Genomic DNA, 72,089 nt, shown 5'->3' with positions numbered 1-72,089 from the left:
TACGAGACAGATCCTCTCATGGTTAGAATAAGTCTGACCACTTGGCGACCCTGTTTGATGCTGAGATCCGTGGATTTCCAGCTGATTTTCGAGAAAACTTTTCAAGGTTTTTCGTAGACTCTACAACTGGTTTGGACGACAACTTCCTGACCTAAATCAAGAAGCGCGTGTCTTTTTCAGAAGACTTTACTTCCTTTTAATGATGGAATTGATTCATCATGTAGATCCATCTTTCTTTCAAATATATTATAAGAAATTGGGTAAAACTGATAAAATTTTCCAAAACAAAAGTATCTTCAGTTATTTGTACAAAAATATGTGATATATGTTTTAAATAACTTGGTAAATTTTTCCCACACTTGGCTTTTATTTTCCTTTCTTTGCCTTTTTATTGTCCTCTATTCCATTTTAAATGAATTCTAACATTTTGGGTTGTTTCTCAATTTATGTACTTTCCGAGGTAACAATAATTTCTGTGTTAACACCTAGTTTTATCGTTCATAAATATGTATAAAAATGATTTTGAATTCATTTAATTGAAAATTTTGAAAATTTTACTAGAATTGGGTAGTCAGTATATAAGACTAGGGTTTTTCTTTATTATCAGAGAGCACTAGATTCTAATACAACTACTGCGTTACTAGTATTTTTAATGGTAACCAAGTGTTTAAATTAAAAAATTTTAAAAATCCGAAAGAATTTAACCCCTTCCCACACTTAAGATCTTGCAATGCCCTCATTTGCAAGAAATCAGTAACATTTTAAATTATTGAGGGTGATTAGCGTAGAAAACGATTAAATTTTACCAAAGTTTCCAAACATATTGGCGTTTGTTTGTTGAATGATAAATGGTGCACATCATTTGTTCATTCTGTCTTGTTGTTACATCACGTTTATTTTTCATTTTGTCGTCAAAATTAGTAGCTTTTGCTGAACTTAATGCCAGTCATTGAAAATGCGCTGTTTTACCCTGTTGTATACAATTGACAATATACATACATACAAATATAAACATGCATGGTAATTTGAAATGGGACTTAAAATCCCACTTTCAAATCAAATATGAAATATTAGTACAACATAATAAAAATATTAAATATTACATAAAAGTATCAATATTTGTATGCTTAAACATAAATAAATAAAAATCATAAAAATCACCAACGGAACTATATCAATCTGGATAGGGGTTCCAGTTCATGTCGTCGGTCAGGTTCCATGGTTGGTGATAGGTGTACTGGTAGGCCTGGTTAGGGTCGTAGAGAGTATATGGTAGTCTCATCTCGGGCTGGTGTGGAGGATAGTAAGCGGGTCGGGTCGGTACGTAGTGATCCTGAGGTGATAGCCGGCTCATGATCTGACGCTGATGATAGTCCCATCTATCATGCTGTCGTTTCCTGGAATGCTCGTACTCATTCCGGGCTTGCCACTTCTCGTACCGTCTATGTCTCTCCTCGTTTGTCATATCTACCTCATCTACACACTGGTAGACGTCAGTCATAGCCTCCCTAATGACATCCCTAATGTCATCTGCTTCCTCCATTTCCTCATCTGAACCTCTCTCTACCTGAGGATGATTACCAACATAGGGTATTGCCTGATTGCGTCTGCTTTTTAATACCTTAGCACCCTGATAGACCCTCAATCCTAAAGGCTCAACCTGTTCCCTACATTCCAAAAGTGGACCCCCTTGATCCCTATCTACACCCAAATACTCTCCAATGAGAGTAACAAAAATACCTCCTCCTGTTATTCCCTCTTCCTATATTCCTTCTACCATCTTAGACAAATAATAGCCAACACAGTAAGGGATATTAACAAAGCCTCTTGGGTCTCGAATACACTTTAGGTAAAATAAATCATGTAAGGTCATTTTCTCCTTGTTGTGACCTCTCTGTGTAATCGAGTTAGCCAGAAATCTATGAATTATACGAAGCTCGGCTCTGTGAATATGTAAGTAGGTATGTGTTCCTGCCCGCCCAAAAACATTAAAATCTGACATACGCCTCCAGACGGCATTAGCATCAAAATTCCTATCTACCCTTTCACCATGATAAATCAAATTCATACAATCGGGTAGTAGTAATTCAGCGGGCGTATATATCTGTAAAGCCCTGTCCATGTCCAGCATGGACATCCTGTACATCCTACGGCCAAGTATAAATCTAAGAAAACTTCTATCATCCAACCTATCTACATCCGCATTTAACGCTATAGTTCTCATAAGCTCAATGCACCATTCCTTATATACAGGTCTATGAATGGTGAATAAACGTTCCCAATAGTGAAAAGAAGAGCTGTCATACCTTTGGATCAAATGATGTCTAACTGAGTTAGCAAGTTGGACCCTTTCCAAAGGCTCCCAATCGATTACCCTTGGCACTTCTACATTTTTCGGTACCAGTTTGAATTTGTTACTTTGATATGTTGGGAAATCTTTCCAGCTTCGATCAAATCTTAGATTAGGATGCAACTATTCTTCATGAATCGTTGGGTGAGCTACTATCGGATGCATCGAAAATACTACGTAAGCATCAACATATTCTTAATGCAGATCATAATAAGGTACGTGTTGATCAGGTTGTTGTTGTTGTTGTTCCTGTTGTTGCTCCGGTTCAGGTTCTGGAGCAGGTTGTCTAGATGATGATGATGCACCATCAGTATTAGTAAATCTCTGCAAAACACATTAAACACAAAATTTGTGCATCCAAATATGCATTAGTGTTAGCAAAATAATAAATTAATACAATTACAATAACATGTTCAATCAAAATTAAACTTATATACATTTTCACAATTTTTACAATTCTACACTTTTCCAAATAAGCATATATGAAAATGTTTACAAAGTTCATAGGCATTTAACTCAAATAACATGTTAAAATAACCATTACTAGCAATTAAACAAGTTTCAAATGGCATTTATATCAATTTAATCAAGTTCATGAATTTTATACCTAAAAAGTCCACTTTAATTCTCAAAAATCATGTTTAGGATCAAAGTTTGGATCATTTAGCTTCCTAAACATGTTACACTACTTAATTTAGTAATAATTCATAACAAAAATCGGCCATAACCTGTTTAAATCATAAAGCCCCAAATTGCTCAAGAACACAAACCCTAAATTCCTAAAAATTATGAAGTTTTTAGCTTCAAATCATGTTAAATAGCATCAATCTAGGTTATACATGCATAATATACTAACAATTTAACTCTAATTACACTAGAAATTAACAAAATCAAATTAGGTAAAATATTGATAAATATCACAAAAACTAGAAAATTTATAAGTTTAGGGGTGTAATTTTTACCTTCTTGTTGAAAAATCCGAATCTATGCATGATTTTAGCGAAGTTTTGTGAGAAATTTATTTGAATTTAGTGAAAAAATGAGGATTTGCGGAGTGTTTTCGGGTATGAGTTCGTGTATGTGTGTGTTGAGATAGGAAAGACAGAGAGCAGACGAGCTGGCCTTTTGTTTCTCACCAGTTCAGGGTGCCCATGCGATCGCATGGGTTCCCCTTGCAATCCCCATGCGATCGAATGGTCTTTTTTTTTTATATAATAAAAACCTTATACTAATAAAACATATAATTAAATAAAAATAAAAATTTTGTTTCTTTTTAGGATGAGGGCGTTTCGGATCATCGTCCTAGTCCGTCCCTCGACAAAATTTTAAAATTTGTCATTTTAAGCGCGGTTTTAAAAGCAAAGATTTTTGGGTTTTTTAAATGTTTTTGGCATACTTTAATTCAATAAGATTAAAAATAATGATAATAAAAGTTCTCGTCCCTCCCTTGGGTAGAGCTATTTCGGTTCAACGACCTAGTTTTCAACTCACGAAGAATTTTAAAAATCATATTTTTAACTTAATGAAATAAAGTACATTTTTGTTTTTAGATTCACACCAAACTTAAATTTAAAATGCATAAAATTAAAAATTCATTAAAAATTCACACCAAATTCATATTATATTTTTGTTTTTAAACATACAAACTTATATTAAAATTATTAATTTTTTAAATATTTACAAACTTAATTATATTGATTTAAAAAAGTTTACAATAATAATTTAATATTAATTTTAAAAAACAAAGTAAAAATAAAATTAAAAATCTTTTTTGTCTTTTATCCCACTTTAATCAATCAAATATTATCAAAAATATACGCCCCTCTTTTCGATAAAGTAATTTCGGCTATACTACCTAGTTTTACTCCTGACGAATTTCTGAAATATTTTGGGTTGATTGATTAAAGATATTTATACCTTAAGAATAAACGGTAAATTTCGCAGTGATGTAATAAATTTTTGTATGATATCAATAATTTCGATTACGAATACATAATTTTATTGAATACCAATTTAATACTTTATAGCGAACGATTCAGCGTTTATTATCAAAAGGTTAAAAATAATAAAAATAAAAATAAAAACTGTACATACTTACCTATGAGAAAGAATTCTCAGAGACCTGCTTTAGCTGACTCATAGGAGAGTCGTGTGATTTGGTTCTCCATAGCTACGTAAGCATAACCTCGAATTTTCAATATCTTTTCTTCTAAACATATAAACGGTCCTTCTCTGCATAGAGTAACAAATTCGGTATTTGAATATGTTTGATTATTTGAACATTTACCTTCGTGTGACCATTTTCCGCATTTGTAACATCTTTCAAGGTGTCGTGCTCTTCTTTTTGTTGCGGATTTTGATTTTCCTTTTCCAAAATGTATTTTATGATGATCTTTCCTGAGTTCTTTTCTTACTCCGTCCATTTTATCTCTTATGAATGATACCAGTTCACTCGGAAGTGTGTCATTATTACGTTTAGTAATCATAGCATGTAGCAATAGACCATGGTTCAGATCAAAGGAATTCTTCATCTCGTAAAACCTAAAAAAAATAAAAATTCAGAATGGGGGGAGAAGACTAGTTCTTTAGGGTCTGCTAGGGAAAGACCATTCGGATTCCATTCTCGGAAACTACACGAAAACATAATATCTAACTCTAACAGAAATACATTTTACCCTAAAAAGATTCAAACCTTCCTACACTTAGTTAGCTGTGGTGTCGAAATTGTGATTAACTTCATTTTCAATTGGACTATAAACAACTTGTATATCTTTGACTTTTACTTCAAGCCAATTGTTTATTTCCTCCGTAACTTTCACAAATTCAACTAACATTGCCTTTTCTTTTGGCGATAAATTGGATACTAATTGGTTACATAACTTAAAGTTCCCCTTAATCCTAGCATCGTGAATCCGTTTATAAAGTTTCTTCGTTGAGCTGTCAAAAATGAGTTCATCTAATTTCGTATCATCAACGGGGTTCTTTGTGATCGGATCATCATTAAGTGTTTCTTTATCTTCCCCACACTTATGTGTTTTTATTAGTTTAACAGTTTTGGTTGGTGGAGATCTAAACTTTCGGTTCACAAAGGTGATCGATTTATCACCATCCCTAAGTGTCATTCTAACTTCTCTTACATCAATGAACGCCTCGGTGGTTGCTAAAAATGGGCGACCTAAAATTAGAGGAATATCAAGGTTTTCCTCCATATTAATCACTATGAAGTTTGCAACAAAAGTTAAACTTCCCACGTTAACAAGTAAATTATTTGCTATTCCAACCGGGTGTTTAATGGTTAGGTCAAATGATTGAACACCTATTTTGGTTGGTTTTAATTTTCCCATACCTAATCTTTTGTATAAGGAAAGAGGCATAATATTTGCACTTGCTCTTAAATCTGCGAGTCCATTATATATAGCACCATCATTAAGCAAGCAAGAAATGATAAATTCGCCTGGGTCTCCTGCTTTAGTAAGTCGAGTTGGTTTGTAAACCTTTTTCGGGTGTTCTTTTCTTGGTTCTTTCACTTCTATTTGAACTTCTTGTTCACATTTTTCTTCGTTTCTTAGAATGGGAGGTTTGTATAAGAATTCTTCTTCATCACTCCAATTTGAATCCTCCATATTTTCCAATTTTGATTTTTCATATGTTGTTGATAACATATTTATGTTTTCATTTTGAAGGTTTTCTTGGGTGGTGAAATTATGATTGACTTCATTGTCAACTTCCATCGGACCATGTATGTAATGTTTAACTCTGTGACCATTAACTTTAAATTCAATCCCATTTGAATTTATTAACTCTATTGTTCCGTATGGGAAAACTCTTTTGACTATAAATGGTCCAGACCATCTTGATTTCAATTTTCCAGGAAATAGCTTGAATCGTGAATTGAAAAGAAGAACTCTGTCTCCTTCTTTAAATTCTTTTGAACTTCTGATTCTTTTATCATGCCATTTCTTCGTTCTTTCCTTATAGATTAAGGAATTTTCATATGCCACAAGTCTTAATTCTTCTAATTCATTTAGTTGACTTAATCGTAGACGTCCGGCTTCATGTAAATCAAGATTACATGTCTTCAAAGCCCAAAATGCTTTGTGTTCAATTTCTACTGGAAGATGACATGCTTTTCCGTAAACGAGTCTAAAAGGTGTGGTTCCAATTGGAGTTTTGTAGGCTGTTCTAAAAGCCCAGAGTGCATTCTCCAATTTCATGGACCATTCCTTCGGATTTGATCCTACGGTTTTCTCTAGAATACGTTTTAAAGCTCGGTTGGTATTTTCAACTTGTCCACTTGTTTGTGGATGATAAGCGGTTGAGATTTTATGAGTTACTCCATATCTTTTGAGAACTTTCTCAAGTTGATTATTACGAAAATGAGTACCCCGATCACTTATTAAAGCTTTCGGTGTTCCGAACCTTGCAAAAAGACGTTTTAAAAAGTTGACTACAACTCGTGCATCGTTAGTCGGGTGAGCTTGTGCTTCCGCCCATTTAGATACATAATCAATGGCAACGAGAATGTAGAGATTATTATGAGATTTTGGAAATGGACCCATAAAGTCAATACCCCAAATGTCAAATACTTCACATACTTGAATGAAATTTTGTGGCATTTCATCACGTTGACTTATTTTTCTGGCCCTTTGACATACATCACAGGATTTGCATAGGAGGTGTGCGTCTTTGAAAATTGTAGGCCAATAGAATCCAGCATCGTAAACTTTTCTTGCTGTGAGTTGAGGCCCATAATGCCCTCCTGTTGGTCCTGTGTGACAATGGTTTAAGATTTGACTAACTTAATCCCCGAATACACATCGGCGTATTATTCCATCGGGACAACTTTTAAACAAATGTGGATCTTCCTAGAAATAATGTTTTATATCACTAAAGAATTCCTTTCATTTTTGGTACGACAACCCTTTTTCAAGGAATCCACATGCTAAGTAGTTTGCATAGTCTGCAAACCATGGAATTTCATTATAATCTATCTTCAATAGATATTCATCAGGAAAGTTGTCTTGTATGGCCGATTCATTTAGAACTTCTAATTCAGGATTTTCAAGACGAAAAAGATGATCAGCAGCGAGATTTTATGCTCCCTTTTTATCTCGAATTTCAATATCGAACTCTTGTAAGAGTAAGATCCAACAGATTAATCGTGGCTTGGCATCTTGTTTTGAAAATAGGTATCTAAGAGCAGAATGGTCAGTATAGACCACCGTTTTTGCTAGAACGATATATGAACGAAATTTTTCAAAAGCAAAGACAATAGCAAGGAGTTCTTTTTCAGTAGTTGTGTAATTCGTTTGTGCTCTTTGTAACGTCTTACTAGCATAATAAATAGGTTGAAATCATTTTTCAATCCTTTGTCCTAAAACGGCTCACATTGCAAAATCACTTGCATCGCACATTAGTTCAAATGGTAGATTCCAATTTGGAGTTATCATGATCGGTGCATTAGTGAGTTTTTCTTTAAGAATATTAAAAGATTTGATGCATTCATCTGAATAGATGAATGGAGCATCCTTTTCTAGGAGTTTATTCATAGGAGTGGCAATTTTAGAAAAATCTTTTATGAAACGTCTGTAGAAACCGACATGCCCGAGAAAACTCCTAACTCCTCTAACATTGGTGGGATGTGAAAGTTTAGCGATTACATCTACTTTAGCTCTATCCACTTAAATTCCTTCCTTTGAGATTTTATGACCAAGAACGATGCCTTCTTTAACCATAAAATGGCATTTCTCCCAATTAAGTACTAGATTTGATTGTTCGCATCTAATAAGCATTCGTTTAAGATTAACTAGACATGATTCAAATGTATCACCGAAGACTGAAAAGTCATCCATGAAAACTTCCATGCATTCTTCTATCATGTCGTGAAAAATCGCCATCATGCACCTTTGAAAGGTTGCAGGGGCGTTGCAAAGTCCAAATGACATGCGTTTATAAGCAAAAGTACCATAAGGGCACGTGAATGTGGTTTTCTCTTAATCCTCGGGTGCTATCAGGATTTGAAAATATCCGGAAAAACCGTCAAGAAAACAATAGTAACTATTTTCGGCTAATCTTTCTAACATTTGATCAATGAAAGGTAAGGGAAAGTGATCTTTTCTGGTGGCGTCATTTAATTTTCTATAATCAATACAAATACGCCATCCTGTTACAGTCCTAGTAGGAATAAGCTCATTTTTCTCATTTGTGATGACAGTCATGCCACCCTTCTTAGGTACGCATTGTACTGGGCTTACCCATGGACTATCAGAGATTGGATAAATTAAACCTGCATCTAGCAGTTTAATAATTTCTTTCTTAACAACATCTTGCATATTAGGATTTAGTCTTCTTTGACGTTGCACATACGTTTTATGACCTTCTTCCATAAGGATTTTATGTGTGCAATACGAAGGACTTATGCCTTTAATATCATGAATCTTCCATGCAATAGCTGGTTTATGAGCTTTTAACACAGAAATGAGTTGAGATTTTTCATTTTCAGTAAGAGAAGACGATATTATTACAGGTAATTCAGATTCACCATGTAAATAAGCATATTCCAAATTGTTTGGAAGTGGCTTTAATTCTAATGTCGGTGGTTCTTCTATCGATGATTTATATCAATATCTGTCTTCTTCTTTTAGCATTTGAATTTCTACAGTTGTTGGTTCATATCCATTAGCCATAAGTGTAGCTAACATTTCAGTTTCATCAATTGGTTCAGTTCCTTCTCCTAAAGAACATTCTCCTGTTCCTTGTAATTCTGGAAATTCTTCTAACAATTCTGCATGTGAATCTATAGTTTGAATATAATAACATGTATCATCTGCAGATTGCGGTTGTTGCATTGCTCTATCAACAGAAAAGGTAACACTCTCGTCCTCTATACTTAGGGTCAGTTTCTTACCGAACACGTCTATTATTGCTTTAGCCGTGTTTAAGAATGGTCTTCCTAATATGAGAGGAACTCGAGAATCTTCTTCCATGTCCAGAATAACAAAATCTACTGGAAATACTAAAGTACCAACTTTAACTAGCATGTTTTCCATTATCCCTCTAGGATATTTTACTGATCGATCGGCTAGTTGTATGCTTATTCGTGTTGGTTTCAATTCTCCAAGGTCTAGTTTAGCGTATAATGAATACGGCATTAAATTTATACTAGCACCTAAGTCTGCCAATGCTTCTATTGAACTAAGACTACCCAGAAAACATAGAATCGTGAAACTTCCTGGATCAGATAATTTTTCTGGTATCTTATTCAATAGTACTGCAGAGCAATTAGCATTCATAGTAATAGCCGAGAGTTCTTCCATTTTCTTTCTATTTGTGGTTAGATCTTTCAAGAATTTAGCATATCTAGGCATTCCTGAAATCACATCAATGAAAGGAAGATTGACATTTATTTGTTTAAACATATCCAAGAATTTGGATTGCTCGGCTTCAAGTCTCTCTTTTCTCATTTTACTCGGGTAAGGAAGTGGTGGTTGGTATCGTTTAACATAAGGTTTAGCCTTAATTGTGTTATCTTCATTAACCTTTTCAACTACTGGTTCTGTTTCCTTATCTTGCTCAGATTGTGGTTCTTGTAGAGTAGGAATAGCTTCATCAGAAATTACAGGCATTTCAGGTGGTTTAAGTGTAATACCACTTCTTGTGGTAATGGCTTTAGCTGTTTCATTCCGGGGGTTAGCATTTGTATCACTAGGTAGACTTCTCGGTTTTCTTTCACCTATTAACCTTGCTAGGTTGCTTACTTCTTGTTCTAAATTTTGAATCGAAGCTTGTTGATTTCTAAATGCTTGAGTATTTTGTTCATTGGTTTGTTTCTGAGATGTGAAAAACTGCATTTGAGATTCAACTAGCTTCGACATCATATCTTCTAAATTTGGCTTTTTATCATCGGTTTGTGGTGGTTTATTTTGAAAAATAGGTCTTTGCTGATTGTAAGTATTATTAGATACTTGTTGATTGCTAGGACCTTGTTGGTTGTTGTATGGAACATTTCGGTTATAATTCTGGTTTTGATTGTAGATCGGTCTTGACGGTTGATAATTATTCTGATAAATATTTCCAGGCCTTTGGTTCATGTATGAAACATTCTCTCATTGTTCCATTGTTGGTTCAATACTGAGACAATCTTTTGTCAAATGTGGTCCTCCACACTGCTCACAACTAATTCGTATTGAGTGAATATCTTTAGTCATCTTTTCCATTCGTCTCTTGACAGCATCTATCTTTGCAGAAATGGAATCAAAGTCATGGCTAGAATCAGCTCTAGCTGCTTTAGATGATCTAGTGATATCTTTTTCTTGGTGCCACTCATGAGAGTGGGAAGCAGTGTTGTCAATAATTTTGTAAGCGTCAGTTGCGGTTTTCTTCATAATGGAACCACCAGCTGCTATATCGATGTCTTTTCTTGTAGTGATGTCGCATCCTTAGTAGAATATTTGTACTATTTGACAAGTGTCTAAACCATGTTGCGGACATCCTCTTAATAACTTTCCAAATCTTGTCCACGCTTCATATAGAGTTTCATTTAGCTTTTGCGTGAACGTAACAATTTCTCCTTGAAGTCTTACGGCTTTAGATGCCGGAAAGAATTGTTTAAGAAAATTTTCAACTAAAACGTCCCATGTATCAATCGCCCCTTCAGGTAACGATTCTAACCAATCTTTGGCTTCTCCCTTTAAAGTCCAGGGAAATAACATGAGATATATCTGTTCATCCTCCACTTCTCTTATTTTAAATAGAGTACAGATCCTATTAAATGTACGAAGATGTTCGTTTGGATCTTCCTTCGGCGCACCACTAAATTGGCATTGATTAGTTACCATGTGTAGGATTTGTCCTTTGATTTCATAATCTGGCGCATTAATGTCAGGTTGAGTAATTGCGTGACCTTGGCCAGTGCGTTTAGCTCTCATTCGGTCTTCTATACTTAGAGGTTCCAGATTTTTCATGATTGAATTTGTTGAATCTGAATCAGTAGAGGATTCTAATTTAATGGGTTGTTCCTCAACAATCTCTGTTTGAATGATTGGTGGTTCCGGAGGAAAGATTAGTGGTTCAGGATCTCTGAATTGTCCCTGAATATCCTCCGGATTCTCAATTGTGAGGTCGGGTTCAAAAAATGGATTGTCGGAAATTTGAATTGGAGTACTTGGTCGACTAGATGACGATTCTAAAAAAAATCAACGGCAATAATATTGGCTAGATGTCTTGATCTGTAAGACCCAAATATTATCCTTGTATATAAGCGAAGTTACAATACTCGAAGCGGGGTTTTGTTGTATATATTTTAAATCATGGAAGAATTTTGAACTGGGGGAATCGCGCGCCGTGCGGGTATATGGCGCGCCGCGCCATCTGTCTGCGACAGATTCCCCTTTTCTTTTTAATTAGATATTTTGAGGGCATTTTGGTAAAATCACTTTAGGGTCTGAATTTAATGCCTTAGATCAGTTTTGGGAGCTCATTCACTCCATTCACAACCACCTTATCTTCTCCAATTCAATTCTAGTGAGAGAGTGCATTTCTTGAGTGAGAAAGTTTCATTAAAGGGTAAAGGAGGTTGAATCGGGTCTTAGTGCGAGTTCTAAAGTCGCATCTAGTCGCTAGCTACGTAGTGATTGTGTTGGTAAGTTCTAAAACCTAGATTCTTACTTTAATTGCATTAAGGGTTAGGGTTTGGGTTAGTGATGCACACAAAACCCACTTGCTAGTAATTTGGGGGTTTTTGGGTGAAATTGGGTCATGAAGACTCAAAGATAACCAATTAGGGTTTTCAAGTATTAAATTATGTTTATGAACTTAAATTGGTTAGTTAAAGTACTAGAACACTTTAATGATATGTAAATGGGTGTTAATTGGGTATGATGACCCAAATGGGTGTTTTGACCTTGAAATGGGTCAAATGAGTCTTTAATGACCTAAGTGGCCTTGCATGTGTGGAAATGAGTTAACTTTGTGACTTAAAAGTGTTTTAAACCTATCTTGGTTAATGATTAGGGTTTTGGTGTGTGTTGACCCAAAATTAGGGTTAATGGTGCAAAATGGGTTGAAATTGCACCTTGAGTCAAAATGGCTTTAGAATGGTGAAAGAATCGGTTGACCAACTTGAGTTTGCATTTGATAATATGTATAATATGATAGGTGCGTTACATTGAGGTCTTGCAAGCTCGGGTAACTTTTCACAAGAGTTTTGAGGTGAGTGGAATTATTATATGCATAGGTATATAATGTATCTATTTGTTGTAGCGTGAAATGTGAAGTGTCGAGGTGTTAAGACACCACGTCTCACGTGAAGAGTGTAGCATCGAGGTGTTAAGATGCCACTCGGGGTGAAGCATCGAGGTGTTAAGATGCCACCTAGGAGTGTAGTGTCGAGGTGTTAAGACACCACTCCGTAAATTAATGAGTGAAGCATCGAGGTGTTAAGATGCCACTCGGGGTGAAGTGCCGAGGTGTTAAGGTGCCACCCTAGGGGTTAGTGGTGCGAGGTGTTAAGTGCCCTAACGGATGTTGTGAACACCGATGGCATTTTCGCGAGCGCCGTTCCCTTGTACTATTGGTTAACCATGGTTATTTGTATTGTAAGCATATTATACTATTCGAGTTATATTTATATGCGGTTGTTATGCTAGTTTGTGGTATTGGGGAATTATAGCTTGTTATTGTGACGATAAGCTAATTGTGTTTGCTAGCATGTTTGCGGTATTGTGTAAGTGTATGCAAGTAGGTATATTTATATATGTATTCGTATAATTATTGCATTCACTAAGCTTTGCTTACCCTCTCGTTGTTTACCTTTTTATAGGTTCAGTTGTGGACAAGGGTAAGGGCATTACCTTGGATTAGAGATCCCGCTTCGTTAGGGGACGCTTTTGGATGTGTTTACTTTTGGGAGTTTAACCGAGACGTGGGTAGTTTAATCCCAAACGCCATGCTCATAGTGTAGTTTGGTACTTAAACTTTTGGTGGTCGAAACTCATAAATTGTATTAAACTTGTATTTTGGGTTGCGTGGGCCTCGCTTGTAAAACATCATTTTTATGTTTGAATCGTGATAGTTTTACATATTTGAATGTGTGGTTAAAAGCGTGTCGTCTAAAAATGTCAGGAACTAGTCGATCTTTTTCGCATTTGAAACTTTCCGGACAGGCTGAATGGCGCGCCGTGCGGCCATCCTGGCACGCCGCGCCACTTCACTGTACAGCAATTTTTTTTATTTTGTATTTTCACGTGGTTTGGTCGCGGGTTGGTTTGGGATATTACAAGTGGTATCAGAGCATGGTCTAAGGGATTTAGGCGACTTGAGATAGGTGCCTAGACTTAGACTTTATTGTGTGTACGCTTTATGCGGGACTTGTAGGACTTTGGGCCGGATCGAGAATTGTTAGTACTTTGGTTTATATTAACTAATCTCGTTCTAATTGTTTTGTGGTATGTTTTACAATCATCAAGCGAGATAGACGTTGTACTAGCAAGTTAATGCGACGTGCTCGCGTAACAATGATTAACTACCATTGTTACGGGCGCAAATCGTGTCGAATAAGCAATGTACGACGATTGTTGAGCAAGATGGAGTAGTGTGGTGTATATGAATATACATACGTGTTTTGTCCTTTTGTTTCACCATTTAACCTACTTCGTTTTATAGAATGAAGATGAGAAACGGACCCGATCATGATAACGGAAGTGAGTTTTCGGCCAAGGTTGAGGCCGTCTTTAAAAAGTTAAAAGCGGATTTTCTTACGGACTTCCGAAAGGTCTTCCAAGATTCGGTCGATGGACAAGTGACCGAATTGATAAATGAACGAATGAAGGCAACTATCGAAGAGGCCCTTGATGCTAGAAACATTTATCCTCGCGGTGAAGGAGGTGAAGGAAGGCGGGACTTCCACTACAAGAATTTCAAGGACGCTCAACCCCCGATGTTTAATGGGGTGCGAGATCCTTTAAAGAGTACATGTTGGATCTCCGATATCGAGGGAACTTTCCGAACCGCAGAATGCCCTCCCGAGAAGAAAACAAGGTATGGTTCAACCATGTTGCGGGAGGAAGCTAAGTTGTGGTGGGACGATAAGATCAACTTATATGGTGAAGAGCAATGCATGAACTTGACATGGGAGGAGTTTAATGTAGTGATCCGAACTTTTCCGAACCTTTCTATGATTATATGTTTAATGAAAACTATATTTACATGATTAAATGTTTCCAACATGTTAAGCAATCAAACTTGTTAAGACTTGGTTAATTGAAACAGAAATTTTGTAAACGTCTGATTACCCAGTTTGACCAATGATTCACGAACGCTATAAGTTGTATATGACATGATGATACATAAATGAATAAATATATATGTTTAACATGATATAATGATCAGCAAGTATCTCATTAAAAATAGTAACAATAAGTTATATACTTAAAAAGGAGACTATTGACGTATGAAACTCGAAACGATACATATAACGATTATCGTTATAACCACGTCTTACTAAATGTATATGAAGCATATTAATACATTGTTATATTATATATAACATGATAATATGATAATTAAATATATCATTAAGTGTATTAACAATGAACCACATAAGTAAAAACAAGACTACTAACTTAAGGATTTCGAAACGAGACATATATGTAACGATTATCGTTGTAACGACATTTAAATGTATATATCATATTAAGATATATTAATATATCATAATATCATGATAATATAATAATTTAAAATCTCATTTGATATTATAAACTTTGGGTTAACAACATTTAACAAGATCGTTAACCTAAAGGTCTCAAAACAACACTTACATGTAACGACTAACGATGACTTAACGACTCAGTTAAAATGTATATACATGTAGTGTTTTAATATGTATTCATACACTTTTGAAAGACTTCAAGACACTTATCAAAATACTTCTACTTAACAAAAATGCTTACAATTACATCCTCGTTCAGTTTCATCAACAATTCTACTCGTATGCACCGGTATTCGTACTCGTACAATACACAGCTTTTAGATGTATGTAATATTGGTATATACACTCCAATGATCAGCTCTTAGCAGTCCATGTGAGTCACCTAACACATGTGGGAACCATCATTTGGAAACTAGCATGAAATATCTCATAAAATTACAAAAATATGAGTAATCATTCATGACTTATTTACATGAAAACAAAATTACATATCCTTTATATCTAATCCATACACCAACGACCAAAAACACCTAAAAACACTTTCATTCTTCAATTTTCTTCATATAATTGATCTCTCTCAAGTTCTAACTTCAAGTTCTAAGTGTTCTTCATAAATTCTACAAGTTCTGGTTACATAAAATCAAGAATACTTTCAAGTTTGCTAGCTCACTTCCAATCTTGTAAGGTGATCATCCAACCTCAAGAAATCTTTGTTTCTTACAGTAGGTTATCATTCTAATACAAGGTAATAATCATATTCAAACTTTGGTTCAATTTCTATAACTATAACAATCTTATTTCAAGTGATGATCTTACTTGAACTTGTTTTCGTGTCATGATTCTGCTTCAAGAACTTCGAGCCATCCAAGGATCCGTTGAAGCTAGATCTATTTTTCTCTTTTCCAGTAGGTTTATCCAAGGAACTTAAGGTAGTAATGATGTTCATAACATCATTCAATTCATACATAAAAAGCTATCATATTCGAAGTGGTAAACTAGTCATCACTAGAACATAGTTTAGTTAATTCTAAACTTGTTCGCAAATAAAATTAATCCTTCTAACTACACTTTTAAAATCAACTATACACATGATCTATATCTATATGATATGCTAACTTAATGATTTAAAACCCGGAAACACGATAAACACCATAAAACCGGATTTACGCCGTCGTAGTTACAACCGGGGGCTGTTTTGGTTTGGATAATTAAAAACTATGAAAAACTTTGATTTAAAAGCTATACTTCTGGGAAAATGATTTTTCTTATGAACATGAAACCATATCCAAAAATCATGGTTAAACTCAAAGTGAAAGTATGTTTTACAAAACAGTCATGAAGATGTCGTTCTTTCGACGGAAATGACTACCTCTTTCAAAAATGACTTGTAACTTATATTTACGACTATAAACCTATACCTTTTCTGTTTAGTTTCATAAATTCAAGTTCAATAAGAAATCGTGGCCGCTTAAATCACTCAAAACGGATTAGAAACGAAGAAATGGTGAGCAAAACAAAATTGGTAAAAACTACTCATTTTAGCTACGTGAAAATTGGTAACAAATCTATTCCAACCATAACTTAATCAACTTGTATTGTATATTATGTAATCTTGAGATACCATAGACACGTATACAATGTTTCGACCTATCTTGTCGACACATCTATATATATTTCGGAACAACCATAGACACTCTATATGTGAATGTTGGAGTTAGCTATACAGGGTTGAGGTTGATTCCAAAATATATATAGTTTGAGTTGTGATCAATACTGAGATATGTATACACTGGGTCGTGGATTGATTCAAGATAATATATATCAATTTATTTCTGTACATCTAACTGTGGACAACTAGTTGTAGGTTACTAACGAGGACAGCTGACTTAATAAACTTAAAACATCAAAATGTATTAAAAGTGTTGTAAATATATTTTGAACATACTTTGATATATATGTACATATTTGTTATAGGTTCGTGAATTGACCAGTGGCTAAGTCTTACTTCCCGACGAAGTAAAAAATCTGTAAAAGTGAGTTATAGTCCCACTTTTAAAATCTAATATTTTTGGGATGAGAATACATGCAGGTTTTATAAGTGATTTACAAAATAGACACAAGTACGTGAAACTACATTCTATGGTTGAATTATCGAAATCGAATATGCCCTTTTTATTAAGTCTGGTAATCTAAGAATTAGGGAACAGACACCCTAATTGACGCGAATCCTAAAGATAGATCTATTGGGCCTAACAAACCCCATCCAAAGTACCGGATGCTTTAGTACTTCGAAATTTATATCATATCCGAAGGGTGTCCCAGAATGATGGGGATATTCTTATATATGCATCTTGTTAATGTCGGTTACCAGGTGTTCACCATATGAATGATTTTTATCTCTATGTATGGGATGTGTATTGAAATAGGAAATCTTGTGGTCTATTATTATGATTTGATATATATATAGGTTAAACCTATAACTCACCAACATTTTTGTTGACGTTTTAAGCATGTTTATTCTCAGGTGATTATTAAGAGCTTCCGCTGTCGCATACTTAAATAAGGACGAGATTTGGAGTCCATGCTTGTATGATATTTTGTAAAAACTACATTCAAGAAACTTATTTTGTTGTAACATATTTGTATTGTAAACCATTATGTAATGGTCGTGTGTAAACAGGATATTTTAGATTATCATTATTTGATAATCTACGTAAAGCTTTTTAAACCTTTATTGATGAAATAAAGGTTATGGTTTGTTTTAAAATGAATGCAGTTGAAAAACGTCTCATATAGAGGTCAAAACCTCGCAACGAAATCAATTAATATGGAATGTTTTTAATCAATAAAAACGGGACATTTCATTTAAGAGGGAATTCTTCAAAGAATACCGAACTTCTTCCGATCTTGATAGAATCCTGGATGAGTTGCACCATTTGCAACAAGGTTCAATGGACTTGGTCACACTCAAGTCTACCTTTTTGGCAAAAACTCGTTTTTGTCCGGTATATGTGGGTGACGATCACAAGTTAATGAAAGATTTCTACCGTACTTTGAATGATGAGTACAAGGGTAAGATTAGTCGGGGTATGGCTACGTCGTTTGATGAATTGTTTGAGTTGGCTCGGGATTTTGAGCCGGAGGTTCCAAGAAAGAGCGATTTCACGTTTTCCAAAAGAAAGTTTGAAGGTTTTAGTTACCCTAACTCTTCAAACAAGAAGAACAAGAACAAGAAGGGTTCCAAAAGTGTCAATAGCGTGAAGAAGGGCGCTACCGGTGGTTTTTCTTATACATGCTACAGTTGTGGGCAACCGGGTCATATGGCTCGTGAATGTCCGAAACCATTTTCCGGAAACAAAATCACTTGTTTTAATTGTGGAAAAGAAGGGCATAAGAAGCCGGAGTGTCTCGATTTGCGAAACGATAATGTGAAGCGATTAGAGAAGGCGGCGGGTACGGCCAGGGATCGCAATTATTTGATGACCAATGATGAAGCCAAACAATCGAACGAAGTTGTCTCAGGTACTTTCATGGTTAATTCTAATCCGGAAAGGATTCTTTTCGATAGCGGTGCAAATTTGTCGTTTGTGTCTCCTAAATTTGCGCTAAAACTTGATAGACCGTTAGCTAAGTTAAGTCGTCCGGTAGAAGTCGAAATAGCGGACGGCAAGACAGTGCTAGTGGTTGATGTGTGTAAGAATTGTGATGTTGTGTTCGGTGCTGAAAACTTTAAGATAGATCTCATTCCGATGACTTTGGGCGACTTTGATATTGTTGTGGGTATGGATTGGCTCGATTGTAATAGAGCCGATATTGCATGCCATGAAAAATTTATTCGCGTGAAGACCCCAAGTGGGGGCGAGTTAATTATTCACGGTGATAAGCGTAGAAGACTTGTGCCGATATGCACTTTTGCACGGGCACGTCGTTTCCTTGTTAGTGGTTGATGTCGTACGAGGTGTATATAAAATAGTTATTAATTTTAGCAGAAAACACTATTAAATACGATACAATTTTACACAAGATATTTATTTATTTATAGAATGGATATACTTAAACCTTGCTACAACACTTATAGGCAGTGTACCTAATCGTACAGTAGTGTAGTTTTTAGTAAGTCCGGTTCGTTCCACAGGGAAATCTTTAAACAAAGCTCAACGCTATATTAGTTTACTTTTATAAAAATACAAACATATATATAAGTAATATTATTATTATAAAGGGGGGTTTTTACCGTTTAATGACCGGTTTGTCGATTTTAAAACTTTAGTCGCAGTTAAAACCTAATGTAAAATATAAAATAAATACAAGACTTAAATTAAAGCGTAAAGTAAATAACGATAATGAAATTGCGAATAATAAAAGTGCGATAAAATAAACTTGCGATAATTAAAAAGTACGATAATTAAAAGTGCGATAAAATAAAATAAATAAAAGTGCGATAATTAGAAGTGCAATAAAATAAAATAAATAAAAGTGCGATAATTAGAAGTACAATTAAATATAAAATAAAGGAAATTAAATATGAAATAAAAGAATTATGCTTATTTAAACTTCCGTAATCATGATGTTTGACGTGTTGATTTTAGTTTTATGCCCATGGGTTAATTGTCCTTTGTCCTGGATTATTCAATATGTTCGTCTGGTTTTTGTCCATAACAGTCCATCAGTCATAAATATAAATTGCAAGTGTCCTTGTCAAATTATTCTTATACCCGAAGTTAAATATTCCAACTAATTGGGGATTCGAATTGTAACAAGGTTTTAATACTTTGTTTAATGAATACACCAGGTTATCGACTGCGTGTAAACCAAGGTTTTACTACTTTGTTAACAATTACACCAATTACCCTTGAATGTAATTTCACCCCTGTTTTAATTATTCTAGTGGCTATTAATCCATTCCCGTGTCCGGTTAAATGAACGATTATTCGTACATATAAATACCCCGCCCATCGTGTCCGATCGAGTGTATATGGTAATTTATAGGGACGCCCAATTGTAAATCTTTATATTAACATTAACAAACTTTCATTTAGTTAAACAAATATAAAGCCCATTAATAGCCCATAGTCTAATTTCCACAAGTGTCGTTCTTTTATCCAAACCCCAATTATGGTACAAAGCCCAATTACCCAATTTTAGTAATTAGCCCAACATCATGATTACTTCGTTTTAAATAAGCATAATAATAACTTAGCTACGAGACATTAATGTAAAAAGGTTGAACATAACTTACAATGATTAAAAATAGCGTAGCGTTACACGGACAGAATTTTGACTTACACCCTTACAACATTCGCTAACATACCCTTATTATTAGAATTAAAATTAAAATTAAAATATAAATTATATATATATATATAAGTTTTACGTATGATAAGAGAAGAAAAAGATGATTATTTTGATCAGAATTCGGTTGGCTTTATAGCCAGAGTTGATTTTTGGGGCTCCGCGACTCGCGGCAAAATCCCCTTCAAACTCCGCGAGTCGCGGAGATAGTATTTACAGCTCAGTCCTTGGAGTTTTCTCTGCCGACGGTTTTTTATATATAAATATAATATATATATAATTAATATAATTAATTATATATTATATTATATTTATATACATAGTTAACTTGTAATTTTTAGTCCGTTGTGTCGAGCGTTAAGAGTTGACTCTGGTCCCGGTTCTGGATTTTCGAACGTCCTTGCGTACAATTTTATATTTTGTACTTTGCGTTTTGAATCTTGTACTCTTGTAATTTCGAGACGTTTCTTATCAATAATTGGAACCTCTTTGATTGTCTTTTGTACTTTTGAGCTTTTTGGTCGTTTGCGTCTTCAATTCGTCGAATCTGTCTTTTGTCTTCACCTTTTATTATTTAAACGAATATCACTTGTAAATAGAACAATTGCAACTAAAAGCTTGTCTTTCTTGAGGAATAATGCTATGAAATATATGTTCATTTTTAGCATTATCAAATATTCCCACACTTGAGCGTTGCTTGTCCTCAAGCAATATTGTCTTGAAATACTAGAATCACTTCTTTATTCTTCACACTTTGTAGATCAGTGATTTCTATACGGCGGTATAAACAATGGTAGTAACGATATGGTTTACAGTCCCACATGACTATAAAAATTTAGATCCATTAAGGAAATTGGATCTTTATGAAAACATTTGATCTTTTGAAAATTAAATCTAGTTTTTACCCTAGATAAGTTTTCCGGAATAACCCTTTACCGGTGTTTGCAAAATATTTTTGTGGGTTTGGTGGGTTTCAGATTTGAAAATTTTAGCTCAAAACTTGCGGTTTTGTGTCACCCACTTACTAACCTTGTATTTGGAAAGCAACACGTCCAGTTTACTTGTCCCGTATATTACCTTTCGGTAAACTACCGTCCGGTTGTAAAGGAAAGCGTTGAACAAGCAACTGTTAAGGCAATGTCCCGTGACATGCTTTTGATTATGGTCTATAACGTGTCGGACGCAATTACTATCCTTGGTAGGAGCAATAGTAAAGCTCACCCTTATAATTTTTCGGTATGGCACAAGGTCCTGTCTTTGACCATGTTATGCAACCACCGTTCTTACGGTTGACACCCGATTTAGTTCAGGTGACCTAATGAATTCCAGGTGAATTCCTAGGATTTTACGTTCAATGGTAATGAACGCATTGAAAATAGGGTTTTCAGAAAACAAATCGGTTTATAATTTTGATCAAAATATTTTCTCGTTTAAGCTCGAGTTTAGATATCATTGAATTCCATGAGTTTGAATTCTCAATCTTTAAGGTCAATCTCTAGGATTGAGTAATATCAGTCTTAAAAGCTGATTTTTAATCTTTAAGGAGATTATCCTTTCTGGGGATCTGATTCATTAGTCTTATCCAGCTAATTTGCATGGTGCCCCCCATTGTACGAGATAAATCCTTCTCATGGTTAGGATAAATCTGACCACTTGGCGACCCTGTTTAATGCTGAGGTCCGTGGATTTCCTGCTGATTTTAGTGATGACTTATCTAGATTTTTCGTCAACCTACAGCTGGTCTGAACGACAACTTCATGACCTAAATCAAGAAGCGCGTTTCTTTTTCGGAAGACTTTACTTCCTTTTAATGATGGAATTGATTCATCGTGTAGATCCATCTTTTCTTTTCTTTCATCGGGTAAAACAGTTTAGTTTAGTCCAAAGCAAAAGTATTTTCAGTTATTTGTTACAGATATATGTGACATATGTTTAAGATAACTTGGTAAATTTTCCCACACTTGGCTTTTATTTTCCTTTTTATCGTCCTCTATTCCATTTTAAATGAATTTTGACATTTTAGTTTGTTTCTTAATTTATGTTCTTTCTGAGATAACAATAATTTCGGTGTTAAAACCTAGTTTTATCGTTCATAAATATGTATAAACATGATTTGAATTCATTTAATTGAAAAATTTTACTAGAATTGGGTAGTCAGTATATAAGACTAGGGCTGTTCTTTTTTATCAGAGAGCACTAGATTCTAATACAACTACTGCTTTACTAGTATTTTTAATGGTAACCAAGTGTTTAATATAAAAATTTTAAAATCCGAAAGAATTTAATCCCTTCCCACACTTAAGATCTTGCAATGCCCTCATTTGCAAGAAATCAGTAACAATTTAAATTATTGAGGGTGATTTGTGTGAAAATGATTAAATTTTACCAAAGTTTCCAAATATATTGGCGTTTGTTTGCTGAATGATAAATGGTGCACATCATTTGTTCATTCCGTCTTGTTGTTATTTCACATATATTTTGCATCTTGTCGTCAAAATTAGTTGCTTTTGCTGAACTTAATGCCAGTCTTTGAAAATGCGTTGTTTTACCCTGTTGTGTACATAAGATAAACTGCAAACATATATACATATTTTTGAAGTTTGGTATATTACCCCACATTCAAAAATTATTAAAATCTAAGAATAAAAGTTAGATAATTATAAAAATGATTACAATATTAACAAAAATATTAAATGTATCAATAATTACAAATTACAAAAAAAAAAAAAATAATAATAAGTAAACTAAGGATGATATTGGTACCAATAGGGGTTCCAGGCATAACCATAAGTGCTATAGAATGCTTCGGCAGGGTCATACGTAGGATATGGTGGCTGCATCTCTATCGACCAAGGAGGGAAGACGGGTTTCGGTGTAGGAATATAGTTTCTACCTATATGTTGGCAATGAGCTATGATCTGGTTCTGATGAACTTGCCAATCTTCAAATGCTCTCTGTCTAGCATTTTCGTATTCCTGAGAAGCTATAAACCTATGCATTTCTTGCATCTCATTCCCCCCTCCTACATTACCTTGTTGCTGGTTTCTCTCCACCTGTGGATGTCTACCATGGTATCGTACTGCGGCGTTATTTCGCCTCTTTAAAACTTTTGCACCATGGTATACATTTAAACCTATAGTATCGCGGGGTTCCGGCTCTTCTAGTAATAATCCCCCCCGACTTATATCCACACCGAGATATTCACCAATCAAAGTAATAAAAATACCACCTCCTATTATGCTATGTGGTCGCATCCCCCGAACCATAGCTGATAAATAATAACCCACACAATATGGTATACTTACAGCGCTCTGTGGGTCTCGAATACACATATGGTAAAACAAATCCTGTTCATTTACTTTTTCCTTATTTTTACCCCTTTGTGTAATCGAATTAGCTAAAAACCTATGTATCACTCTTAATTCGGCTCTATCTATATCCAAATAAGAGTAGTTTCCCCCTTTGAAACGGTGATGGCTTGCCATTTGACTCCACACACCGTGTGTATCAAAATTCTCATCTATCTTTCTACCGTTTAGTATCAATCCTCTACAATCGGCAGACGCTAACTCCTCAGGCGTATATATACGTAAAGCCTGAGCCATGTCCAGTAAAGACATGTGGCGCATCGAACCGCCTAACAAAAATCTAATAAAAGAACGATCGGTTAAACTAGCTACCCGATCATTCAACTCTATACTACATAACAACTCTTCACACCATACTTTATATACAGGTCTGCGTATGGTGAATAAACATATCCAGTCATTAAAAGAAGAATTACCATACCTCTGTACAAGTAATTCCCTAATTGGCCCGGCCAATTCTACAGCTTCTAAGGGTCCCCATTCTATGACCCTCGGTACCTCAACAACCTTAGAGTGAAGAGTATGCAAACCCCGTTGATATTTTGGATAATCTATCCAAAGTCTGTCAAATCTCAGGTTCGGGTGCAATTCTTCCAAGTGCATATCCGAAAAGGTCATGACTGGATGAGGTACATCCTGCTTGTAGTAGTTATCTACCTCCTGTTGTTCCAAATTCTCAGCAGGAGCATTGCGGGCTTGGGATGAAGATTCACCCCTTTCATTCTGCAAAACACATCAAACACAAATTTTGTGCATCCAAATATGCATTAGTGTCAGCAAAATCATCAATCAAAATAATTACAATGACATTATCAATTTATATCAAACTTAAGCTCATTTTCACATTTTTATTAAATCTACACTTTTTCAAATAAGCATATACGAAAATTTTCGCCAAGTTCATAAGCATTCAACTCAAATAACATGTCAAAATAATCATTACTAGCAAATAAACAAGTCTCAAATGGCATTATCTTTCAAAAATCAAGTTCATGAATTTTAGACTTGAAAAAGTCCACTTTAATTCTCAAAATCATGTTTAGGCTCAAAGTTTGGATCATTTAATTACCTAGACATGTTACACTACTCAATTTAGCAACAATTCATGACAAAAATCGTCCATAACCTGTTTATATCAAAAAGCCCCAAATTTGCTCAAGAACACAAACCCTAGATTACTCAAAATTTGAAGTTTAAGGCTTCTAATCATGTTAAACAGCATCAATCTAGGTTATACAAGCATAATACATAAACAATTTAAGTCTAATTACACTAAAAAGCATCAAAATCAAATTGGGGAAAAAATAGCTCAAGAACACCTAATTTCGAATTAAATGGTGTTTAGGTGTAGAAATTTACCGTTTTTCTTGAGTAATTCTTAGATAGCATCCTTCTCAACATGATTTTAGCAAAAGATTTGGTGATTAACGGTTAAAAATTGGGATTTTTGGGGTGTTTTTGGGTGTATTTTCGGGTTCTTTTTTCGCAGTATTTTTCTGTTTTGTGTGTGGGGGAGTTGGGACTGATCTGTTGTTCAGTTATATTTTTTTTTTCCGGTTTTTAGTCTCTCCGCGACTCGCGGAGATTTAAGCTCCAAACTCCGCGAGTCGCGGAGTTTGGTATTTTTTTTTTTTTTTTTTTATAATAATTAACTTTTGAAAACAATTAAGAAATTAATTTTAAAATTTTGTTTCCCTTGTTATTTAGGACGAGGTCGTTTCGGATCGATGTCCTAGTCCGTCCCTCGACAAAATTTTAAAATTTGTCTTTTATTAGCGATTGTTTTAAAAGCTAAGATTTTTGGGTTTTTTAATTTTTTTGGCATACTTTAAATCAATAAGATTAAAAATAATGATAATAAAAGTTCTCGTCCCTCCCTCGGGTAAAGCAATTTCGGTTCAAAGACCTAGTCTTCAACTTACGACGAATTTTAAAAATCATATTCTTAACTTAATGAGATAAAGTAAATTTTTGTTTTAAATTCACACAACTTAAATATAAAATTCAAAATTATTATTAAAAATTCACACCAAACTTAAAATTTGAAATGCATAAAATTAAAAATTAATATTTTAAAAATTAAAAATTAATATTTTAAAAATTAAAAATTCACACCAAACTTAATTTAAAAATTTATAAATTCATATCAAACTTATATTAATTTTTCAAATATTTACTATTTTAAATATATTGTTTTTACAAAGTTTACAATATTAATTTAAGATTTAAATATTAATTTTAAAAATATGGTAAAAATAAAATTAAAAATCTTTTTGTCTTTTTATCCCACTTTAATCAATCAAATATTATCAAAAATATGCGCCCCTCTTTTCGGTAAAGTAATTTCGGTTCCAAGACCTAATTTAACTCATGACGAATTTTTTTAAATATTTTGGGTTGATTGATTAAAGATATTTATACCTTAAGAATAAACGTTAAATTTCGCAGTGATGTAATAAATTTTTGAATGATATCAATAATTTCGGTCGCCAAACCTAATTTTATTCAATACCAATTTAATACTTTTTAGCGAACAAATTAGCGTTTATTATCAAAAGTTTAAAAATAAAAATAAAAACTAAAAACTGTACAGACATACCTGTGGAATAGATTTCTTAGTTATATGATCTATCCCATTCATAAGATAGTCGGTTTAATTGGTTTTCCATGGCTACATAGGCGTAACCTCGAGCATTCAGTGTCTTTTCTTCTAAACATATGAACGGTCCGTCTCTGCATAAAGTAACAAATTCGGTATTTGAATAGGTTTGATTATTTGAACATTTACCTCCATGTGACCATTTTCCGCATTTGTGACATCTTTCTAGGTGTCGTGCTCTTCTTTTCGCTGCGGATTTTGATTTTCCTTTACCAAATTGTAACTTATTATCTTCGCATCTGGATTCTTTTCTAACTCCGTCCATTCTTTCTCTGATTACTGATACTAATTCACTCGGTAGTATGTCATTATTACGTTTAGTGATCAAAGCGTGTAGCATTAGACCATGGTTTAGTTCACAGGCAGTCTTCATTTCGTAAAAACCTAAAAAAAATAAAAATTCAGAATGGGGGGAGAAGACTAGTTCTTTAGGGTCTGCTAGGGAAAGACCATACGTGTTCCATTTTCGAGAACTACACGAAAACAGACAATCTAACTCTAACAGAAATACATATTATCCTTTAAAGAATTGATTCTCCCCACACTTAGTTAGCTGTGGTGTCGAAATTGTGATTAACTTCGTTGTCGACTTCCATCGGACCATGTATGTAATGTTTAACTCTGTGACCATTAACTTTAAATTCAATCCCATTTGAATTTATTAATTCTATCGTTCCGTATGGGAAAACTCTTTTGACTATGAATGGTCCAGACCATCTTGATTTCAATTTTCCAGGAAATAGCTTGAATCGTGAATTGAAAAGAAGAACTCTGTCTCCTTCTTTAAATTCTTTTGAACTTCTGATTCTTTTATCATGCCATTTCTTCGTTCTTTCTTTATAGATTAATGAATTTTCGTATGCTTCATGTCTTAATTCTTCTAATTCGTTTAGTTGACTTAATCGTAGACGTCCGGCTTCATGTAAATCAATATTACATGTCTTCAAAGCCCAAAATGCTTTGTGTTCAATTTCTACTGGAAGATGACATGCTTTTCCATAAACAAGTCTAAAAGGTGTGGTTCCAATTGGAGTTTTGTAGGCTGTTCTAAAAGCCCAGAGTGCATCCTCCAATTTAATGGACCATTCCTTCGAATTTGATCCTACGGTTTTCTCTAGAATACGTTTTAAAGCTCGGTTGGTATTTTCAACTTGTCCACTTGTTTGTGGATGATATGCGGTGGAGATTTTATGAGTTACTCCATATCTTTTAAGAACTTTCTCAAGTTGATTATTACAAAAATGAGTTCCCCGATCACTTATTAAAGCTTTCGGTGTTCCAAACCTTGCAAAAAGACGTTTTAAAAAGTTGACTACAACTCGTGCATCGTTAGTTGGGAGAGCTTGTGCTTCCGTCCATTTAGATACATAATCAATGGCTACGAGTATATATAGATTATTATGAGATTTTGGAAATGGACCCATAAAGTCAATACCCCAAATGTCAAATACTTCACATACTTGGATGACATTTTGTGGCATTTCATCACGTTGACTTATTTTTCCGGCCCTTTGACATGCATCACAGGATTTGCAAAGAAGGTGTGCGTCTTTGTAAATTGTAGGCCAATAGAATCCAGCTTCATAAACTTTTCTTGCTGTTAGTTGAGGCCCATAATGCCCTCCTGTTGGTCCTGTGTGACAATGGTTTAAAATTTTACTAGCTTCATCTCCAAATACACATCGGCGTATTATTCCATCGGGACAACTTTTAAACAGATGTGGATCTTCCCAGAAATAGTGTTTTATATCACTGAAGAATTTCTTTCGTCTTTGGTACGATAATCCTTTTTCAAGGAATCCACAAACTAAGTAGTTTGCATAGTCTGCAAACCATGGGATTTCTTTATAATCTATCTTCAATAGATATTCATCAGGAAAGTTGTCTTGTATGGCCGATTCATTTAGAACTTCTAATTCGGGATTTTCAAGACGAGAAAGATGATCAGCGGCGAGATTTTCTGCTCCTCTTTTATCTCTGATTTCAATATCAAACTCTTGTAAGAGTAAGATCCAACGGATTAATCTTGGTTTAGCATCTTGTTTTGAAAATAGGTATCTAAGAGCAGAATGGTCGGTATAGACCACCGTTTTTGCTAAAACGAGATATGATCGAAATTTGTCAAAAGCAAAGACAATAGCAAGGAGTTCTTTTTCAGTAGTTGTATAGTTCGTTTGTGCTCCTTGTAATGTCTTACTAGCATAATATATAGGTTGAAATCGTTTTTCAATCCTTTGTCCTAAAACGGCTCCCATTGCAAAATCACTTGCATCGCACATTAGTTCAAATGGTAGATTCCAATTTGGTGTTCTCATGATCGGCGCATTAGTGAGTTTTTCGTTAAGAATATTAAAAGATTTGATACATTCATCTGAAAAGATGAATGGCGCATCCTTTTCTAGGAGTTTATTCATAGGAGTGGCAATTTTAGAAAAATCTTTTATGAAACGTCGGTAAAAACCGGCATGTCCTAGAAAACTCCTAACTCCTCTAACATTGGTGGCATGTGGAAGTTTAGCAATTACATCTACTTTAGCTCTATCCACTTCAATTCCTTCTTTTGAAATTTTATGTCCAAGAACGATGCCTTCTTTAACCATGAAATGGCATTTCTCCCAATTAAGTACTAGATTTGATTTTTCGCATCTAATTAGCATTCGTTCCAGATTAACTAGACATGATTTAAATGTATCACCGAAGACTGAAAAGTCATCCATGAATACTTCCATGCATTCTTCTATCATGTCATGAAAAATCGCCATCATACACCTTTGAAAGGTTGCAGGGGCGTTGCAAAGTCCAAATGGCATTCTTTTGTAAGCAAAGGTACCATAAGGGCACGTGAATGTGGTTTTCTCTTGGTCCTCGGGTGCTATTGGAATTTGAAAATATCCGGAAAATCCATCTAGAAAACAATAGTAACTATTTCCGGCTAATCTTTCCAACATTTGATCTATGAAAGGTAAGGGAAAGTGATATTTTCTGGTGGCGTCATTTAATTTTCTATAATCAATACATACACGCCATCCTGTTACAGTCCTAGTAGGAATAAGCTCATTTTTCTCATTTGTAATGACAGTCATGCCACCCTTCTTAGGCACGCATTGAACTGGGCTTACCCATGGACTATCAGAGATTGGATATATCAAACCTGCATCTAGCAGTTTAATAATCTCTTTCTTAACTACATCTTGCATATTAGGATTTAGTCTTCGTTGGCGTTGCACATACGTTTTATGACCTTCTTCCATAAGGATTTTATGTGTGCAATACGAAGGACTTATTCCTTTAATATCATGAATCTTCCATGCAATGGCTGGTTTATGAGCTTTCAACACAGAAATGAGTTGTGATTTCTCATTTTCAGTAAGAGAAGACGATATTATTACAGGTAATTCAGATTCACCATGTAAATAAGCGTATTCCAAATGGTTTGGAAGTGGCTTTAACTCTAATTTCGGAGGTTCTTCTATCGATGATTTATATCGATATCTGTCTTCTTCTTTTAGCATTTGAATTTCTTCTGTTGTTGGTTCATATCCATTAGCTATAAGTGTAGCTAACATTTCAGCTTCATCAATTGGTTCATTACTTTCTCCTAAAGAACATTCTCCTGTTCCTTGTAATTCTGGAAATTCTTCTAATAATTCTGCATGTGCATCTATAGTTTGAATATAATAACATGTATCATCTGCAGATTGTGGTTGTTGCATTGCTCTATCAACTGAAAAGGTAACACTCTCATCCTCTATACTTAGGGTCAGTTTCTTACCGAACACGTCTATCATTGCTTTAGCCGTGTTTAAGAATGGTCTTCCTAATATGAGAGGAACTTGAGAATCTTCTTCCATGTCCAAAACAACAAAATCTACTGGAAATACTAAAGTACCAACTTTAACTAGCATGTTCTCCATTATCCCTCTAGGATATTTTACTGATCGGTCGGCTAGTTGTATACTTATTCTTGTTGGTTTCAATTCTCCAAGGTCTAGTTTAGCGTATAGTGAATACGGCATTAAATTTATACTAGCACCTAAATCAGCCAATGCTTCTATTGAACTAAGACTACCCAGAAAACATGGAATTGTGAAACTTCCTGGATCAGAGAGTTTTTCGGGTATCTTATTCAACAGCACTGCTGAACAATTTGCATTCATAGTGACAGCCGAGAGTTCTTCCATTTTCTTTCTATTTGTGATTAGATCTTTCAAGAATTTAGCATATCTAGGCATTCCTGAAATCACATCAATGAAAGGAAGATTTACATTTATCTGTTTAAACATATCCAAGAATTTGGATTGCTCGGCTTCAAGTTTCTCTTTCTTCATTTTACTCGGATAAGGAAGTGGTGGTTGGTATGGTTTAACATAAGGTTTATCCTTAACTGTGTTATTTTCATTAATCTTTTCAACTACCGGTTCTTTTTCCTTATCTTGATCAGGTTGTGGTTCTTGTGGAGTAGGAATAGTTTCATCAGAAGTTACAGGTATTTCAGGTGGTTTAAGTGTTGTACCACTTCTTGTGGTAATAGCTTTAGCTGTTTCATTCCGGGGGTTAGCATTTGTATCGCTTGGTAAACTTCCCGGTTTTCTTTCACCTATTAACCTTGCTAGGTTACTTACTTCTTGTTCCAGATTTTGAATAGAAGCTTGTTGATTTCTAAATGCTTGAGCATTTTGTTCATTGGTTTGTTTTTGAGATGTGAAAAACTGCGTTTGAGTTTCAACTAGCTTTGTCATCATATCTTCTAAATTTGGTTTTTTATCATCGGTTTGTTGTGGTGGTTTGTTTTGAAAATTAGGTCTTTGCTGATTGTAAGTATTATTGGATACTTGTTGATTGCTAGGACCTTGTTGGTTATTGTATGGAATATTTCGGTTATAATTTTGGTTTTGATTGTAAATCGGTCTTGGCGGTTGATAATTATTCTGATAATTATTTCCAGGCCTTTGGTTTATGTATGAAATATTCTCTCTTTGTTCCATTGTTAATTCAATACTGAGACAATCTTTTGTCAAATGTGGTCCTCCACACTGCTCACAACTAATTCGTATTGAGTGAATATCCTTAGTCATATTTTCCATTCGTCTCTCCACAACATCTATCTTTGCGGAAATGGAATCTAAGTCATGGCTAGAATCGGCTCTAGCTGCTTTAGATGATCTAATGATATCTTTTTCATGGTGCCACTCATGTGAGTGGGAAGCAGTGTTATCAATAATTTTGTAAGCATCAGCTTCGGTTTTCTTCATAATAGAACCACGAGCTGCTATATCTATATCTTTCCTTGTAGTGATGTCGCATCCTTGGTAGAATATTTGTACTATTTGACAGGTGTCTAAACCATGTTGCGGACATCCTCTTAATAACTTTCCATATCTTGTCCACGCCTCATATAGAGTTTCATTTGGTTTCTGTGTGAACGTAACAATTTCTGCTTGAAGTCTTACGGCTTTAGATGCAGGAAAGAATTGTTTAAGAAATTTGTCAACTAAAACATCCCATGTATCAATTGCCCCTTCAGGTAACGATTCCAACCAATCTTTGGCTTCTCCCTTTAAAGTCCAGGGAAATAACATGAGATATATCTGTTCATCCTCCACTTCTCGGATTTTAAATAGTGTGCAGATCCTATTAAAGGTACGTAGATGTTCATTTGGATCTTCCTTCGGCGCACCACTAAATTGGCATTGATTAGTCACCATGTGTAGAATTTGTCCTTTGATTTCATAATCTGGCGCATTAATGTCTGGATGAGTAATTGCGTGACCTTGGCCAGTGCGTTTAGCTCTCATTCGGTCTTCCATACTTAAAGGTTCCAGATTCTCCATAATTGAATTTGTTGAATCGGTATCACTAGATGATTCTGATTTAATGGTTCGTTCCTCAACAATCTCTGTTTGAATGATTGGTGGTTCCGGAGGAAAGTTTAGTGGTTCAGGATCTACGAACCGTTCCTGAATATTTTCTGGATTCTCAATTGTGAGGTTGGGTTCAAAAAATGGATTATCGGAAATTTGAACTGAAGTACTTGGTTGACTGGATGACGATTCTAAAGAAAAATCAACGGCGGTTATATTTGTTAAACGATGTCTTGATCGAGTTACAGGTGGTGAACGTACAAAAGGTGATGAACGTCTTGCTCGGTGCATTCACTGAATATCCTATTAGTTTTAAAAAGGAAAGAAAAATTATAATAAGTTATCCAATTAATAGACTTTTCTGATTTTGCCCACGTTTCGAATAGCCAAAAGATGCAGCAGAGGGGCAGGATTCGTTTGGTCTCAATATAATTGAGGACTGTTTGGCTCCAATAACCCGGTCCACGTACAAATCCAACTATTACTACGAACCAGAAAATTTTGATGTCTACCAATTTAACCACTCAAAATAAATTTTCGTAATTTTAAGAAATTTAGATAAGAAGTAGAAAAAATTCTAAGTCCTAAAAACTAGAATGGCGAGAATTCTTTCGGATTTTAAAATTTTTATATTAAACACTTGGTTACCATTAAAAATACTAGTAAAGCAGTAGTTGTATTAGAATCTAGTGCTCTATGATAAAAAAGAACAGCCCTAGTCTTATATACTGACTACCCAATTCTAGTAAAATTTTTCAATTAAATGAATTCAAATCATGTTTATACATATTTATGAACGATAAAACTAGGTTTTAACACCGAAATTATTGTTATCTCAGAAAGAACATAAATTAAGAAACAAACTAAAATGTCAAAATTCATTTAAAATGGAATAGAGGACGATAAAAAGGAAAATAAAAGCCAAGTGTGGGAAAATTTACCAAATTATTTTAAACATATGTCACATATATCTGTAACAAATAACTGATAATACTTTTGCTTTGGACTAAACTAAACTGTTTTACCCGATGAAAGAAAAGAAGAGATGAATCTACATGATGAATCAATTCCATCATTAAAAGGAAGTAAAGTCTTCCGAAAAAGAAACGCGCTTCTTGATTTAGGTCATGAAGTTGTCGTTCAGACCAGCTGTAGGTTGACGAAAAATCTAGAAAAGTCATCACTAAAATCAGCAGGAAATCCACGGACCTCAGCATTAAACAGGGTCGCCATGTGGTCAGATTTATCCTAACCATGAGAAGGATTTATCTCGTACAATGGGGGGGCACCATGCAAATTAGCTGGATAAGACTAATGAATCAGATCCCCAGAAAGGATAATCTCCTTAAAAATCAGCTTTTAAGACTGATATTACTCAATCCTAGAGATTGACCTTAAAGATTGAGAATTCAAACTCATGGAATTCAATGATATCTAAACTCGAGCTTGAATTAGAAAATATTTTGATCAAAACTACAAGTCGATTTGTTTTCTGAAAACCCATTTTCAATGCGTTCATTACCATTGAACGTAAAATCCTAGGAATTCACCTGGAATTCATTAGGTCACCTGAACCAAATCGGGTGTCAACCGTAAGAACGGTGGTTGCATAGCATGGTCGGAGACAGGACCTTGTGCCAGACCGAAAAATTATAAGGGTGAGCTTTACTATTGCTCCTACCAAGGATAGTAATTGCGTCCGAAACGTTATAGACCATAATTAAAAGCATGTCACGGGACATTGCCTTAACAGTTGCTTGTTCAACGCTTTCCTTTACAACCGGACAGTAGTTTGCCGAAAGGTAATATACGGGACAAGTAAACTGGACGTGTTGCTTTCCAAATACAAGGTTAGAAAGTGGGTGACACAAAACCGCAAGTTTTGAGCTAAAATTTTCAAATCTGAAACCCACCAAACCCACAAAAATATTTTGCAAACACCGGTAAAGGGTTATTCCGGAAAACTTATCGAGGGTAAAAACTAGATTTCAAAAGATCAAATATTTTCATAAAGATCCAATTTCCTTAATGGATCTAAATTTTTATAGTCATGTGGGACTGTAAACCATATCGTTACTACCATTGTTTATACCGCCGTATATAAATCACTGATGTACAAAGTGTGAAGAATAAAGAAGTGATTCTAGTATTTCAAGACAATATTGCTTGAGGACAAGCAACGCTCAAGTGTGGGAATATTTGATAATGCTAAAAACGAACATATATTTCATAGCATTATTCCTCAAGAAAGACAAGCTTTTAGTTGCAATTGTTCTATTTACAAGTGATATTCGTTTAAATAATAAAAGGTGAAGACAAAAGACAGATTCGACGAATTGAAGACGCAAACGACCAAAAAGCTCAAAAGTACAAAAGACAATAAAAAAGGTTCCAATTATTGATAAGAAAAGTCTCGAAATTACAAGAGTACAAGATTCAAAACGCAAAGTACAAAATATAAAATTGTACGCAAGGACGTTCGAAAATCCGGAACCGGGACCAGAGTCAACTCTTAACGCTCGACGCAACGGACTAAAAATTACAAGTTAACTATGTATATAAATATAATATAATATATAATTAATTATATTAATTATATATATATTATATTTATATATATAAAACCGTCGGCAGAGAAAACTCCAAGGACTGAGCTGTAAAATTAACCTCCGCGACTCGCGGAGTTTGAAGAGCATTTTGCCGCGAGTCGCGGAGCCCCAAATTTCAACTCTGGCTATAAAGCCAACCGAATTCTGATCAAAATTAATCATCTTTTTCTTCTCTTATCATACGTAAAACTTATATATATATATAATTTATATTTTAATTTTAATTTTAATTCTAATAATAAGGGTATGTTAGCGAATGTTGTAAGGGTGTAAGTCGAAATTCTGTCCGTGTAACGCTACGCTATTTTTAATCATTGTAAGTTATGTTCAACCTTTTTACATTAATGTCTCGTAGCTAAGTTATTATTATACTTATTTAAAACGAAGTAATCATGATGTTGGGCTAATTACTAAAATTGGGTAATTGGGCTTTGTACCATAATTGGGGTTTGGATAAAAGAACGACACTTGTGGAAATTAGACTATGGGCTATTAATGGGCTTTATATTTGTTTAACTAAATGAAAGTTTGTTAATGTTAATATAAAGATTTACAATTGGGAGTCCCTATAAATTACCATATACACTCGATCGGACACGATGGGCGGGGTATTTATATGTACGAATAATCGTTCATTTAACCGGACATGGGAATGGATTAATAGCCACTAGAATAATTAAAACAGGGGTGAAATTACATTCAAGGGTAATTGGTGTAATTGTTAACAAAGTAGTAAAACCTTGGTTTACACGCAGTCGATAACCTGGTGTATTCATTAAACAAAGTATTAAAACCTTGTTACAATTCGAATCCCCAATTAGTTGGAATATTTAACTTCGGGTATAAGAATAATTTGACAAGGACACTTGCAATTTATATTTATGACTGATGGACTGTTATGGACAAAAACCAGACGAACATATTGAATAATCCAGGACAAAGGACAATTAACCCATGGGCATAAAACTAAAATCAACACGTCAAACATCATGATTACGGAAGTTTAAATAAGCATAATTCTTTTATTTCATATTTAATTTCCTTTATTTTATATTTAATTGCACTTCTAATTATCGCACTTTTATTTATTTTATTTTATTGCACTTCTAATTATCGCACTTTTATTTATTTTATTTTATCGCACTTTTAATTATCGTACTTTTTAATTATCGCAAGTTTATTTTATCGCACTTTTATTATTCGCAATTTCATTATCGTTATTTACTTTACGCTTTAATTTAAGTCTTGTATTTATTTTATATTTTACATTAGGTTTTAACTGCGACTAAAGTTTTAAAATCGACAAACCGGTCATTAAACGGTAAAAACCCCCCTTTATAATAATAATATTACTTATATATATGTTTGTATTTTTATAAAAGTAAACTAATATAGCGTTGAGCTTTGTTTAAAGATTTCCCTGTGGAACGAACCGGACTTACTAAAAACTACACTACTGTACGATTAGGTACACTGCCTATAAGTGTTGTAGCAAGGTTTAAGTATATCCATTCTATAAATAAATAAATATCTTGTGTAAAATTGTATCGTATTTAATAGTGTTTTCTGCTAAAATTAATAACTATTTTATATACACCTCGTACGACATCAAGTTATTTTTGATAATGCTAAAAACGAACATATATTTCATAGCATTATTCCTCAAGAAAGACAAGCTTTTAGTTGCAATTGTTCTATTTACAAGTGATATTCGTTTAAATAATAAAAGGTGAAGACAAAAGATAGATTCGACGAATTGAAGACGCAAACGACCAAAAAGCTCAAAAGTACAAAAGACAATCAAAGAGGTTCCAATTATTGATAAGAAACGTCTCGAAATTACAAGAGTACAAGATTCAAAACGCAAAGTACAAAATATAAAATTGTACGCAAGGACGTTCGAAAATCCGGAACCGGGACCAGAGTCAACTCTTAACGCTCGACGCAACGGACTAAAAATTACAAGTTAACTATGTATATAATATATAATTAATTATATTAATTATATATATATTATATTTATATATAAAAAACCGTCGGCAGAGAAAACTCCAAGGACTGAGCTGTAAATACTATCTCCGCGACTCGCGGAGTTTGAAGGGGATTTTGCCGCGAGTCGCGGAGCCCCAAAAATCAACTCTGGCTATAAAGCCAACCGAATTCTGATCAAAATAATCATCTTTTTCTTCTCTTATCATACGTAAAACTTATATATATATATAATTTATATTTTAATTTTAATTTTAATTCTAATAATAAGGGTATGTTAGCGAATGTTGTAAGGGTGTAAGTCGAAATTCTGTCCGTGTAACGCTACGCTATTTTTAATCATTGTAAGTTATGTTCAACCTTTTTACATTAATGTCTCGTAGCTAAGTTATTATTATGCTTATTTAAAACGAAGTAATCATGATGTTGGGCTAATTACTAAAATTGGGTAATTGGGCTTTGTACCATAATTGGGGTTTGGACAAAAGAACGACACTTGTGGAAATTAGACTATGGGCTATTAATGGGCTTTATATTTGTTTAACTAAATGAAAGTTTGTTAATGTTAATATAAAGATTTACAATTGGGCGTCCCTATAAATTACCATATACACTCGATCGGACACGATGGACGGGGTATTTATATGTACGAATAATCGTTCATTTAACCGGACACGGGAATGGATTAATAGCCACTAGAATAATTAAAACAGGGGTGAAATTACATTCAAGGGTAATTGGTGTAATTGTTAACAAAGTAGTAAAACCTTGGTTTACACGCAGTCGATAACCTGGTGTATTCATTAAAGAAAGTATTAAAACCTTGTTACAATTCGAATCCCCAATTAGTTGGAATATTTAACTTCGGGTATAAGAATAATTTGATGAGGACACTCGCACTTTATATTTATGACTAATGGACTGTTATGGACAAAAACCAGACGGACATATTAAATAATCCAGGACAAAGGACAATTAACCCATGGGCATAAAACTAAAATCAACACGTCAAACATCATGATTACGGAAGTTTAAATAAGCATAATTCTTTTATTTCATATTTAATTTCCTTTATTTTATATTTAATTGCACTTCTAATTATCGCACTTTTATTTATTTTATTTTATTGCACTTCTAATTATCGCACTTTTATTTATTTTATTTTATCGTACTTTTAATTATCGTACTTTTTAATTATCGCAAGTTTATTTTATCGCACTTTTATTATTCGCAATTTCATTATCGTTATTTACTTTACGCTTTAATTTAAGTCTTGTATTTATTTTATATTTTACATTAGGTTTTAACTGCGACTAAAGTTTTAAAATCGACAAACCGGTCATTAAACGGTAAAAACCCCTCTTTATAATAATAATATTACTTATATATATGTTTGTATTTTTATAAAAGTAAACTAATATAGCGTTGAGCTTTGTTTAAAGATTTCCCTGTGGAACGAACCGGACTTACTAAAAACTATACTACTGTACGATTAGGTACACTGCCTATAAGTGTTGTAGCAAGGTTTAAGTATATCCATTCTATAAATAAATAAATATCTTGTGTAAAATTGTATCGTATTTAATAGTGTTTTCTGCTAAAATTAATAACTATTTTATATACACCTCGTACGACATCAAGTTATTTTTGGCGCCGCTGCCGGGGACATCTTAAACGCCGGAAGCGCAATGCTAATATAAAAAAAAAAAAAAAAAGATTTTAGCTTACTTTTATTAAAATTCGTTTTTGTAAAAATACGTTTTAAAAATTCGAAAATATAAAAAGAAAAACAAAAATATAAGTATTTTTAAGATTTTGTTAAATATTTAAGTTTTATAAGTTTCTTTATTTTTATTTTAGTTTATAAAAATATAAGTTTTAATATCTTTTATTTAAGTAAAAAAAAACAGAAAACAGAAAAAAAAAATTAAATAAAGAAAAACGCGTTGAAATTATAAGCTGTCAACTGAATTTCTGAACCCCGCGACTCGCGGGGTTTTCTTCTTTAATTGCCGCGACTCGCGGAGACCATCTGACACACGACAGAAAACCCTAATCCTGCATTAATGACGGTAATTATTAATTAATTATTATTAAACCCTAATTAAGTAGTATTATTATTAGTTTTATTTTTATTTTTACTTTTTAATGTATTTAGTATTAATTAGTTTTATTAAATTGTAAAATTAGTAGTTTTATTAAATAAATAATATAAAAATAATATTTTTATAAAAATTGTACTTTTTACAACTTTTTGTATATTTTTATATTTTGTCCCCTTTTAATCGTTGTAGCGTAATATTTGTATTTTTTAGCTCATATTTAATTTTAAACTTAGTTTTTGCTATAGTTATTTTTACTCCTAGATTTTTAGGCTTTGCCGTAGAATTCCTTAAGTGCTTTTTCTTTAGACTAAGATTTAGGTGCTTTAGAATTTTGCGACGCCTTTTTAAGTTTTAGTTTCTTTTTAAGTTATTTCCATTTGGGATTTAGTTTTTCCTGTAAGCTTTAATATTTTTAGACACCTTTTACTATGTACCAATTATCATTCCAATTAGTAATTTCAATTTGCGATTATAATTTTAAGTTAGTTGTAGTAATAAGGTTAGGTTAGTTAAGTATTTTTAAGTTTTTATAAGTTTCTTTTATTTTTCCGTCACCTTCTATTTTTCAACCATTTTTTTTCTTTTTCGACCTTTTGCGACGAACTCTTTTTCTCTCTTATTTCTCGCCATTCTAGTTTTTAGGACTTAGAATTTTTTCTACTTCTTATCTAAATTTCTTAAAATTACGAAAATTTATTTTGAGTGGTTAAATTGGTAGACATCAAAATTTTCTGGTTCGTAGTAATAGTTGGATTTGTACGTGGACCGAGTTATTGGAGCCAAACAGTCCTCAATTATATTGAGACCAAACGAATCCTGCCCCTCTGCTGCATCTTTTGGCTATTCGAAACGTGGGCAAAATCAGAAAAGTCTATTAATTAGATAACTTATTATAATTTTTCTTTCCTTTTTAAAACTAATAGGATATTCAGTGAATGCACCGAGCAAGACGTTCATCACCTTTTGTACGTTCACCACCTGTAACTCGATCAAGACATCGTTTAACAAATATAACCGCCGTTGATTTTTCTTTAGAATCGTCATCCAGTCAACCAAGTACTTCAGTTCAAATTTCCGATAATCCATTTTTTGAACCCAACCTCACAATTGAGAATCCAGAAAATATTCAGGAACGGTTCGTAGATCCTGAACCATTAAACTTTCCTCCGGAACCACCAATCATTCAAACAGAGATTGTTGAGGAACGAACCATTAAATCAGAATCATCTAGTGATACCGATTCAACAAATTCAATTATGGAGAATCTGGAACCTTTAAGTATGGAAGACCGAATGAGAGCTAAACGCACTGGCCAAGGTCACGCAATTACTCATCCAGACATTAATGCGCCAGATTATGAAATCAAAGGACAAATTCTACACATGGTGACTAATCAATGCCAATTTAGTGGTGCGCCGAAGGAAGATCCAAATGAACATCTACGTACCTTTAATAGGGTCTGCACACTATTTAAAATCCGAGAAGTGGAGGATGAACAGATATATCTCATGTTATTTCCCTGGACTTTAAAGGGAGAAGCCAAAGATTGGTTGGAATCGTTACCTGAAGGGGCAATTGATACATGGGATGTTTTAGTTGACAAATTTCTTAAACAATTCTTTCCTGCATCTAAAGCCGTAAGACTTCAAGCAGAAATTGTTACGTTCACACAGAAATCAAATGAAACTCTATATGAGGCGTGGACAAGATATGGAAAGTTATTAAGAGGATGTCCGCAACATGGTTTAGACACCTGTCAAATAGTACAAATATTCTACCAAGGATGCGACATCACTACAAGGAAAGATATAGATATAGCAGCTGGTGGTTCTATTATGAAGAAAACCGAAGCTGATGCTTACAAAATTATTGATAACACTGCTTCCCACTCACATGAATGGCACCAAGAAAAAGATATCATTAGATCATCTAAAGCAGCTAGAGCCGATTCTAGCCATGACTTAGATTCCATTTCCGCAAAGATAGATGTTGTGGAGAGACGAATGGAAAAGATGACTAAGGATATTCACTCAATACGAATTAGTTGTGAGCAGTGTGGAGGACCACATTTGACAAAAGATTGTCTCAGTATTGAATTAACAATGGAACAAAGAGAGAATATTTCATACATAAACCAAAGGCCTGGAAATAATTATCAGAATAATTATCAACCGCCAAGACCGATTTACAATCAAAACCAAAATTATAACCGAAATATTCCATACAATAACCAACAAGGTCCTAGCAATCAACAAGTATCCAATAATACTTACAATCAGCAAAGACCTAATTTTCAAAACAAACCACCACAACAAACCGATGATAAAAAACCAAATTTAGAAGATATGATGACAAAGCTAGTTGAAACTCAAACGCAGTTTTTCACATCTCAAAAACAAACCAATGAACAAAATGCTCAAGCATTTAGAAATCAACAAGCTTCTATTCAAAATCTGGAACAAGAAGTAAGTAACCTAGCAAGGTTAATAGGTGAAAGAAAACCGGGAAGTTTACCAAGCGATACAAATGCTAACCCCCGGAATGAAACAGCTAAAGCTATTACCACAAGAAGTGGTACAACACTTAAACCACCTGAAATACCTGTAACTTCTGATGAAACTATTCCTACTCCACAAGAACCACAACCTGATCAAGATAAGGAAAAAGAACCGGTAGTTGAAAAGATTAATGAAAATAACACAGTTAAGGATAAACCTTATGTTAAACCATACCAACCACCACTTCCTTATCCGAGTAAAATGAAGAAAGAGAAACTTGAAGCCGAGCAATCCAAATTCTTGGATATGTTTAAACAGATAAATGTAAATCTTCCTTTCATTGATGTGATTTCAGGAATGCCTAGATATGCTGAATTCTTGAAAGATCTAATCACAAATAGAAAGAAAATGGAAGAACTCTCGGCTGTCACTATGAATGCAAATTGTTCAGCAGTGCTGTTGAATAAGATACCCGAAAAACTCTCTGATCCAGGAAGTTTCACAATTCCATGTTTTCTGGGTAGTCTTAGTTCAATAGAAGCATTGGCTGATTTAGGTGCAAGTATAAATTTAATGCCGTATTCACTATACGCTAAACTAGACCTTGGAGAATTGAAACCAACAAGAATAAGTATACAACTAGCCGACCGATCAGTAAAATATCCTAGAGGGATAATGGAGAACATGCTAGTTAAAGTTGGTACTTTAGTATTTCCAGTAGATTTTGTTGTTTTGGACATGGAAGAAGATTCTCAAGTTCCTCTCATATTAGGAAGACCATTCTTAAACACGGCTAAAGCAATGATAGACGTGTTCGGTAATAAACTGACCCTAAGTATAGAGAATGAGAGTGTTACCTTTTCAGTTGATAGAGCAATGCAACAACCACAATCTGCAGATGATACATGTTATTATATTCAAACTATAGATGCACATGCAGAATTATTAGAAGAATTTCCAGAATTACAAGGAACAGGAGAATGTTCTTTAGGAGAAAGTAATGAACCAATTGATGAAGCTGAAATGTTAGCTACACTTATAGCTAATGGATATGAACCAACAACAGAAGAAATTCAAATGCTAAAAGAAGAAGACAGATATCGATATAAATCATCGATAGAAGAACCACCGAAATTAGAGTTAAAGCCACTTCCAAACCATTTGGAATACGCTTATTTACATGGTGAATCTGAATTACCTGTAATAATATCGTCTTCTCTTACTGAAAATGAGAAATCACAACTCATTTCTGTGTTGAAAGCTCATAAACCAGCCATTGCATGGAAGATTCATGATATTAAAGGAATAAGTCCTTCGTATTGCACACATAAAATCCTTATGGAAGAAGGTCATAAAACGTATGTGCAACGCCAACGAAGACTAAATCCTAATATGCAAGATGTAGTTAAGAAAGAGATTATTAAACTGCTAGATGCAGGTTTGATATATCCAATCTCTGATAGTCCATGGGTAAGCCCAGTTCAATGCGTGCCTAAGAAGGGTGGCATGACTGTCATTACAAATGAGAAAAATGAGCTTATTCCTACTAGGACTGTAACAGGATGGCGTGTATGTATTGATTATAGAAAATTAAATGACGCCACCAGAAAAGATCACTTTCCCTTACCTTTCATAGATCAAATGTTGGAAAGATTAGCCGGAAATAGTTACTATTGTTTTCTAGATGGATTTTCCGGATATTTTCAAATTCCAATAGCACCCGAGGACCAAGAGAAAACCACATTCACGTGCCCTTATGGTACCTTTGCTTACAAAAGAATGCCATTTGGACTTTGCAACGCCCCTGCAACCTTTCAAAGGTGTATGATGGCGATTTTTCATGACATGATAGAAGAATGCATGGAAGTATTCATGGATGACTTTTCAGTCTTCGGTGATACATTTAAATCATGTCTAGTTAATCTGGAACGAATGCTAATTAGATGCGAAAAATCAAATCTAGTACTTAATTGGGAGAAATGCCATTTCATGGTTAAAGAAGGCATCGTTCTTGGACATAAAATTTCAAAAGAAGGAATTGAAGTGGATAGAGCTAAAGTAGATGTAATTGCTAAACTTCCACATGCCACCAATGTTAGAGGAGTTAGGAGTTTTCTAGGACATGCCGGTTTTTACCGACGTTTCATAAAAGATTTTTCTAAAATTGCCACTCCTATGAATAAACTCCTAGAAAAGGATGCGCCATTCATCTTTTCAGATGAATGTATCAAATCTTTTAATATTCTTAACGAAAAACTCACTAATGCGCCGATCATGAGAACACCAAATTGGAATCTACCATTTGAACTAATGTGCGATGCAAGTGATTTTGCAATGGGAGCCGTTTTAGGACAAAGGATTGAAAAACGATTTCAACCTATATATTATGCTAGTAAGACATTACAAGGAGCACAAACGAACTATACAACTACTGAAAAAGAACTCCTTGCTATTGTCTTTGCTTTTGACAAATTTCGATCATATCTCGTTTTAGCAAAAACGGTGGTCTATACCGACCATTCTGCTCTTAGATACCTATTTTCAAAACAAGATGCTAAACCAAGATTAATCCGTTGGATCTTACTCTTACAAGAGTTTGATATTGAAATCAGAGATAAAAGAGGAGCAGAAAATCTCGCCGCTGATCATCTTTCTCGTCTTGAAAATCCCGAATTAGAAGTTCTAAATGAATCGGCCATACAAGACAACTTTCCTGATGAATATCTATTGAAGATAGATTATAAAGAAATCCCATGGTTTGCAGACTATGCAAACTACTTAGTTTGTGGATTCCTTGAAAAAGGATTATCGTACCAAAGACGAAAGAAATTCTTCAGTGATATAAAACACTATTTCTGGGAAGATCCACATCTGTTTAAAAGTTGTCCCGATGGAATAATACGCCGATGTGTATTTGGAGATGAAGCTAGTAAAATTTTAAACCATTGTCACACAGGACCAACAGGAGGGCATTATGGGCCTCAACTAACAGCAAGAAAAGTTTATGAAGCTGGATTCTATTGGCCTACAATTTACAAAGACGCACACCTTCTTTGCAAATCCTGTGATGCATGTCAAAGGGCCGGAAAAATAAGTCAACGTGATGAAATGCCACAAAATGTCATCCAAGTATGTGAAGTATTTGACATTTGGGGTATTGACTTTATGGGTCCATTTCCAAAATCTCATAATAATCTATATATACTCGTAGCCATTGATTATGTATCTAAATGGACGGAAGCACAAGCTCTCCCAACTAACGATGCACGAGTTGTAGTCAACTTTTTAAAACGTCTTTTTGCAAGGTTTGGAACACCGAAAGCTTTAATAAGTGATCGGGGAACTCATTTTTGTAATAATCAACTTGAGAAAGTTCTTAAAAGATATGGAGTAACTCATAAAATCTCCACCGCATATCATCCACAAACAAGTGGACAAGTTGAAAATACCAACCGAGCTTTAAAACGTATTCTAGAGAAAACCGTAGGATCAAATTCGAAGGAATGGTCCATTAAATTGGAGGATGCACTCTGGGCTTTTAGAACAGCCTACAAAACTCCAATTGGAACCACACCTTTTAGACTTGTTTATGGAAAAGCATGTCATCTTCCAGTAGAAATTGAACACAAAGCATTTTGGGCTTTGAAGACATGTAATATTGATTTACATGAAGCCGGACGTCTACGATTAAGTCAACTAAACGAATTAGAAGAATTAAGACATGAAGCATACGAAAATTCATTAATCTATAAAGAAAGAACGAAGAAATGGCATGATAAAAGAATCAGAAGTTCAAAAGAATTTAAAGAAGGAGACAGAGTTCTTCTTTTCAATTCACGATTCAAGCTATTTCCTGGAAAATTGAAATCAAGATGGTCTGGACCATTCATAGTCAAAAGAGTTTTCCCATACGGAACGATAGAATTAATAAATTCAAATGGGATTGAATTTAAAGTTAATGGTCACAGAGTTAAACATTACATACATGGTCCGATGGAAGTCGACAACGAAGTTAATCACAATTTCGACACCACAGCTAACTAAGTGTGGGGAGAATCAAGTCTTTAAAGGATAATATGTATTTCTGTTAGAGTTAGATTGTCTGTTTTCGTGTAGTTCTCGAAAATGGAACACGTATGGTCTTTCCCTAGCAGACCCTAAAGAACTAGTCTTCTCCCCCCATTCTGAATTTTTATTTTTTTTAGGTTTTTACGAAATGAAGACTGCCTGTGAACTAAACCATGGTCTAATGCTACACGCTTTGATCACTAAACGTAATAATGACATACTACCGAGTGAATTAGTATCAGTAATCAGAGAAAGAATGGACGGAGTTAGAAAAGAATCCAGATGCGAAGATAATAAGTTACAATTTGGTAAAGGAAAATCAAAATCCGCAGCGAAAAGAAGAGCACGACACCTAGAAAGATGTCACAAATGCGGAAAATGGTCACATGGAGGTAAATGTTCAAATAATCAAACCTATTCAAATACCGAATTTGTTACTTTATGCAGAGACGGACCGTTCATATGTTTAGAAGAAAAGACACTGAATGCTCGAGGTTACGCCTATGTAGCTATGGAAAACCAATTAAACCGACTATCTTATAAATGGGATAGATCATATAACTAAGAAATCTATTCCACAGGTATGTCTGTACAGTTTTTAGTTTTTATTTTTATTTTTAACCTTTTGATAATAAACGCTAATTTGTTCGCTAAAAAGTATTAAATTGGTATTGAATAAAATTAGGTTTGGCGACCGAAATTATTGATATCATTCAAAAATTTATTACATCACTGCGAAATTTAACGTTTATTCTTAAGGTATAAATATCTTTAATCAATCAACCCAAAATATTTAAAAAAATTCGTCATGAGTTAAATTAGGTCTTGGAACCGAAATTACTTTACCGAAAAGAGGGGCGCATATTTTTGATAATATTTGATTGATTAAAGTGGGATAAAAAGACAAAAAGATTTTTAATTTTATTTTTACCATATTTTTAAAATTAATATTTAAATCTTAAATTAATATTGTAAACTTTGTAAAAACAATATATTTAAAATTGTAAATATTTGAAAAATTAATATAAGTTTGATATGAATTTATAAATTTTTAAATTAAGTTTGGTGTGAATTTTTAATTTTTAAAATATTAATTTTTAATTTTATGCATTTCAAATTTTAAGTTTGGTGTGAATTTTTAATAATAATTTTGAATTTTATATTTAAGTTGTGTGAATTTAAAACAAAAATTTACTTTATCTCATTAAGTTAAGAATATGATTTTTAAAATTCGTCGTAAGTTGAAGACTAGGTCTTTGAACCGAAATTGCTTTACCCGAGGGAGGGACGAGAACTTTTATTATCATTATTTTTAATCTTATTGATTTAAAGTATGCCAAAAAAATTAAAAAACCCAAAAATCTTAGCTTTTAAAACAATCGCTACTAAAAGACAAATTTTAAAATTTTGTCGAGGGACGGACTAGGACATCGATCCGAAACGACCTCGTCCTAAATAACAAGGGAAACAAAATTTTAAAATTAATTTCTTAATTGTTTTCAAAAGTTAATTATTATAAAAAAAAAAAAAAAAAAAAATACCAAACTCCGCGACTCGCGGAGTTTGGAGCTTAAATCTCCGCGAGTCGCGGAGAGACTAAAAACTGGAAAAAAAAATATAACTGAACAACAGATCAGTCCCAACTCCCCCACACACAAAACAGAAAAATACTGCGAAAAAAGAACCCGAAAATACACCCAAAAACACCCCAAAAATCCAAATTTTTAACCGTTAATCACCAAATCTTTTGCTAAAATCATGTTGAGAAGGATGCTATCTAAGAATTACTCAAGAAAAACGGTAAATTTCTACACCTAAACACCATTTAATTCGAAATTAGGTGTTCTTGAGCTATTTTTTCCCCAATTTGATTTTGATGCTTTTTAGTGTAATTAGACTTAAATTGTTTATGTATTATGCTTGTATAACCTAGATTGATGCTGTTTAACATGATTTGAAGCCTTAAACTTCAAATTTTGAGTAATCTAGGGTTTGTGTTCTTGAGCAAATTTGGGGCTTTTTGATATAAACAGGTTATGGCCGATTTTTGTCATGAATTGTTGCTAAATTGAGTAGTGTAACATGTCTAGGTAATTAAATGATCCAAACTTTGAGCCTAAACATGATTTTGAGAATTAAAGTGGACTTTTTCAAGTCTAAAATTCATGAACTTGATTTTTGAAAGATAATGCCATTTGAGACTTGTTTATTTGCTAGTAATGATTATTTTGACATGTTATTTGAGTTGAATGCTTATGAACTTGGCGAAAATTTTCGTATATGCTTATTTGAAAAAGTGTAGATTTAATAAAAATGTGAAAATGAGCTTAAGTTTGATATAAATTGATAATGTCATTGTAATTATTTTGATTGATGATTTTGCTGACACTAATGCATATTTGGATGCACAAAATTTGTGTTTGATGTGTTTTGCAGAATGAAAGGGGTGAATCTTCATCCCAAGCCCGCAATGCTCCTGCTGAGAATTTGGAACAACAGGAGGTAGATAACTACTACAAGCAGGATGTACCTCATCCAGTCATGACCTTTTCGGATATGCACTTGGAAGAATTGCACCCGAACCTGAGATTTGACAGACTTTGGATAGATTATCCAAAATATCAACGGGGTTTGCATACTCTTCACTCTAAGGTTGTTGAGGTACCGAGGGTCATAGAATGGGGACCCTTAGAAGCTGTAGAATTGGCCGGGCCAATTAGGGAATTACTTGTACAGAGGTATGGTAATTCTTCTTTTAATGACTGGATATGTTTATTCACCATACGCAGACCTGTATATAAAGTATGGTGTGAAGAGTTGTTATGTAGTATAGAGTTGAATGATCGGGTAGCTAGTTTAACCGATCGTTCTTTTATTAGATTTTTGTTAGGCGGTTCGATGCGCCACATGTCTTTACTGGACATGGCTCAGGCTTTACGTATATATACGCCTGAGGAGTTAGCGTCTGCCGATTGTAGAGGATTGATACTAAACGGTAGAAAGATAGATGAGAATTTTGATACACACGGTGTGTGGAGTCAAATGACAAGCCATCACCGTTTCAAAGGGGGAAACTACTCTTATTTGGATATAGATAGAGCCGAATTAAGAGTGATACATAGGTTTTTAGCTAATTCGATTACACAAAGGGGTAAAAACAAGGAAAAAGTAAATGAACAGGATTTGTTTTACCATATGTGTATTCGAGACCCACAGAGCGCTGTAAGTATACCATATTGTGTGGGTTATTTTTTATCAGCTATGGTTCGGGGGATGCGACCACATAGCATAATAGGAGGTGGTATTTTTATTACTTTGATTGGTGAATATCTCGGTGTGGATATAAGTCGGGGGGGATTATTACTAGAAGAGCCGGAACCCCGCGATACTATAGGTTTAAATGTATACCATGGTGCAAAAGTTTTAAAGAGGCGAAATAACGCCGCAGTACGATACCATGGTAGACATCCACAGGTGGAGAGAAACCAGCAACAAGGTAATGTAGGAGGGGGGAATGAGATGCAAGAAATGCATAGGTTTATAGCTTCTCAGGAATACGAAAATGCTAGACAGAGAGCATTTGAACATTGGCAAGTTCATCAGAACCAGATCATAGCTCATTGCCAACATATAGGTAGAAACTATATTCCTACACCGAAACCCGTCTTCCCTCCTTGGTCGATAGAGATGCAGCCACCATATCCTACGTATGACCCTGCCGAAGCATTCTATAGCACTTATGGTTATGCCTGGAACCCCTATTGGTACCAATATCATCCTTAGTTTACTTATTATTATTTTTTTTTTTGTAATTTGTAATTATTGATACATTTAATATTTTTGTTAATATTGTAATCATTTTTATAATTATCTAACTTTTATTCTTAGATTTTAATAATTTTTGAATGTGGGGTAATATACCAAACTTCAAAAATATGTATATATGTTTGCAGTTTATCTTATGTACACAACAGGGTAAAACAACGCATTTTCAAAGACTGGCATTAAGTTCAGCAAAAGCAACTAATTTTGACGACAAGATGCAAAATATATGTGAAATAACAACAAGACGGAATGAACAAATGATGTGCACCATTTATCATTCAGCAAACAAACGCCAATATATTTGGAAACTTTGGTAAAATTTAATCATTTTCACACAAATCACCCTCAATAATTTAAATTGTTACTGATTTCTTGCAAATGAGGGCATTGCAAGATCTTAAGTGTGGGAAGGGATTAAATTCTTTCGGATTTTAAAATTTTTATATTAAACACTTGGTTACCATTAAAAATACTAGTAAAGCAGTAGTTGTATTAGAATCTAGTGCTCTCTGATAAAAAAGAACAGCCCTAGTCTTATATACTGACTACCCAATTCTAGTAAAATTTTTCAATTAAATGAATTCAAATCATGTTTATACATATTTATGAACGATAAAACTAGGTTTTAACACCGAAATTATTGTTATCTCAGAAAGAACATAAATTAAGAAACAAACTAAAATGTCAAAATTCATTTAAAATGGAATAGAGGACGATAAAAAGGAAAATAAAAGCCAAGTGTGGGAAAATTTACCAAGTTATCTTAAACATATGTCACATATATCTGTAACAAATAACTGAAAATACTTTTGCTTTGGACTAAACTAAACTGTTTTACCCGATGAAAGAAAAGAAAAGATGGATCTACACGATGAATCAATTCCATCACTAAAAGGAAGTAAAGTCTTCCGAAAAAGACACGCGCTTCTTGATTTAGGTCATGAAGTTGTCGTCCAGACCAGCTGTAGGTTGACAAAAAATCTAGAAAAGTCATCACTAAAATCAGCAGGAAATCCACAGACCTCAGCATTAAACAGGGTCGCCAAGTGGTCAGATTTATCCTAACCATGAGAAGGATTTATCTCGTACAATGGGGGGGCACCATGCAAATTAGCTGGATAAGACTAATGAATCAGATCCCCAGAAAGGATAATCTCCTTAAAGATTAAAAATCAGCTTTTAAGACTGATATTACTCAATCCTAGAGATTGACCTTAAAGATTGAGAATTCAAACTCATGGAATTCAATGATATCTAAACTCGAGCTTAAACGAGAAAATATTTTGATCAAAATTATAAACCGATTTGTTTTCTGAAAACCCTATTTTCAATGCGTTCATTACCATTGAACGTAAAATCCTAGGAATTCACCTGGAATTCATTAGGTCACCTGAACTAAATCGGGTGTCAACCGTAAGAACGGTGGTTGCATAACATGGTCAAAGACAGGACCTTGTGCCATACCGAAAAATTATAAGGGTGAGCTTTACTATTGCTCCTACCAAGGATAGTAATTGCGTCCGACACGTTATAGACCATAATCAAAAGCATGTCACGGGACATTGCCTTAACAGTTGCTTGTTCAACGCTTTCCTTTACAACCGGACGGTAGTTTACCGAAAGGTAATATACGGGACAAGTAAACTGGACGTGTTGCTTTCCAAATACAAGGTTAGCAAGTGGGTGACACAAAACCGCAAGTTTTGAGCTAAAATTTTCAAATCTGAAACCCACCAAACCCACAAAAATATTTTGCAAACACCGGTAAAGGGTTATTCCGGAAAACTTATCTAGGGTAAAAACTAGATTTAATTTTCAAAAGATCAAATGTTTTCATAAAGATCCAATTTCCTTAATGGATCTAAATTTTTATAGTCATGTGGGACTGTAAACCATATCGTTACTACCATTGTTTATACCGCCGTATAGAAATCACTGATGTACAAAGTGTGAAGAATAAAGAAGTGATTCTAGTATTTCAAGACAATATTGCTTGAGGACAAGCAACGCTCAAGTGTGGGAATATTTGATAATGCTAAAAACGAACATATATTTCATAGCATTATTCCTCAAGAAAGACAAGCTTTTAGTTGCAATTGTTCTATTTACAAGTGATATTCGTTTAAATAATAAAAGGTGAAGACAAAAGACAGATTCGACGAATTGAAGACGCAAACGACCAAAAAGCTCAAAAGTACAAAAGACAATCAAAGAGGTTCCAATTATTGATAAGAAACGTCTCGAAATTACAAGAGTACAAGATTCAAAAGGCAAAGTACAAAATATAAAATTGTACGCAAGGACGTTCGAAAATCCGGAACCGGGACCAGAGTCAACTCTTAACGCTCGACGCAACGGACTAAAAATTACAAGTTAACTATGTATATAAATATAATATAATATATAATTAATTATATTAATTATATATATATTATATTTATATATAAAAAACCGTCGGCAGAGAAAACTCCAAGGACTGAGCTGTAAATACTATCTCCGCGACTCGCGGAGTTTGAAGGGGATTTTGCCGCGAGTCGCGGAGCCCCAAAAATCAACTCTGGCTATAAAGCCAACCGAATTCTGATCAAAATAATCATCTTTTTCTTCTCTTATCATACGTAAAACTTATATATATATATATAATTTATATTTTAATTTTAATTTTAATTCTAATAATAAGGGTATGTTAGCGAATGTTGTAAGGGTGTAAGTCGAAATTCTGTCCGTGTAACGCTACGCTATTTTTAATCATTGTAAGTTATGTTCAACCTTTTTACATTAATGTCTCGTAGCTAAGTTATTATTATGCTTATTTAAAACGAAGTAATCATGATGTTGGGCTAATTACTAAAATTGGGTAATTGGGCTTTGTACCATAATTGGGGTTTGGACAAAAGAACGACACTTGTGGAAATTAGACTATGGGCTATTAATGGGCTTTATATTTGTTTAACTAAATGAAAGTTTGTTAATGTTAATATAAAGATTTACAATTGGGCGTCCCTATAAATTACCATATACACTCGATCGGACACGATGGGCGGGGTATTTATATGTACGAATAATCGTTCATTTAACCGGACACGGGAATGGATTAATAGCCACTAGAATAATTAAAACAGGTGTGAAATTACATTCAAGGGTAATTGGTGTAATTGTTAACAAAGTAGTAAAACCTTGGTTTACACGCAGTCGATAACCTGGTGTATTCATTAAACAAAGTATTAAAACCTTGTTACAATTCGAATCCCCAATTAGTTGGAATATTTAACTTCGGGTATAAGAATAATTTGATGAGGACACTCGCACTTTATATTTATGACTAATGGACTGTTATGGACAAAAACCAGACGGACATATTAAATAATCCAGGACAAAGGACAATTAACCCATGGGCATAAAACTAAAATCAACACGTCAAACATCATGATTACGGAAGTTTAAATAAGCATAATTCTTTTATTTCATATTTAATTTCCTTTATTTTATATTTAATTGCACTTCTAATTATCGCACTTTTATTTATTTTATTTTATTGCACTTCTAATTATCGCACTTTTATTTATTTTATTTTATCGCACTTTTAATTATCGTACTTTTTAATTATCGCAAGTTTATTTTATCGCACTTTTATTATTCGCAATTTCATTATCGTTATTTACTTTACGCTTTAATTTAAGTCTTGTATTTATTTTATATTTTACATTAGGTTTTAACTGCGACTAAAGTTTTAAAATCGACAAACCGGTCATTAAACGGTAAAAACCCCCCTTTATAATAATAATATTACTTATATATATGTTTGTATTTTTATAAAAGTAAACTAATATAGCGTTGAGCTTTGTTTAAAGATTTCCCTGTGGAACGAACCGGACTTACTAAAAACTACACTACTGTACGATTAGGTACACTGCCTATAAGTGTTGTAGCAAGGTTTAAGTATATCCATTCTATAAATAAATAAATATCTTGTGTAAAATTGTATCGTATTTAATAGTGTTTTCTGCTAAAATTAATAACTATTTTATATACACCTCGTACGACATCAAGTTATTTTTGGTCTCAATATAATTGAGGACTGTTTGGCTCCAATAACCCGGTCCACGTACAAATCCAACTATTACTACGAACCAGAAAATTTTGATGTCTACCAATTTAACCACTCAAAATAAATTTTCGTAATTTTAAGAAATTTAGATAAGAAGTAGAAAAAATTCTAAGTCCTAAAAACTAGAATGGCGAGAAATAAGAGAGAAAAAGAGTTCGTCGCAAAAGGTCGAAAAAGAAAAAAAAATGGTTGAAAAATAGAAGGTGACGGAAAAATAAAAGAAACTTATAAAAACTTAAAAATACTTAACTAACCTAACCTTATTACTACAACTAACTTAAAATTATAATCGCAAATTGAAATTACTAATTGGAATGATAATTGGTACATAGTAAAAGGTGTCTAAAAATATTAAAGCTTACAGGAAAAACTAAATTCCAAATGGAAATAACTTAAAAAGAAACTAAAACTTAAAAAGGCGTCGCAAAATTCTAAAGCACCTAAATCTTAGTCTAAAGAAAAAGCACTTAAGGAATTCTACGGCAAAGCCTAAAAATCTAGGAGTAAAAATAACTATAGCAAAAACTAAGTTTAAAATTAAATATGAGCTAAAAAATACAAATATTACGCTACAACGATTAAAAAGGGACAAAATATAAAAATATACAAAAAGTTGTAAAAAGTACAATTTTTATAAAAATATTATTTTTATATTATTTATTTAATAAAACTACTAATTTTACAAATTATATATATATATATAAGTTTTACGTATGATAAGAGAAGAAAAAGATGATTATTTTGATCAGAATTCGGTTGGCTTTATAGCCAGAGTTGATTTTTGGGGCTCCGCGACTCGCGGCAAAATCCCCTTCAAACTCCGCGAGTCGCGGAGATAGTATTTACAGCTCAGTCCTTGGAGTTTTCTCTACCGACGGTTTTTTATATATAAATATAATATATATATAATTAATATAATTAATTATATATTATATTATATTTATATACATAGTTAACTTGTAATTTTTAGTCCGTTGCGTCGAGCGTTAAGAGTTGACTCTGGTCCCGGTTCCGGATTTTCGAACGTCCTTGCGTACAATTTTATATTTTGTACTTTGCGTTTTGAATCTTGTAATCTTGTAATTTCGAGACGTTTCTTATCAATAATTGGAACCTCTTTGATTGTCTTTTGTACTTTTGAGCTTTTTGGTCGTTTGCGTCTTCAATTCGTCGAATCTGTCTTTTGTCTTCACCTTTTATTATTTAAACGAATATCACTTGTAAATAGAACAATTGCAACTAAAAGCTTGTCTTTCTTGAGGAATAATGCTATGAAATATATGTTCGTTTTTAGCATTATCAGTGGTGGCATGGCTTTTCTTGCCCATGTTGTTGATACTCGTGATGAGCCACCACCCATTCGTGAAATTCCGGTTGTTAGTGAAGTCGAAGACGTTTTTTCGGACGAGTTACCAGGTGTTCCGGCGGAAAGACAAGTTGAATTTCGCATTGAGTTAGTTCAGGGAGCTATTCCCATTGCTAAAACACCTTATCGTTTAGCACCAACGGAAATGCAAGAGTTGTTAAATCAAACCCAAGAGTTACTTAAGAAGGGTTTTATTCGACCGAGTGCTTCGCCATGGGGCGCTCCGGTTTTATTCGTGAAAAAGAAGGATGGTAGTATGAGGATGTGCATCGATTATCGGGAGTTAAATAAGGTGACAATCAAAAATCGTTATCCATTGCCTCGGATTGACGATTTGTTTGACCAACTCCAAGGTGTGACATATTTCTCAAAGATTGACCTACGGTCCGGCTATCACCAAATGCGGGTCCGTGAGGAAGATATTGAGAAAACGGCTTTTCGAATGCGTTATGGGCATTTTGAGTTTGTAGTTATGCCTTTTGGTCTTACGAATGCACCGGCGGCATTCATGGATATTATGAACCGAGTGTGCCAACCTATGTTGGAAAAGTCGGTAATTGTGTTCATTGACGACATACTTGTCTACTCGAAAAGTATGGACGAACATGAACGTCATTTGCGTGAAGTATTGAAGACGTTACAAAAGGAGAAGTTGTATGCTAAGTTCTCCAAATGTGAATTTTGGCTAAGGGAGGTTCAATTCCTTGGCCATATTGTGAACAAAGACGGTATTCAAGTGGATCCGGGGAAGATAGAGACGGTGAAGAGTTGGAGACAACCGACTACGCCTACGGAGGTCCGAAGTTTTCTCGGATTGGCCGGTTATTATCGTCGGTTTATCCAAGACTTTTCTAAGATCGCTTCTTCAATGACGAAATTGACGAGGAAGAATGCGAGATTTAATTGGGAGAACGAGCAAGAAATTGCTTTTCAGTTGTTAAAAGAGAAGTTGTGTCAAGCTCCGGTGTTAGTGTTACCGGAAGGAGTGGAAGACATGACGTGTAACGACCCGGAAATTTCCGACCAAATTTAAACTCTAATCTCTATATGGTTCCGACACGATAAGCAAAAACCCTAAAGTTGACCCGCATTTTTTTTTATTTTCGATCGTTCTATACTTATAAGATTAATATGTACATAAATTAAACCTTACCAACATGATAAGCAATCCAAATTGTTGAGACTTATGTTTTCGAAAAGAGTTTTACACAACGTTTGACCGTCTAGTTTGACCGATGATATCACGAACTATATAACATATGATAATTATACGTTTGTGTATATATATGTATATATACATATTTAACATGATCTAAGAATGTTTTAATATCTCATTTTGTATTAATAACAATAAGTTATAAGTATATTTTGAAACTACTAACTTAAGTTTTCAAAACGATAACTATACGTAATGTTTTTGGACGTAAATACTTATAACCTATATTACTTATACATGCATCGTATAGATATGTATTTTATCACTTTTAAAGGGCTTACATACATAAAACAATATAAGTATATTTACAAAAGATAGCTATATTTGAATCCTCGTTCCGTTTCCTCAAAGATTTCTATACGTATACCTAGAGTATATGTACCCGTATCATACGCAGCTTCTAGATGTATTTACTATTGGTATATACCAATAAAAATCTGCTCCTTAGCAGCCTTAAATGATTAAGAAACATGTGGAACCAACCATTTGTCAAGTAGCATGAATTATTTAGCAAGAAAACAAAGTTAGGTATCTTTTTTTTCCTTTATAACCTAAAAACGTTTTTATGCATGCACACCATTTCTTCACCCCATTTTCTCATACTTACACTTCCATTTCTCTCTCAAAATACTCTTAACTTCATACTTGATCATCTCCAAGCATTTTCCCCATCATTTAGCTTCAAAAACCTTACTTAAACACCATAAGAAAACCATACAAAAACACTTCAAGAAATCCTTCCAAGAACACCAACTTACTTCCAATCTTTCATCCACTTCCATCACCCTTTTGGTTCTAGGTTCTTACTCCTCTTTTACAGCAACCTTGTCCAAGGAACTTGAGGTAGAATCTATGTTCATAACCTTATTCGATTCATATATATATAACTATCATATTTTGTGGTATACAATTTTAACAACAAGAACATAGTTTGAAAGTTTTCAAACTTGTTTGCAAACTAAATAGATCCTTCTAACTTAACTTTTAAAATACTTCAAGACCTGTAATATAACTTAAATATATGCTAACTTAACAAGGTAAAACTTGGTTTTTCAAAGAACACCTTAAAAACTGTTTTTACGACGTCGGAGTGCAACCAGGGGCTGTTTTGGGTTGGATAATTAAAAACCATTTTAAACTTTGAATTGGAGGTTTATTCTCTGGAAAAATGATTTTTACTATGAATATGATAACACATAAAAATTTCATGATTTAATTCAAAGTATAAGTATTTTTAGAAAAATAATCATTTAAGGTTGTTTACATAAAGGAAAATGTTTAACTTCATAAGTTTCACTAAAGTTTCACCTATGCCGTGTGATTTTGAATACAAACTAAGGTATTTACAGTTCATAGTCTTAAAGAGGGACTCGATCCAAGGATATGGCAAGTTGAATCAACGAAAACGGAGTTGTAACGAAGAAACTATGACCGAAACAAAATTGGTTATCCAAGACTAGTTTAACTTCGGGATTAATTGGGAAAAATTTATATAAATCACATATTTCTAAGATAACATGATATTTTATATATATGTACTCATAATTCAATTTTATATGGTTCAGGATCACCCGTAAACAATACGAGAAGATTAATCATAAGATCCCATGTTTGTACGCAACACGTCATTTGACAACACCGGTACTTTATGTACGCAACACGTCATTTGACAACACCGGTACCGTGGGTCAAGATTAATCTCGACCAATACATATACGATGGGGTTTTTATTTATTTCATTGGGGGTTTATTAAACACCTAAAAATGAACCATTAAAATTGAATTACTAACATCGGACTGCTAACTACGGACTAAGGAATTATTCAAAGTATTAAAAGTATTATAAGTATATATATGTAACGATTGTTTAAAATGAAAATATATTGATATATTATATATGGATAGGTTCGTGATATCAATCGGAGACCGAGTCGAAATTACATATCTTCAAGACAACAGTGAGTATATAGTCCCACTTTTAAACTCTAAGTATTTCGGGATGAGAATACATGTATTTTATGTTTTACGTTATGGACACAAGTAACTGAAAAATATATTCTACGTTGAGTTGTACCACTGGCATACTTCCCTGTAGCTTGGTAACTGTTATTTACAGCGGTATTGTAAACGCGAATCCTGTTGATAGATCTATCGGGCCTGACAACCCCAACCGGACTGGACGACCAGTATTCAACGGTTGCACAGTACTTCGTTTTGTGACTACACTTGGTACGGTGTAGTAAGATTTCATATTAAAGGGAATATGCGACGTGATTGAATGTTAAGTATGGTTACCAAGTGCTCAACCACTTAGAATATTTTTATGAAAATGTTTATATATGAAATCTTGTGGTCTATATATATATCGCTGCCGGCATTAAACCTATATCTCACCAACTTTATGTTGACATTTTAAAGCATGTTATTCTCAGGTATGAATTAAGTCTTCCGCTGTGCATTAGCTCGTACTAAGGATACTACTTGAGGCCATTAAGGACTTATATCATAAGGCGTTACATTCGAGTCATTGAAGTTCATAGAGACTATTATTAAGTAAATGGCGGTTTAGGTCATTTGAATATTATGAAATGTCAGGCGAATATGTCAATTCTGGATGTAACTATAGATTGCCTTTTAAGAATATATGCAACGTTTGTAAGATGTATTATATAGAGGGCAAGTACCTCGCAATGTTATCAACTATTGTAATTCGTTTGTAATCAATATGGACAACGTCCGGATGATTAGTTTCGGATCCTTTCAGTTGGTATCAGAGCATTGGTCTTAGCGAACCAGGCCTTGCATTAGTGTGTCTAACTAGTAGTTGTTAGGATACATTAAGTGAGTCTGGACTTTGACCGTGTCTGCCTGTCAAAAGTTTTGCTTATCAATCCTAGTCGGAAATCATCTGCTTATCATCCTTAGGGAACTGCCTGCTTATCATTCTTAAGTCTAGACACGTCTTACTGCATTTAGTGCATCGATAGTGTATAGACAAAATTCATATCCTAGCGTATATGTTACTATAGACATTGCCTGACGTATTTCAAAGATTCTCCGTAATTCATGGGATTTTGATATTATATATACATATGTAAATTATGTATTGAAGAGTACCAAACCCAACTCCTATAATCTATTCCAAACAAAAAAATTCATTTCTCCGACCATACAAGATGGATTCTTCATCCAGCTCAAATTCCTCCGACTTCGATAGCTTCGCCGATATGGATTTCCATTCGAGCTCCGAGAACAGCGTTACCGGAATGGATCAACCAATTTCCCATCATCTATTCTGGATGAATTGGGGATGGGTTCGTAATATACTAAATTTTTGGAGGCAAGAAGAAAGTGATCCATTCCATCCACCAAATTGTCCTCTTAACGATGAACCTGAAGCACTTACCGGCAAACCTATTCGAAACACCATTTTCTCGCTCATTTCTAGAGTATCTCGTCATGATTACATACTATCCCATATTTCAAATCTTGTTCATTCGCTCGTTCCAACCGTCAATCATCCCGGTATAATAGAAGAAGTCAACGAACTCCGTGCTCGGGTAGTGGTTTTGGAGAATATGGTGCGAAGGTTACAAACACCAACAGCAGCACCAGCAGCATAATCCGTACTACCATCGTCAACGCCGACAGTACCTTTATCACCCCAATCACAACCGCGCCTTAAATCTCAACATCACAATCTGTATCTCGAATATCAACATCACACGACTCAATATCTGTACTTCGAGTATGATCTTCGTTCTATATATCGTTCTACATCGATTATCTTCGCTTTACGTATCGTATGACGATTATGTAATTTCTAAAGTCTTAGAGATTATGTAATCTAGAATTAACGATAAATCAAATGAGTTTAATATCTTATTGACTCATTAAATCTATGATTATCTCTGAAGAAAATATATATGCAAGTATATTTTCATAAAGATAGTAATTAAAAATTCCTTCGTACAAACTATTAATGATGAAAATATTTTAACGGGTCGGTAGTACCCGAGGAATATTTAGAATTCACATTAATAAGTTATATTGTACATTCTTGAATCTGATTCAACGGTTATCTATTATCTTACTTACAACCACTGATATTCGTATCCGCTCACCCTAGAATAACCATTTTCAATCAAATTTCATATTCGGATTTTGACCTACCAGAATCCAACAAGTGGTATAAAGAAGAAAACTCTGGACAATTAAAATGAATTAAAATGTTGATTGTAACATATGAAACTAAACAATTCTTCAAGCTTGCCACTTGATTTTATCTTAAACCTCATTCGTAACTTGACGATTACAATTCGCATTCAAATCCTTTCATGATTCCTGAAAACACCTCGACCGAGAAGTTGAACCCGCCGCACCTCGCCTAAGGAATGAAGATTTATACATACAGTTATACACCTGAAGAACTCTCGAACCCAAATTCATAATTTAACACATAACGTATTGAATCCTTTGCCATTTATTAGAACAACCCTACAATTCCTTTTCAAGAAGCTAATTTTGTCACAGCTCCACTTTGACTTTTCAGTGAGATTATTTCTATTATAATCATGATATTTATACCTTGTCCTTTCGCCGTCATTACCGGAAAACCTTTTATATCCCTCGACAACATCAACAGGTGCACCAGCAGATCGTTATCCTTTTGGCGAAATCAACAATCAGTATTTTGAAAATCTCGCGGAACTTCTTCCATCATATCTATAATGTCTATCCCTAAGAATTTCATAATCTAAATGTGAAGTTTCTGAAAAACACCCGGGACTATGAAATAGTTCTTGAAATGCTAACGAAGCAGCAAAAACTGTAAACGACTTTAACGGTCAAAAGTTTGATGACAAAGAAAAGTAAGGTGGTAAAGCTAAAAAAAAAAAAAAAAAAAAGTTTGGAACTAGAAAATGGATGAAGCAAAGTATGAAAGAGGCTGTGGATAAATCACAGGGACTGAACCTGCTCTCAAAGAATACAAACGATTCCGTACCTGCTGAAACCGTCAGTAAGAACCCTACTCTTTATTCAAAACCTTGCCCGGATGATATTTTTCATCATCATCTTATCTTAGATATTATAAGATATCTTCATATCATTCGTTATACATATTTTTCATATTTCTGGAGATATTTTTACAACTATTCCTATCTGCGATCATTTATCTCTCCGTAACATCTGCGTTACAATATAAAAGAAACTGTGTTAATTTCTAAATTCTGAAACCTCCGAGATTAAAATATAAATGATTTGAAGTAGTGTTGGGAACTGATGCATGAATTAGTATAATATAATGAAACTTGATCAACTTCATTATATTACAGTAAGTCATGTTAAGTTTCTAATGGAATGTGATGATTCACAGTACCGTCATCATGTGCCATGTTACACGGCTCTTACATTCTATCAAGTCTCCAAACATATTAGAACGTATCACCTTGATAGTTCTATTTTTCCGGAATATTCGAGTAATTTAACGAATCAAGATCGTGCCATTACAATTTCATTCTAAAACCGATAGCTAGGTTCATTCCAAATTTCCTACCTACGAATTTCGGACCATTGTTCGCTTGGCTCGAGGACGGGAAGAAGAAACGAAGGGACAAAACCTCAGAATAGAAATAGGAACATAAACCACAGCAAATAAGAGAGAGCATTAACTGTGGATGACAATGATTTTAAGGGACGGGAGTAGGAACATCGAAATATAAGGGAAGGTATAAAACCTAACAACAACCCCGAAACTACAAACCGTGCATATCAATACGTATTGCAACGTAAAGGCACGGGAGAATTAAAAACATTATAATTCCAAGAAAAGGATAAAAGAGAATAGATTCTTCTGGTGATAGATGAAAAAGAAGAATGAAAGATATGAAAGTTAGAAATATAACAAGGATTAGAATGGGATGGAGCATATTAGCGAATGTCTTAAAGTAGGAACTAAAGAGAAAGAATAGAAGATGTGGGAAGAAAGAAAGGGAAGGAGGTAAATTTATAGTGAAATATTCGACAAAGAAATCAAAACAGATTGCCGCGTTAAATCAAAGAAGATCCTGATCGCCGCAAAACTAAATCTTATTACATAAGATTTTCTTTAAAACCCTTAAATCCCGGAAATCGATCATAATCACGTCATCGGTTACAACAATTCTATATTTACTCATTTCACTCTTTTGTGATAGCTTCGCTCGTGCGTCTCACATAACCGAATCGTTTTATCTAAATCTTTCAATAATGATAAAATTTCATTATTACCTCATATTCGTCATGAAAACATTCCTATTGTGATTTATGACAACCTCTACCAAATTTCGAGGACGAAATTTCTTTAACGGGTGGGTACTGTAACGACCCGGAAATTTCCGACCAAATTTAAACTCTAATCTCTATATGGTTCCGACACGATAAGCAAAAACCCTAAAGTTGACCCGCATTTTTTTTATTTTCGATCGTTCTATACTTATAAGATTAATATGTACATAAATTAAACCTTACCAACATGATAAGCAATCTAAATTGTTGAGACTTATGTTTTCGAAAAGAGTTTTACACAACGTTTGACCGTCTAGTTTGACCGATGATATCACGAACTATATAACATATGATAATTATACGTTTGTGTATATATATGTATATATACATATTTAACATGATCTAAAAATGTTTTAATATCTCATTTTGTATTAATAACAATAAGTTATAAGTATATTTTGAAACTACTAACTTAAGTTTTCAAAACGATAACTATACGTAATGTTTTTCGACGTAAATACTTATAACCTATATTACTTATACATGCATCGTATAGATATGTATTTTATCACTTTTAAAAGGCTTACATACATAAAACAATATAAGTATATTTACAAAAGATAGCTATATTTGAATCCTCGTTCCGTTTCCTCAAAGATTTCTATACGTATACCTAGAGTATATGTATCCGTATCATACGCAGCTTCTAGATGTATTTACTATTGGTATATACCAATAAAAATCTGCTCCTTAGCAGCCTTAAATGATTAAGAAACATGTGGAACCAACCATTTGTCAAGTAGCATGAATTATTTAGCAAGAAAACAAAGTTAGGTATCTTTTTTTTCCTTTATAACCTAAAAACGTTTTTATGCATGCACACCATTTATTCACCCCATTTTCTCATACTTACACTTCCATTTCTCTCTCAAAATACTCTTAACTTCATACTTGATCATCTCCAAGCATTTTCCCCATCATTTAGCTTCAAAAACCTTACTTAAACACCATAAGAAAACCATACAAAAACACTTCAAGAAATCCTTCCAAGAACACCAACTTACTTCCAATCTTTCATCCACTTCCATCACCCTTTTGGTTCTAGGTTCTTACTCCTCTTTTACAGAAACCTTGTCCAAGGAACTTGAGGTAGAATCTATGTTCATAACCTTATTCGATTCATATATATATATAACTATCATATTTTGTGGTATACAATTTTAACAACAAGAACATAGTTTGAAAGTTTTCAAACTTGTTTGCAAACTAAATAGATCCTTCTAACTTAACTTTTAAAATACTTCAAGACCTGTAATATAACTTAAATATATGCTAACTTAACAAGGTAAAACTTGGTTTTTCAAAGAACACCTTAAAAACTGTTTTTACGACGTCGGAGTGCAACCAGGGGCTGTTTTGGGTTGGATAATTAAAAACCATTTTAAACTTTGAATTGGAGGTTTATTCTCTAGAAAAATGATTTTTACTATGAATATGATAACACATAAAAATTTCATGATTTAATTCAAAGTATAAGTATTTTTAGAAAAATAATCATTTAAGGTTGTTTACATAAAGGAAAATGTTTAACTTCATAAGTTTCACTAAAGTTTCACCTATGCCGTGTGATTTTGAATACAAACTAAGGTATTTACAGTTCATAGTCTTAAAGAGGGACTCGATCCAAGGATATGGCAAGTTGAATCAACGAAAACGGAGTTGTAACGAAGAAACTATGACCGAAACAAAATTGGTTATCCAAGACTAGTTTAACTTCGGGATTAATTGGGAAAAATTTATATAAATCACATATTTCTAAGATAACATGATATTTTATATATATGTACTCATAATTCAATTTTATATGGTTCAGGATCACCCGTAAACAATACGAGAAGATTAATCATAAGATCCCATGTTTGTACGCAACACGTCATTTGACAACACCGGTACTTTATGTACGCAACACGTCATTTGACAACACCGGTACCGTGGGTCAAGATTAATCTCGACCAATACATATACGATGGGGTTTTTATTTATTTCATTGGGGGTTTATTAAACACCTAAAAATGAACCATTAAAATTGAATTACTAACATCGGACTGCTAACTACGGACTAAGGAATTATTCAAAGTATTAAAAGTATTATAAGTATATATATGTGACGATTGTTTAAAATGAAAATATATTGATATATTATATATGGATAGGTTCGTGATATCAATCGGAGATCGAGTCGAAATTACATATCTTCAAGACAACAGTGAGTATATAGTCCCACTTTTAAACTCTAAGTATTTCGGGATGAGAATACATGTATTTTATGTTTTACGTTATGGACACAAGTAACTGAAAAATATATTCTACGTTGAGTTGTACCACTGGCATACTTCCCTGTAGCATGGTAACTGTTATTTACAGCGGTATTGTAAACGCGAATCCTGTTGATAGATCTATCGGGCCTGACAACCCCAACCGGACTGGACGACCAGTATTCAACGGTTGCACAGTACTTCGTTTTGTGACTACACTTGGTACGGTGTAGTAAGATTTCATATTAAAGGGAATATGCGACGTGATTGAATGTTAAGTATGGTTACCAAGTGCTCAACCACTTAGAATATTTTTATGAAAATGTTTATATATGAAATCTTGTGGTCTATATATATATATCGCTGCCGGCATTAAACCTATATCTCACCAACTTTATGTTGACATTTTAAAGCATGTTATTCTCAGGTATGAATTAAGTCTTCCGCTGTGCATTAGCTCGTACTAAGGATACTACTTGAGGCCATTAAGGACTTATATCATAAGGCGTTACATTCGAGTCATTGAAGTTCATAGAGACTATTATTAAGTAAATGGCGGTTTAGGTCATTTGAATATTATGAAATGTCAGGCGAATATGTCAATTCTGGATGTAACTATAGATTGCCTTTTAAGAATATATGCAACGTTTGTAAGATGTATTATATAGAGGGCAAGTACCTCGCAATGTTATCAACTATTGTAATTCGTTTGTAATCAATATGGACAACGTTCGGATGATTAGTTTCAGATCCTTTCATGACGGTTTATTGTGATGCATCATTAAATGGGCTCGGGTGTGTTCTAATGCAAAGAGGTAAAGTCATCGCTTATGCCTCTCGATAATTGAAGGAACATGAAACGAGATATCCGACTCATGATCTTGAGTTGGCGGCGGTTGTGCATGCGTTGAAAATTTGGCGCCATTACTTGTATGGTGTCAAGTGTACGATTTATTCTGATCATAAGTGTTTAAAACATCTCTTTAATCAACGAGATTTGAATTATCGCCAACGTAGGTGGATGGATGTGGTGAAAGATTATGATTGTGAGATACTTTATCATCCGGGTAAGGCGAATGTTGTCGCGGATGCGTTGAGTCGAAAGAGTCAACATCCGGCGATAAAAGTGGGATCGTTACGCTTGATCATTTCCAACGATTTTCTTGAGAAGCTTGGCGAGATTCAAATAGAGGCTTACGTTCACAACAAGCATGCGGAACGAATCGTGGGCCAATCGGAGTTCATTACTATGGGCCCGCGTGGTTTGTTGTCTTTTCAAGGAAGGGTGTGGGTGCCTAAGATGGGCGATTACCGACGGGTGCTACTTGATGAAGCACATAAGTCAAAATATTCCATTCATCCGGGCGCGACGAAAATGTATCATGATTTGAGGAAGGATTATTGGTGGCCGGGCATGAAACGTGATGTTGTAAAATATGTGGAACAATGTGTTACTTGTTTGCAAGTAAAGGCCGAGCACCAAAAGCCGTATGGTAAATTGCAACCGTTAGAAATCCCGAAATGTAAATGGGAGCACATTACCATGGATTTCATTACAAAGTTACCTAAGACGGCGAGAACCCAATTTGATACAATTTGGGTGATAGTGGATCGTTTGACAAAAAGTGCTTTGTTTCTTCCCATTAAAGAAGCGATATCGTCGGAGGCCTTGGCTAAGTTGTTTATCAAGGAAGTGGTCTCGTGACATGGGTGTCACGACCCGGAAAATTTCGACTAATTTTAAACCAAACTCTCAATACGATATTGTATTTTGACACGATAAGCAAAGCCTGTAATGTTGAATCTCAAAAATTTTGAATTATTTTCATGTTATCATTTGACCTTTGACAATTCTCGACGACTCACGATATGATTACTTGTAAATATGTATGCATATATTTAAAATGAAATATTATATATCGTACTTGTTAGAATTAATTATGTAAAATAATAATAATATATAGTAAGTAGTAATCTATATATATATATATATATATATATATATATATATATATATATATATATATATATATATATATATATATATATATATATATATATATATATTAATATTCTCTATTAACCCCGTGAATTGAATAAAACAAAATGTATCACATTCAAATCAGAAAAGATATATCCTATTAGTACTATTATTGTGCCAAATTGATAGGTTAGACTTTTATGCAATTGATTGAATAATGATAGTGTGTTTTCCCTGTATACAAACATCTACTCATATCCACTACATAATTCATATTTATAAACATAAACTCATAACATATACAAACTCAGAGGAACCGAAACCCATCTGCAACACTTTATTCATGAGTTATCATCACTTCAATATCCGGCCAACATAACAACCACAATCCGTTCTTCTCTCTTTCTTTCTTGATTTTCTTTCATTCGTGAACCATACGACAACCATGGACCTTCCAACACCACCCTCCTTAAACTCATTTACGATCACTACTTTCCTTCACTGATTCTTTTCAAGCCAAACCCATAACGGTCACCATCATCGAACCATCACACATATGCTAACCAATATGTTTCTACGTATGGTTACTCGACAACCATAAAACCGCCACTCTATAATCACCATCGGAGTACCATCACCACCATCTTTGATCACCCTGGAATCACCACTACCACCACCCTCAAGACAAACAACCCCCACAAACCATCTCATGTTACTACTTCTTTTAGCCACCAATTCATCATCACCTATCATTACCATAAGCACACTCTAATCACAAGAACCTTCACCTATTAAAAACATAAGCCATTTATACGTTTCTGTTTATAGTTACCACAGTCTCATGTTTTTTTTCTTTTTACTCGTCAAGCCCATCTCCAAGAACACCACCCTATCTCTCTCTTCTCTCTCACTTGTTACTTTCTTTTTGTTTTCTGATGCAGACAACCCCGAAACCAAAACCCACTATGCAATCACCACCTTAAACCTTCACCATATAGTAATCAAGAACCACCATCATCATCCTCGTCCCATTATTTTCTTCGAGCACCCTTATAAATCAACATTAACCCGTCATTCTCTTTTATGTTTCTTCTATTCGCTGTAACCGCCACCATCACTGTACGATATCTACTACTAGATTGTTATTGTTTCGAATCCTTTAGTGCTACAGCTTCTATCTGTGACCAAATTAAGCTGCCACCTCTAAACAATTGATTATATCCTCAACTTGCAAACCCCACTTGTGAATTTGTCGGTTAATTTTTTTTTTTGTTTAAAAACGAATCCTAGCGTTATCAATTCTCCACCGTTTACTTATCTATTAATTAATGATGATCATGGCAGACATATACGTTGTAAAGACAACGAAGACCCCACGTAATTAACCAAATTATTCTTCCTTTTCAAGTACAAACCGAACACCCTTTTGATATATGATAAAAGTGACGATGTGAGGATTAGTGGTATAGGTGGACGGATTTGTAAAAGTTAAAGTGATGTTTGATGATTGATATACCGATAATGATAGATCACCAAACCCTCACACGGATGGTACTTTTTTTTTTCTTCTTCTAGTTCCACTTCCTGTTGCCTTCTTCTGTTTAATGATAATGGAAGAAACGATGAAGACAAACATGATGATGAAAGAAGACGTGGGGCTGTGTTATGATCCTAATCGAGGAGACACTTGTGTTTTAAGATTGTGGGCCAGAGAACATAATTAATTGGGCCATTAATGTTGGGCTTCTTTAACGTAAATGGGTTAGCAACTTGGGCTATGATGATGCAGAAGAGAAAAACAAAAATACGATATATACATTTATTTCGGTTATTAAAAATAGAAAAGCAGAAGGAGGAGCATTGGTTAAGGAGTTTGTGTCTTAAGCGAGAGGTCCCGAGTTCGAGTCTGAGTGGTGGTGTTTATTTTTTTAAGCTCATTACTTGGAGGTAGTATTATTTTTCTAATTATTATTATTATTATTATTATTATTATTATTATTATTATTATTATTATTATTATTATTATTATTATTATTATTATTATTATTATTATTATTATTATTATTATTATTATTATTATCATTATCATTATTATTATTATGAACATGTTAATAATATAACTTAATTATTTTACGAAGTTAATAAAAGATGTTATGGTTAGAATTATGGAAAAAGATTATAATTATATTAACACATGTACGAATAAGATTATGATTATGAATTAGAACGTAGAGTTCATAATTATAAGTTAGGAATTAAACATGAAAATTATTATGACTATTAATATTATTATTAGTATTATCATTATTATTAGAAATATAATTATTATTAAGAGTATCATTTTTAATAAACTATCATTTTTATTAAATATCATTTTTATTATTATTAGCATTAGTATTATTAAATTTATCATTTTCATTATTATTATTAAAACTACCATTATTATTAATCAAATTAGTAATATTATTATCATTATTATTAACACTAGTATTATCATTATCATTATTATCGTTATTAATAATATTAATACAAATATTATGTTGGTATTAATATAATTACTATTGTAACAAACTAATGAAATACATACATATAAAATATTTGATATAAACAACATAACAAAAGTATATTTCTATAGAGTAATAATGAGATATATAAATTAATAATATAAGATTTTATCACTAATAAATATATATATATATATATATATATATATATATATATATATATATATATATATATATATATATATATATATATATATATATATATATATATATATATATATATGTTCGATTACAAGAATAGGTGTTAATATATACACAAATGATAGAGGTTCGTGAATCCAAGGCCAACACCCTATACTTGTTCAATGTCGTCATATGTATTTTTACTACAAAATACATTAGGTGAGTTTCATTTGCTCCCTTTTTAATTGTTTTTGCAATATATATTTTTGGGCTGAGAATACATGCGTTGCTTTTATAAATGTTTACAAAATAGACACAAGTACTTAAAAATATATTCTACGTTGAGTTGTACCACTGGCATATTTCCCTGTAGCTTGGTAACTACTATTTACATGGGTATTGTAAACGCGAATCCTGTTGATAGATCTATCGGGCCTGACAACCCCAACCGGACTGGACGACCAGTATTCAACGGTTGCACAGTACTTCGTTTTGGTGACTACACTTGGTACGGTGTAGTGAGATTTCATAATAAAGGGAATATGCGACATTGATTAAATGTTAAGTATGGTTACCAAGTGCTCAACCACTTAGAATGCTTTACGTACACTTGCGAGTGTATTATGTTTATGATTATGAAATCTTGTGGTCTATTAATATATTGAAATGATTGTTATGATAAACCTATGAACTCACCAACCTTTTGGTTGACACTTTAAAGCATGTTTATTCTCAGGTACGAATTAAGTCTTCCGCTGTGCATTTGCTCATTTTAAGGACATTACTTGGAGTCGATCATCGCCATGGGACCAAATGTTGATGACTTCGTCCAGGTGGATAAGGACGGGTCATTACAATGGGGTTCCTATATCTATTATTTCGGATCGAGATACCCGTTTTACATCTCGGTTTTGGGAAAAGTTTCATGAAGATATGGGTACACAATTGAAGTTAAGCACGGCGTATCATCCTCAAACGGACGGTCAAACCGAACGTACGAATCAAACTTTGGAAGATATGTTACGGGCGTGCATTATTGACTTCGGTGGTAGTTGGGATGAGCACTTGCCTTTGGTGGAATTCTCGTACAATAATAGTTATCACACTAGTATCGGGATGCCACCTTATGAGATGCTTTATGGGCGAAGATGTCGAACTCCAATTTGTTGGGGTGAAGTGGGTCAAAGGGAAATCGGGAGTACCGATTTGGTTTTGGAGACGAATAGCAAGATTGATATTATTCTGGACCATTTGAAGAAGGCTCAAGATAGACAAAAGTCGTATGCCGATAAACGTAGACGAACGATCAAATTTCAAGAAGGTGATATGGTGATGCTTAAGGTTTCGCCATGGAAGGGTATTATTCGATTTCGAAAATGGGGAAAGATAGCTCCTCGGTTTATTGGGCCATTCAAGGTTTTAGCTCGTATTGGTGAAGTTGCGTATCGTTTGGAATTACCCGAAGAGCTTGCAGGGATCCATAACACGTTTCATGTTTCCCATCTCCGTAAGTGTCTTGCGGATGATTCTTCATGGATGCCATTAGATGAAATTGAGCTAAACAACAAGTTAGAATATGTCGAGGAACCGATTGCTATCCTTGATGAGAAGGTGAAAATGCTGAGGAATAAAGAGGTGAGAACCTTTAAGGTTCAATGGCGACGGAGTAAAGGTTCCGAGTTCACTTGGGAGCCCGAAGAATTCGTGTTGGTTTATCTTCCCTCTTGTCATGCGGCTTGGATTGCGAGGACGCAATCCGAATAAGTGGGGGAGAGTTGTAAGACCCAAATATTATCCTTGTATATAAGCGAATTACGATACTCGAAGCGGGGTTTTGTTGTATATATTTTAAATCATGGAAGAATTCTGAACTGGGGGAGTTGCGCGCCGTGCGGGTATATGGCGCGCCGCGCCTTCTGTCTGCGACAGATTCCCCTTTTCTTTTTAATTAGATATTTTGAGGGCATTTTGGTAAAATCACTTTGGGGTCCGAATTTAATGCCTTAGATCAGTTTTGAGAGCTCATTCACTCCATTCACAACCACCTTATCTTCTCCAATTCAATTCTAGTGAGAGAGTGCATTTCTTGAGTGAGAAAGCTTCATTAAAGGGTAAAGGAGGTTGAATCGGGTCTTAGTGCGAGTTCTAAAGTCGTTCATCTAGTCGCTAGCTACGTAGTGATTGTGTTGGTAAGTTCTAAAACCTAGATTCTTACTTTAATTGCATTAAGGGTTAGGGTTTGGGTTAGTGATGCACACAAAACCCACTTGCTAGTAATTTGGGGGGTTTTTGGGTGAAATTGGGTCATGAAGACTCAAAGATAACCAATTAGGGTTTTCAAGTATTAAATCATGTTTATGAACTTAAATTGGTTAGTTAAAGTACTAGAACACTTTAATGATATGTAAATGGGTGTTAATTGGGTATGATGACCCAAATGGGTGTGTTGACCTTGAAATGGGTCAAATGAGTCTTTAATGACCTAAGTGGCCTTGCATGTGTGGAAATGAGTTAACTTTGTGACTTAAAAGTGTTTTAAACCTATCTTGGTTAATGATTAGGGTTTTGGTGTGTGTTGACCCAAAATTAGGGTTAATGGTGCAAAATGGGTTGAAATTGCACCTTGAGTCAAAATGGCTTTGGAATGGTGAAAGAATCAGTTGGCCAACTTGAGTTTGTGTTTGATAATATGTATAATATGATAGGTGCGTTACATTGAGGTCTTGCAAGCTCGGGTAACTTTTCACAAGAGTTTTGAGGTGAGTGGAATTATTATATGCATAGGTATATAATGTATCTATTTGTTGTAGCGTGAA

The sequence above is a fragment of the Rutidosis leptorrhynchoides genome, chromosome 2 (genome assembly GCF_046630445.1).
Source record: "Rutidosis leptorrhynchoides isolate AG116_Rl617_1_P2 chromosome 2, CSIRO_AGI_Rlap_v1, whole genome shotgun sequence".
In the NCBI taxonomy this organism is placed as follows: domain Eukaryota; kingdom Viridiplantae; phylum Streptophyta; class Magnoliopsida; order Asterales; family Asteraceae; genus Rutidosis; species Rutidosis leptorrhynchoides.
Note: the sequence above shows the minus strand (reverse complement) of the source record.